The 70,694-nt window shown below is 36.0% G+C and overlaps 1 protein-coding gene and 3 long non-coding RNA genes across 9 annotated transcripts; 3 read left to right on the top strand and 1 right to left on the bottom strand.

Annotated features, from left to right (window-relative positions):
- The first annotated feature begins 31,483 nt into the window (after nt 1–31,483).
- Nucleotides 31,484–32,646, top strand: LOC127149447 (uncharacterized). The gene is made up of 3 exons (XR_007821050.1): nt 31,484–31,707; nt 31,781–31,844; nt 32,453–32,646. It is a non-coding gene; the product is annotated as an uncharacterized LOC127149447 (long non-coding RNA).
- A 6,092-nt stretch (nt 32,647–38,738) lies between these two features.
- Nucleotides 38,739–39,825, top strand: LOC127149448 (uncharacterized). Its single transcript, XR_007821051.1, has 3 exons — nt 38,739–38,886; nt 38,960–39,023; nt 39,632–39,825. It is a non-coding gene; the product is annotated as an uncharacterized LOC127149448 (long non-coding RNA).
- A 556-nt stretch (nt 39,826–40,381) lies between these two features.
- Nucleotides 40,382–45,200, bottom strand: LOC107990540 (uncharacterized). Of its 2 annotated transcripts, none has more exons than XR_007821048.1 (4): nt 45,008–45,200; nt 44,750–44,849; nt 40,728–40,800; nt 40,382–40,541 (listed from the first exon to the last, which is right to left on the bottom strand). It is a non-coding gene; the product is annotated as an uncharacterized LOC107990540 (long non-coding RNA). The 2 variants fall into 2 exon arrangements; XR_007821047.1 differs by having other exon boundaries at nt 40,728–40,797.
- Nucleotides 45,201–50,935: 5,735 nt separating this feature from the next.
- On the top strand, nt 50,936–67,998 carry LOC103485808 (probable disease resistance protein At4g27220). 5 transcript variants are annotated; one of them, XM_051084980.1, is made up of 10 exons: nt 50,938–51,105; nt 51,210–54,169; nt 61,677–62,201; nt 62,452–63,315; nt 63,388–63,492; nt 65,376–65,432; nt 66,067–66,168; nt 66,889–67,060; nt 67,147–67,336; nt 67,637–67,998. In XM_051084980.1, exons 2-5 carry the CDS (start codon nt 51,353–51,355, stop codon nt 63,433–63,435), a joined length of 4,254 nt encoding a protein of 1,417 aa, XP_050940937.1. In that variant the 5' UTR covers nt 50,938–51,105; nt 51,210–51,352; the 3' UTR covers nt 63,436–63,492; nt 65,376–65,432; nt 66,067–66,168; nt 66,889–67,060; nt 67,147–67,336; nt 67,637–67,998. The 5 variants fall into 5 exon arrangements, with proteins under 5 accessions (XP_050940938.1, XP_050940937.1, XP_016899499.2 ...); XM_017044010.2 differs by having other exon boundaries at nt 67,147–67,561; XM_008443512.3 differs by having other exon boundaries at nt 66,901–67,060; nt 67,147–67,998.
- The last annotated feature ends 2,696 nt before the right edge of the window (nt 67,999–70,694 follow it).

Below are 70,694 nucleotides of genomic sequence, written 5' to 3'. Positions count from 1 at the left end.
TAGCCACTCTACATTACCTATCCCGAGATGACAAGTAGTTTTAAGCTTAAAACATGACTCATTCATTTACTACCTATCTTTCTATTGGGGTTGATGCCCTAAATTTCGTGATCTTGTAGTTTGTAATTGTATTATACAAGAGTTTTATTATTTAATAAAATAAAGTGTTTTTATTTTATTTGATATTTAGTTGCATTAACCCACAATACTAATGAACTAACATCCAAGGTTACCTTTTGTAACATAAACATGTATGTGGAGACATATAAGTGGATCATGTTTAGTGATAGCTTAAATGGTCTATAGTAGATGGATAAGGTTGTTGGATACTTTATCTTGGTGACATTACGAATACGATCTACTTTTTAGCTGTTACAATTGTTCTAAAGTTTTACAAATGATTTGATCCTAATCATTCAAGTCAAAACATTAGAGTAGGGGTATTCTATACAAAGAGTTTGTATAAGACCGGACCATGAAATGAATAGTCTCTCTTATATTAACACTGTTACTAGTTGAGATCACATTTCACCAGGATGAGCATAGGTAACTTGACTTGAATCTTGAGTGAGTTGTCAACTCCTACCTATGAAGGCAGTCCTTTGATATGCATGGGTAAGAGTGGGGTATGTTGCCGACTTAATATGCTTGCCATTTAGGGGATTTGTTTGATTGGGGAGCTGGAAACACAGCTACCCAAGAAGGAATTCACTCATTCTCTATAAATAGAGTAAGCAGAGAAATTGATATTTTAAGTATTGATTCTAGGGCTTAAACAATGTGGAGCCACACCTTTTCTAGGACTAAGAGGAGTTCGGTCACAATGATGAAGGGATAAAAGCCCTTTACAGCATAATAATTTAGTAGAAAACCATAAACTCAATTTAACTGTGAAATTAAAAATATCATTACATTTGAAAAAATACATAAATTAAAATTCTATGAGGCTAAGCATGATCTATAAAACGAATATAGATAAAAAATAAAATAAAAAAAAAAGAAAGAAACTTACTCTCGTTGAAATCTATGTATCTACTAAAACACCAAATTGGGCACCACCACTTGGAAACCTTTCCCTATTCCCTAAGAATGAGATTTTGATTTGTAGAAACCAAAATTAGAAAGAGAATTATCCTTTTTTTTTTTACGAGAGAGAAAAGATAGAGTACGCAAAGTTCCCAGAAGCCCTGTTTCTACCGTACCCTTACCTCCTCTTTTTTGCAAACAGAAAAGATAGAGTTAAAGAGAATATGGGATACATGAAAAAACCACTCATGTTCCCTTAACAATTCCCTTACTTTAGGGAGTTATTAATTTAATTAAATTCAAATTTAAATTTAAATTTAAATTAAATAATTTAATATTAAAATTAAATTAATTAATTAATTTAAATAAAATTAGATAATTAATTAAATCATATATAATTAATATTTCATTTAAATTATATTTAAATGAATATTTCTCACATAAACTATAGTTTTAATTTAATTAAATCAAATTTTATTAAATGAAATTAAAATAAACTATTAATTAATTCTCAAATTAATTAATTGTTAACTTAAATATCTTATATTTAATTTAATCCAAATTTGAATCATATTCAAAGATAAATTTCTTTCATAACTTATAGTTTTAATGTGTATCATATACACATTAAATTTTAACACAGCTTTAATATGAATCTAATTCGTAATAATATTTGAACTCATTCAAATAGTTTATTCCCTTGTAAACTAATTTTGAATCATATCCAAAATTAACTCTATATAATAAAGTTTAATTAAAATATAAACTTTATATTATAATGTATTACCATATATTATATTAATTCCTAGAGTATATTTGAACATTTCAAATTATAATCAATATATATAAACCTCGTTACTCTTACGAGCTAGGAGGGGGACTTAATGTACAGATCAGAAGCTACAACGATATGAGTTTAATTGGCTAAACTCATTAATCTCATTAATCAATATTTGTTAACTGTGTGTACACTCCACTAAAGACTTACAACTGAACTCTTCTTACTGTAGATATATTTTTATGTCTATAGATATAAACCAATAAGAGTAAGTCAGTCCTTCACAAGTGTTTCTAACACCAGCTGAGTCAAATTACCTTTCTAACCCTAGGTTACTTCTAGTCTTTAAATACTGTGCTCCTCTAATGAACAATATAATCTGTTTATGGTCCAACCAATAAACAAAAACCTCTCTCGTGCCATAGAGAGGGTAGAGTCATTTATTTAAGTTCAGAAGACACCTTTTAAGGGAACACTCATCTACTTACCTTAAAGTCGGGCAGAAGTGAATTACATCTTATGTGATTATGTTTCTAGCTCCCCACTTGGTCTTGTCTCCAAAATGATAAGCATATTGAGTCGGCAATCTAGCCACTCTCACCCATACAAATTAAAGGACAATCCCTCGCGAACAAAAGTTCGTAATACACTCAAGATTAAGACTAAGCTACCTAGGTCATCCTAATGAAATACAAACCTAACTAGTTAACGAAGCTGCATCTAATGGTTACTATTTCGTGGTCCGTTCTTATGTAAACGCGTTGTATAGGATATCCTCACTCGCATCTCACCTACACGAATACGTTAGATTATTGAGATTATATCAAATACAAAGTGAGCATAGGATACCCTCACCCAGCCTTATCCCTATACTATACACCCTTTAAGTTGTATCTCGAATATTGATCCATGTATGTTTCTACATATTGTTCAAGACTCATCATATAGCTTAGGATGTTAGTTTATTAGATTTAGGTTATTAAGCCAAAGCTAATAATATAATCAATAACACTTTATTGAAATTATAATAAGAACACTTTATTAATAACGATCAACGAATTACATTTACTATCTACGGGTTTTAGGACATAAAACCCAACAAGTGAGACTATAATTTATTGTTCATTAGAGGGGTCGGTAGTACTTAAGGAGTTAGATTACCTACATGGAAAAAACAATAATTTTTTGTCTAACTGTAGTTACGAGCAATTTGTGAAGGGTCATTACACTGTCAATTGGTTTATATCTATAGTAAGAAGAGTGCAACTATTAGTCTTTAGTGGAATGACCGATAATTAATGAATTGAGATTTAATTTAATTAAAGAGTTTAATCAATTAATCTCGTATCATTGGAGCTTCAATTTGTAAGTCTAAGTCCCCTTATTAGCTCAATAAGGATAAACGGGAATCAAATTTATTTTGGTTTAATTTGACTTGTTCAAAGTGATTAAAGAGAATAAATTGTATACGATACAATTAATATAATGTATTTGATATATTATAATATAAAGTTTTACGAGAAGAATTAATATTTGAATATGATTTAAATAATAATAATATTTAGTAAGATTTGTAAATAAACTATAGGTTAAAGTTAATATGAATTTGATTCATATTAGAACTATAAGTCATATGAGAGAAATAAATCATTGGTTATATTATATATGATATAATATAAATTTATATTATATGAGATATGATATGTTTAAATTTATTTTAATTAATATAAATTTAGTTAATAGAATGGAGTTATTCCACGTTAGTGGAGGGAGGGATTATTCGATAACTTCCTCCTCCATCCCTCTTGAATGGTATCTTATCGAGAGAGAATTTAACTCTCACTTCTCTCTAGTTTTTTCACGATCTCTCTGCTCTGCAAATCTCTCCTTAAAAAATTAGAAATTTTTCCCTTACAAAATAAATATCACAGAAGCTTATACCTTGAGATAACAAGGAAAGACTCTGGTGGTGTTCTTGGGAGGAATCTACAAATGTTAGTTTTTTCTCCTTTCCACTTTAGAAAAGCATGGTGAGATTTTTTTCTCTAAATTTTGTGGTTTTTTAAATTGAATTTCATTTGCACAATGTTCACACGCTTCCACTATGGGAATTCCATTCCTTCACTTTCATGGTCATGCAAGTGTGGATCCATATAAAACCATTAAAAAGTTTCTTGTTGTGTGTTGTGGTATCAGTTGCTTGTTTTGTTACATGATTTACAACTTCATTTCGTGAATATGTCATGTTAGGCTTTAATTATGCAACTAGAATTGGCCACTATGCTAAGGTCATGTGATAAAAGGAATACAATCCTACCTATGCGTTGTTAACTTCATTAATTCAGTGTTGAGTACAAGTTTTCCTCTCTCTTGCCCTCTCTTGCTCAAGTGTAAGCGAAGATAGAGGTTTCTTGGATAAGATAAGGTCGAACATAGGGAATTGGTGATCCTAATAGGTTTAATCATGAGTTTTAAACTCATCCTGTATCTATATAGTATATTAATATGCTATGTATTTACACTGCGTGCGAGGGAGCAGCAAGATGGAGATAGCGATAGAATGAAATGAAATATAAATTCATGTATTAGGTGATGAAATGCAAGAACGGCTAACTAATTAAGTGTGAAGCAAGAATAATTAATGCGTTGAGATGATATAAAGCATTTATTAACTTTAGATTTAAGGTGAGTGTTCTTTCGGTGCTTTCGTCATACTTGTTGGCTTTTCAAGATTCAAATACTTAAAGTCAAGAGATGATTTGTGTCTAATCTATTCAAATTAATTATAAGCAACTCATCCTATATTAAGACGAGTAATTTTTCGATGCCTTCACTGCACATACTTGCATTTCTCATATGACGAGCAAATTTGGGTCATCACGCGTCAAGTGACAGCAATTGACACTTTGTCTTTTCTCTCGAATAAGACAAGGCATTAATGACCACATTTAACTCAACAAGATAAAAAACGCAAACTTCAAGATTCCCTAGCATTAACTATGCCTTACATTATTTACACATAATTACTTAAACTTAAATGAAATAGTGAGATAAGAAAAAGGGAGGATGAAAGTAGAAATGTATTGTATTCATAAATAAATCTTTAGGCTTTTCAACCATGAAGTTTTTATTACAAAACACACACAAAGAAATTACAAAGGGAAATGCAAGAAAATTAGGCGAGTCGTTGAGTATGATTTCTCATACCTATTGGCTTTGATTTTTTACTTTTACACTGAGGGGAAGCGGAAGGGGGAACTCTCTCTCTATTCTAAACTCTCATATAAAACAAAGGAAGGGAATGGTGTTTGAAAGAGCTTGCTTTCCAGTGAGTTAAAGATGCAGCCTCTATTTATAGGTGAGGTTTGATAAGACATAACATTTCTTGGGTTTCATTAATTCTCTAATAAAGTTGCTCTACGCCGTAGACATCCTTTACTGACATTTGCACCAATCATTTTTGTCTGCAAGTTCTTCAAAATGCCTAGCTTCATTCTTCTGGTCCCCTTGTTGGTCGCGTTGTATCCTCGCCTAACATTTTATCGTCTGGCTACTATTCTCTTTTTCGCATGAAAACCTGCATAAGGACATGAAAAAACACGATAAACAGGCATAAAGCTCTTTTGTATTTCATAATGTACAATGTATTTTATCTATTTTACTACACATTTTCTTATTTCATGCGTTAAGGCTTCATTATTCTACCTAAAAGACTACACTAACTTGTAGTTCTACAACTTATCATGAACCCACATGGAGTGACTAAGGAGGAGTTAAACCTCATAACCTTTTCTTTCTCTCTAAAGGATGATGCTAAGGACTGACCTTATCTTTTATCGTGAGAACATATGAAAAAGTATTTTCTTGAAATTTTTCCCTATTTCTTGAATTACTATAGTTAGAAAAGAGATCTACGACATTACGCATTCGAACGGTGAGACACTACACGAATTTTAGGAGTGCATCAAATGCCTTTGAGGTAGTTTTTGCATCATCAAATTTCAGATGCACTCTTGGTATATTACATCTACAAGGAGCTTATCTCAAATGAGAGAAGTACAATTGATGCAACCGCAAGAGAGGTCTTGGTGAATGAAACCCCATAGAGGCTAGGGAATTGATTTCCCACATGGCTGCTAATGGCTAGTAGTTTGAAACTAGAGACTAATTCCCCTTATCCTCTATATCATCACAAAAGGTAAGTGAACTTAGATGTGAACTTGTCGAATTAGCTACTCTTAAGAAATAGGTTTTTATTAAACGAGAAGAACAGTCTCAGAAGCATGTTGTTAAAGTGAACTATGTTGAAAACCAGCATGATGAAGGCCTTTCAACTATAAACATTGGGGAGGCAAAGGTCAGGTGGACAGGGGCACGATGGTTTTAATATGCCTTTGAAGGACATAATGAAAGGTCTAGCTGATACTACTTTGCAATTGAAGCATAATCAAAAGACTCACCATGTCCCACATGTAAAGCTTGGCTACTCAAATGTCCTAGTTGGCCAACATTGTCACTAGACTAGAAACCTAATATGGGAAACTTCCTTCCCGACCGATTTTAGATGTTAGAAATGTCATTGTCATTTTCATTGTATGCTTTATTAAGAGTTATTTTTCACTCATCTCCGAGCCTGTTTAGGAGTTTGATGCATGAGAGACTTCTTTCAGCTTGCCCAAGAGATGAGAGGTATGATTTGATCCTCCTTTGAGTTTATATCCTTATGCTCAAGTTGCTTCTTTACCAAGCAGGTTGGTTGTTGCTAAGAAAGTTACATAGAAAGAGGAGATGAAGTCTTCCCGGTCCTCTGGAAAGAAAGTACTGGTAAAGGTTCCTTATAAGGAAAATAAGGTAGAACAAGAAGATAAGATTAAGCAGAAGGCAATTCCTTCTATTTCTAGATACGTTATAGGTCTTGTGATGCATAAGGACCCATATACAATTTTTATTCTCTGTTCTACAGGGTTTAGAAAATTTGAGCATTTCATGCTAGATTTAAGATCTGCTATAAATATCATGCCCGCTTCAATTTATTTTGAATTTCAATCTTATATTCTACAATTTGCTGATATAATAGTGCAATTAGCTAATCTCTCCTTTCTTAAACCTCTAGGTTTGGTTAGAGATATTCTTGTAAGGGTGAATGATTTTCCTTTTCATGGTGACTTTTATGTGGTTCATGAGAATGCTTCTTCCTCCCTCTGATTTATCTTTTCTGTTAGGGAGACCCTTCTTAAAGACATCAAATGTTGTGATTGATGTGGATATATAAAGGGTCTTTGAAAATTAAATATGAAGGGAAATTTGAAATATTTTGTATTTTATGATCACACTTCTATTGATCTTGCATGTTTAGTTCCTCTATTCTATAGATCAGTAGCCTACCTCCTAAGTTTGGGTTAGAGGTTTAATCTTTTGCAATTCATTACAACTTTGCAATTCATGATGGATATGGTTGATGAATTCGAGTATAGTCTAGCATAACGACCTTAAAAATTTACACTACTTGGAGGCAGTCAGGATTATGAGGTCTGGATCCAAAAGGAAGTCCCTATTGAAGAGGAGCCCGTCGAGAAGAGTCATGTTGGACAAAGTGTTGATAAGAGGCATTCTGCGAAGAAGGATGCGATAGAAGATAAGAGGAGACGAGAGGAGAAATTGAGTCTAAGTGCTATCGTGTAGTAAATGACGTGATGAGATTACCTAGCAAGGAAGATAAGGTTGTGACAGATGCTAAGAACTAGGCATTGGGTGAAGTGATACTCGGAGAAATGCTTGCACCTAAGTATAGTTGCAATAAGGTAGGCATTCTGATGAGGGGTTGGACGTCCGTATGAGGTGGTTGGACAACCCTCACGTCCAACCCTTTAAGGTGAAGTAAATGTAATGTGGCTTCCCAAGAAGAGAGTCAGGCGAGAAAAAGTTTAGCTTTTGCTTGTTGTTAATGTTGTTGTTGTGTATTGCTTGGGTGCATTTGTTCATAGTTATATCACGTTAAGCTTTAAATAGTTCACTTAGTAGGCGATTAGGTTAGGAATATGTGATAAAAGGTGCTTCCTACCTACGTGTTGCTGATTTCAAAACAATAAATATGTAGTACAAGTTTTCCTATCGCTTATCCAAGTGTAAGCAAAACGATAGGTTTCCTGCGAAGTCCAGGGTCAAACTTAGAGAAATTCTATCAAACCTTAGTTATAAAGCTTACTTCTCATATCTGGGCAGTATACAAACTCTATATAGTATAAAGTAAAAGTATGTATATGTACTAAACCTAATACCTATACTAGAGATTCTATAAAGGTGGCAAGAAGTGAGATAAGAGTGCAAAGTAAACTAACTTGTGTTAAAAAGGTGTGAAGGAAGGTCTTCACATCAAACGCGATTAAGCTACGTGATAGGCCTTGATGCGATAAATAACAGTTAACTATCTTCTAATTAAGGCGAACACCTCTTAGTGCCTTAAACTCCACACTTGCTCGCCTCTCGGGATACAAATAATAAAGCTTAGTAATTGACAACTATCTAAAAGTTGTTACTTATAAGACTCGTATTGCCTCTCTTTTAAGGGTAATAGAATCTCGACACCAAGTTACCACACTTGTTCTTCTTTGGGACACAAACGATGGAGGTCTAATCACCAAGATGGAGTTTGTCTCCAAACACCCTCTTGGGCACGTTTGTTATGTCCTTGCTACTTACTCTCTCGAGTAGTTGGCGACAAACGCTGGCCAAGCGATGGAGTATAGCTCAACTAACGCGATAAACCATATAAGTTAAACTTCTTACCAATAACTAATCACAAGTCTAAACTACCACTCCGACAGATGAATAGTAAAGACATGATGGATTGAAAAGGAATAAACTTGATGTATTAAAGAATGTAGGTGTAACGACCCAACTTTCCGGACTAAGCTGAGGTCACTACTCAATATCAAAACTCGACCACACAACATAAAATTTATAACGGACCGGTTACGATTTCTTAAAACGTTAGAAATATTACAAAAAGAAAACAGTGTCGGGCCCTATTTTAAATCACAGTCACAAAAGTTTCAAATAAAAACTCAAGTCATCAGTTCAAAATCACAAACCAAATATTCTGACAAAATACATAGCGGAAGCAATAAGAAAACCAGACGCGTCCGTATGGCCTTCACGCGTCCTTCTTGCCTCTCGTCGGTCTGCCCCTCGTTGTGCCCTTACTTGAAAAGTTTAAGAAGAGAAAAGGGTGAGTATAAACATACTCAGTAAGGGACCCACTACTGGGCCCGTTAGGGAACAACAGTTAACTTCCTATTCGGGGGTACCCTACATAACAGTCTAGTGGTTCTGTAGAACGCACATATCAGTCTAGTGCTCCCGAAGGATGCACATATCAGTCTAGTGCTCCCGAAGGATGCACACATCAGTCTAGTGCTCCCGAAGGATGCACATATCAGTCTAGTGCTCCCGAAGGATGCACACATCAGTCTAGTGCTCCCGAAGGATGCACATATCAGTCTAGTGCTCCCGAAGGATGCACATATCCGTAAGGCACACTACCCCATAGATGAAGCTAACCGTTACCCCTCAGTCCATACTAAACCGTCTACAACAGTCATACCCCAACGACATTCATATTACAGTTCCGCCATAGGCTTTGTCAGTCAGATAGTATAGGTTTAAACAACTACACCCGCAGTTGCTATACGCGTTTCCAATTCGCACACCATTAATAACCCCTAGACCCGGTCAACCAATCAATCAAAATCGGACTCACCGTCCTTCCCCGACCAAACTCCGTGATAAATGTCCAGACCAATGACTACCACGTACCTAATCGTAAACTTCAGGGTCCATCAACATAAAATCCCAATCTACAACGTAGCCCATTAACATAACCACCCTATACCGAACATCCAGCATCGGGGTCTATCCGCAAGCAACTCCTTACACCCGATAGCACACAAGCTACAACTAGCGGTCACGTTACCTTTACATCAGACAAGAGTATAGCAACAATACTTAAAAGTCAATCACACATACATTTATTCGGTACAGTTACTAACGTGTAATCCCCTGTGGATTATTACGTTTCCAGCCTCGATTCGAGGTCCAGTAGTAGGAAAACCCTTACCTGAAACTTGGTTATGCCCCTAGATCGAGTCCACGCTCAACGGATCCACCTAAACGAAAACACGAAGGTTTTAATCGCTGATACTAGTAGAAGTCATATTAAATGGTCCTAAGGAGCATCCGTTGACTTACCCAAGGAAAGGAAAGCTATCTTCAAACAAGCCTGCCGCAGAACCCGAGAACTTAAACGTCAACTCCTTAATACCTTCAAGGGATGAAAGATAGGATCAAATCTTATTCCAATATTCAACTCGAATCGGATATAGCAACATTAGGGAAATCATCAAAACAATCCTTACCGAAAACTCATCGTGACCCGGAGTGGAGGAAGGAAGGCTTAGGTGGCTCGGTAAACAGGGAGCTCGGCTTGGCTTGGAGGTGTTCGGCTCGGCTCGACTTGGCTCGGTCCTCGGCTCGGCTCGACTCGGCTCGGTCCTCGGCTCGGCTCGGCTCGGCTCGGTCCTCGGCTCGGCTCGTCTCGGCTCGGTTCGACTCAGTCTTCAGCTCGCGGCTCGACTCAGTCTTTGACTCGCGGCTCGGCTGGATTTTCTTGTGGCTCGCGGCTCGGCTGGAAATGGGTCTCGGGTCGGGTCAGCTTGGAACCGGGGCGACCACGAACATCGGTCTTCGGCGTTCGACGACGGAATGCTTCGCAGCTTGGAGGAGTCCGACGACTGGCTCCGCTTCAACGCGGCGGAGAGTGACAGGGCATCGGCGGACACGATGGAATAAAGGACACACGGCGGCGTCCAGGTGCGTGAGGTCGAGAGGGCGTTCGGAAATGGATGGCTGTGGCAGACGAAGGCTGGAACGGTGAGATTCCGACGACGGAGACGAAGGAGGCGAAGCTGGCACTGTCGGAAAAGAAGAAGGAGATTGAAGAGGATGGTGGTGCCGCTGTCGGATGGAGAAGAGAATGAAGAAGAAGGAGAAGACCGTCGGGAAAGGAAGAAGAAAAACTGGGGGGGGGGGGCGCGTCTAGAGTTTTTTTGAAAAAATTTATAAAATTTTATATATATATATATATATATTTTAAATAATAATAATAATAATTATAATAAAATATTTATATTAAATAATTATAATAATATTAAATAATAATATTAATACTAATACTAAATAATAATGAGGGTATTAATGAAATTATAGTGATAATAATACCTAATATTATATTATTATTTTATCATTTTTACAAAAGTCTTAAATTTCCAAAAAAATTCACATAAAATGCTAAAATTTTACCTCGAAATTCGGGGCGTTACAGTAGGCCTTCGACCACTGTACAATATAAACTCATACATTACAATGAAATATAAAAATGGAAAGTAAGAAAGGGAATGAGCCAAGCCGAAGAATGCCTAAGCATTCCTTGGCTCTTTTACAAGTTAAGGGGAAGAAGATGATTGTTCTCATTCAAATATCTCTAAGCTCCCACTTAAAATATTGACCGAGGAAAAGGGTGAATTTCTTTACAGAAGATGTAAAGGCTAGTCCTTCTTGGTGGCTTCAATGGAGTTCTCTAGGTTTTGGTCCATTAATACCAGAAAGTTTACATGGTAGGGATGAAGTCCTTTTTATAGGCTACTTTGGGTGAAAGCTTCTATTCCTCTAATCATGTCAGCATTGAATGCAACCTTTATCAAGTTACATCAACTCCAACCACCATTTTTGTCTACTAGTGAATCCTTATCACGTGCTAATATGGTTTCTCACTTAGAGATGTTTAGTCGTCAGACAAGCTTCTTATCATGTTGCATGCACTCCTCTACGATTCGTTATCTTTCTTCTTTTCTTTATAATCCTGCGATAAAACACTAAAAAGGTCACACCTCCTCCCAAATCACCTGCTTGGACCCGAAAGGCGGCTAATGTCAACTGAAACCATCCATCTCTGTGACAATTCCAACTAACCCTTGACATGAATCCATAAAAGATTTACCAAAAAAGTCTTTAAACTTAGAAACAATCTAAAATCATGGTGTAACCCATTTGGAAAAAATCTTTTATAATTACCATGTAAATAGATAAAGCGTAGTAAGAATAATTTTCACAAATCATGGCAACACTTCTAATAAATCATTTTCTTTCATGACTGAAAATTGATTGGTCTGACGGCGGTCTGTTCAAACACGCAAAGACTCACAATCTGTACCTGGGAAGGGCGAAACATTTTGAAAGGGTGAGCTAAATAGCTAAGTGAGGGACGAATTTGTAAAACATACTTTTAAATAAATAAACTTTAGTCTTTTCCATAAATCATTCATAAAACATATCATAAGGTACAAATGTTAAAACCTCTTTATAGTACACTTATTTTTACTTTCAAATGCTCTTTTATCTCTGTATATTCTATACCCAGGAAACTCGATTATGATAGTAACTAGCTCGACCTATCTATCTGATTTAATAATCTCGATCAAGATTCTAGAGCTCTAGTGGTCGTACTATTCTGTCAGATCTCGATAGTAGTTGGCTAAGTGGTAAGCAAAGCCTCATACCTAAGACTGTGCACATTGACCGTTGAGAACTCAGTATATAGAATACCATGGTTTTCTTACTTCAAACATTTCTCATCAAATTCATGCTTTGTCAAAACATTTCTAACTTGTACTTTAAGAACATTTTCTAAACCATAATACTTAAATACTTTTCATAAACATGCTTGTAAATTGAGATATAATGATCACTATAGCATACTTAAACAATAAATAGTAAAACATATTTTGACATGTCATTTAAAAATCATGTTGTCACTCACAATACTTTAGTTGGCCTTTAGTCAGATGTTTCCTTCACAGTCTCCTTGTCCTGAAAAATCCAGATTTAATCCTTAATTAATACTTTGGTCATGAAAATATCCAAAAGTTTGCTTAAAATTACCAAAAATATCAAAACAGCCAAAAATAGCCTTCTGGCGCTCGTGGCATGGTGGCTGGGCCTTGACTCGCATGCATAGCCTTAGGGCCTTGTTGGATGCTAACTACTAAGGGTGTCGTGTGTCACGTGCTAACCTCAAAATGAGGTACCGCACGTGTCCCTGACCGCATTCCTAACATGCTCATCGCGTGCCTTGCGTTCATCCCACTGCGCGCACAACACTATATACTAACTCTTTTCGCAAGATCATGCGCGCAGCCTAAACACATTCCTTGCCGCGCAACTGTGCCATGGCCTTGTCAGTGCATCAAAACAAACCAAAATAACCTATATAAAAGTAAAACCACACCCATCTCGCCTAGTCAGGCATAACACTTGGTCACTGCTCAACCCTTCATTTTCGTCAAGAGACATGACTCGACTTTAAAAAATTATAACTTAAAATACATAACTCTTTTGACAAAACTTTCTTCTACAAAGTTGCTCTAAAATGTCTTAATTTTACATAGGATTATGAACAAAAGAAGAAGCTAGCGAATCGTAGAAGAACTCACACAAAGACTAGGTGAGAAGATCATATCAGTAGGTGATAAGAGGTTCGCTAGAAGACAGAAGCGGTAGTTGGAGTTGATGTGACTTGACATAAAGACAATTTTCGGCATTGACATGTTCAGAAGATTAGATTTTCTGCCTAAATTTTTCTATATAAAAGACTTCATCTCCATTAAGAAGGGAGGCCCGAATAGGCCAAAGGAGGTATGAATTGACCACTAAGGTGTTCGAATAGGCCAAGAACTAAAGAAAGGTGGAAAGGATTAGCCTTTCCACCATCTGTAAAGCATTTGTCAAGCATTTGTCTAATTAGCCAAAAAATTTGCAAGATAAGTCACGTTCCCTACTTGTCAAAAATTTTAAACTACAAAACTACTTCACAAGTATAAAATAATTACAAGTATGATATGCACAAATTAACATACAAAATTTATGGATGTAAATTGTAATAAGGATAAGGAAAGTTTATACATTACAATCACATCCTTGCATTTAGGCTACTTGGCGAGAGAGAAATGTGGTCTCATCATGTGTTGCTCTGCATAGTCTTCCTAGCCGCATTGTCTTTTCTTGAACTTCCTTGATCATTTGTTGCATGACTCTCTCCATCACGATCATTTATTGCAATAATCCTCTGCACCCAACTGTTCATCGTAATGTTCAAATTATCTTTCTTGGTCCTTAATCGCATAGTTAGTAAAGATACAGATCTCATTAAACTCACCGCGTGGACACTTTCTTTGATGGCTTACTTTAGGTTCTCAAACTTCAACAGATTATGCATTTAAGATCTCAGGTGTTTGAGGATCTCAGTGGTATGTATGAATTTAATTTATTCTGACTTTTTTGTCTGCTGAATCACTCACTATCCGAAAGATACACTTAATCCTGGGGCCAATTCAAGCAATCACAGATTACTCTGGTACCTTGAACCTCTTCACACGATATTCGACTGAACGTGTGATTCACCAAAATCAAGTGTTTTTCCCAATATCAAAGTAAAACTCTACTCTAGTGTTTGAAAAATCAATTTCTCGATAATGGCGTCAAAAAACTTACTTGGGTTTGCGTTTGGACTTAGTGAGGCAAGTTATATTTCATTCTTCATAAGGGTCATTAATTCAAGATCATTGCATTTCAAAATGCTCCTTATGAGTCTCTTCATTATGCGTTCAGACATAATCATTGCATGCAAAATGCTCTCAATATCTCTATTCATCACATACTTCTAAGTCCTTGATATATACAAGTTTTCCTATTGCTTATGTAAGTGTAAGCGAAACAATAGGTTTATCTAGCTAATCCAGAGTCAAACACAGGGAATTGATATCAAAGCTCAGTTCTAAGGTTCACTAGACGTATAGGCAATATAAAAGAATAAATTATACAATATAAATGAGTGTAAGTTTAAAGTATATCTACTTATCTACACTAGAGAATTTGTAAAGAAAAATTAAAATGGATGTGAAATGGAGTTGTGAACTAACTTGCATAAAAGAAGGGTGAAAAAGATTTATGCATTACCAGGCGATTAAGCAATCAAAGAACCTTGATGCGATATAACTTAGTTAACGTGTTTATGATTAAGACGAGCACCCTTCGAAGTCTTTAAACGCCACACATTGTCACCTTTCGAGATTCAAATGACCAAGTTGCATTAAACAAATTATATCTAGAACACTTCACTTACAAGACTTATAGAGCTTCGTGTTTAAGGGAGACAACCTTTCGGCGCCTAATACCAACACTTGTTCTCCTTTTGGGATACAATTGATAGAAGTTATCTCGCCAAGGTGGAATTTGTCTCCGAACTTCTCCTTGTGCGTGTTAGCTATATCCTTGCTACTTGCCCTCTCGGGTAGTTGGGGATTTATACTGGCCAAGTGATGAAAATAACTCAACTAACGTGATAAGAAATATAAGCTAACCTTCTTATCAAGAACTTATCATAAGGCTTAAACTACAAATAATACAAAGATTGATGAATAGTAAAGAGATGAAAGGATTAAAGAGGTATAAATATACATTGTATCAAAGAATAAGGTCTATATTCTTTAATACGTTGCATGTTTATACCAGTTTTAATCCTCCATCTCTTTACTGTTCATTTGTCCTTGTGTTATTTGTAGTTTAAGATTTATGATAAGTTCCTAATAAGAATGTTAGCTTATATTTCTTATCGCGTGAGCTGAGCTATTTTCATCACTTGGCCAGTGTATATCTTCAACTACCCAGGAGGGCAAGTAGCAAGGATATGGCTAACGCGCACAGAAGAAGTTTGGAGACAAATTCTACCTTGGCGACATAACTTTCTATCATTTGTATCCCAAAAGGAGAACAAGTGTGGGTATTAGGCGCCAAGAGGTTGTCACCCTTAAACGCGAAGCTCTATAAGTTTTATAAGTGAAGCATTCTAGATATAACTTACGTAACGTAACTTGGTCATTTGGATCTCGAGAGGTGACCATATGCGGCTTTTAAAGACTCCGAGAGGTGCTCATCTTAATCATAAACACATTAACTAAGTTATATCGCATCAAGGTTCGTTGATTGCTTAATTGCCTGGTAATGCATAGATCTTCTTTCACCCCCTTCTTTTATGCAAGTTAGTTCACAACTTCATCTTGCATCCATCTTAATTCTCCTTTACAGATTCTGTAGTGTAGATAAGTAGATATACTTTAGACTTAAACTCATTTACACTGTATAGTTTATTCTTTTATATTGCCTAAATGTCTAGTGAATCTTAGAACTGAGCTTTGATATAAATTCCCTATGTTCGACTCTAGATCAGCCAGATAAACCTATTGTTTCGCTTACACTTAGACAAGCAATAGGAAAACTTATACTCAACGAGGACTTAAAAGTTATATGATGAAGAGATACAGAAAGTGTTGGGTTTTATGTCCTAAAACTCGTAGATAGTAAATATAATCTATTGACCGTTATTAATAAACTGTTTTATTATTATAATTTGAATAAGTGTTATTGATTATATTATTAGTTTTGTCTTAATAACCTAAATCCAATAAACTAACATTCTAAGTTGTTTAATGAGTCTTGAACAATATGTAGAGACATACGGGGATCAATGTTCAAGATCAGCTTAAAGGGCCTATAGTATAGGGTTAAGGCTAGATACCTTATCCTGGTAACACTATGGATACAACTCACTTTGTATTTGATACAAACACACTGATCCAATGTGTTCATGTATGCGACATACGAGTGAGGGTATCCTATGCAATGAGTTTGCATGAGACTGGACCACGAAAAAGTAATCACTAGATGTAACTCTGTTAATTAGTTGGATTTCTATTTCATTAGGATGACTTAGGTAACTTAGTTTTAATCCTGAGTGTATTATGAACTCCTGTTTGCGAGGGATTACTTTGATTTGTACGAGTGAGAATGGCCAGATTTCCGACTCAATGTGCTTATCATTTTGGAGACAAGACCGAGTAGAGAGCTGAGAACATAGTCACACAAGATGGAATTCACTCTTTCCCGACTTTAGGATAAGTAGATAAGTGTTCCCTTAAATGGTGTCTCTGGGACTTGAACAAAGGACCCTGCCCACTCTATGGCACAAGAGGGGTTTTTGTTCAGTGGTTGGACCATAAACAGGTAGTTCATTAGAGGAGCACTAGTATTTAAGGACTAGAAGTAACTTAAGGGTAAAACGGTAATTTGACCCAGCTGGTGTTACGAACACTTGTGAAGGACTAACTTACCGATATCGGTCTATGTTTGTGGACACAGAAATATATCTATAGTGAGAAGAGTTTAGTTGTGAGTCTTTAGTGCAGTGTACACACAGTTAAAGAATATTGATTACTCTGGTTAATGAGTTTAGCCAATTAATCTCATATCGTTGTAGCTTCTGATCTATAGGTTCATTAGGTCCCCTTCCTAGCTCATAAAGAGTAATGTGATTTATTTATATTGGTTGTAATTTGAAATGTTCAAATTTACTTTGGGAATCAATATAATGTATATTGATACATTATAATACAAAGTTTATATTTTAATTAGACTTTATTATATAAATTTAATTTTGCATATGATTCAAAATTAAATTATGAGAGAATAAAATATTCGAATGAGTTCAAATATTAATTTAATGTGAATTAGATTCATATTAAAACTATATGTTATGAGAGAAATTTATATTTGCATATGATTCAAATTTTTGATTAAATTAAATATAAGAAATTTAATTTAGAAATTAATTAATTGGAGAATTAGTTAATAGTTTAGTTTAATTTGATTTAATTAAATTAAAACTATAGGTTATGCAAGAGATATTAATTTAAATATGATTTAAATGAAATATTAATTAAATATGATTTAACCAATTATTTAATTTAATTAATTAATTAATTTAATATATATTTATTTTATATTTATTTATTAAATTAATAGGGACGTGGGTGGTTTTCCCACGTTCCCATTTATTCTCTCAACTTTCCACTTTTTCTATTTGAAGAAGAGGAAATTTTTTGCGTAACAAAACATAAGGGAGTTCTATGATTTTGTACGTAAGTCGTTTTCTCTCTAAAAGATTTTTTTTTTTGTTTTTTCTCTCTAGAAAAATAATTTCCTCAATCCAATTTGGTTCCCACAAACCAGCTCAATCAGAGAAGAGGAAGGTTTCCAAGTGGTGGTGCCCCAAATTGGTGTTTGGTAGATTCAAAGTCGTCAACGAGCGTAAGTTCTTATTCTCTGTATTTTCTTGAAAGCATGCCTAGCCATAGAAATTAGTTTTGTAATTTATTTTGCCAATGTATTGGTATTTTTTAGGTTCCAATTAAACTGAGTTATGGTCTCTTTTAATTCTTCCGTTGTGTAAAGGGCTTTTATCCCTTCATAAAGAACATATAGTGTGTAATGACCATAATCAATGACTCTTCATGTAGATTTAATATCAATGTAAGCAACAACACTATTCCCTAAGCTCCAAAGCTAACTTTACCAACCACAAGCAAGTTTTTGGCGCCGTTAAAGTTGCCCACAAGCAGCTGTATGAAAAGCTTTTGACTTAATATTCTATTGTTGTGGTTTATGATGATTGTACAATGTGGTGCGGTTTGATCTATCACATGACGTTGGTAAAAGTGAATTCTAAGTATGTCATGTGATGCAAGTGAATGTAAATCCCAAGTCTAGGTGATGAGATGTTGGTAAAAGTGAATCCCCAAGTCTGAACGAGAGTATGAGATGTGTTATTGATGTTGGATGCTAATGAGTGTGAATTACAGGTCTAGGCAAGGAATGTTATGAGAGACACTGGTAAAAGTGAATCTTAGGTCCATCGCGTGATGCTAGTGAATGTGAATCCTAGGTCTAGGTGATAAGATGCTGGTGAAAGCGAATCCCAGGTCTAGGCGATGGGAGAATCCTAGGCCCCGACGATGAGTAGTGAATGTTTGATGACTTGAACCGCATTGAATCGTTGCCATGGTTGTGATTGTGTTTAATGCGTTAAAAGCTTATGATTATGTTTAAGGTGATGAAAACTATATATTTGTATATGAAATGACCTTGTGGTTATAATATCTAAAAATGCTGTATTCCTCTAAAAGGCATTTCCTAAACCCATCAGACACTAAGTTGTTGACTTACGTTTTAAGTCTCCCCTTTTCAGGTTGTCAGGAATGAACCTCAAGCGTAGAAGCCAAGTAAAGGAGGGAAAGGTAGGCACTTATATAAGCTTGTGCAGCATGCGAGCTGTATCATCTTAACTCACGTTTAAGGAGCCGGTAGGTAAGGATTTCACTCATTAATGTTGAGGGTTGTCACTTAGTTCAAAAAAGAAGTTGAGGGCTACACCTAGGTTGGAGGCCAAATTGGGTGAGCAAAAGAGCCAAAGAACTAAGCCAAGTGAAGGAAGCCCTGGAAATTGTCCCTGAAATGGTTGAGAGGAGAAAGAGGCTCTTACACCTCTAAGTGCACTGCCACAAGGAGCAGCGTTAGGTGGTAGAGGAAGAAAAAGGGATCACAACTCAATGATAATTATGTGTTTTTGTGAGAAAACGAATGTAATTGTAAAGTATGTACTCTGTAAAGTGTTAAGTTAATAAATAAAAGAAGTAATGTTATTCTGCTGCATTATTGGTGTTATTGTTATTTGATTTTACCACCTAGAGGTTAGAGTTGATTTTGTATTATGTAAACAGTACTCACGATGAAGTAAATTTTTAATTTTCGCTGCATTAAGTAAAGACAAGTTAAAATGTTCCGCTTACTAGGCGTGCAGCGGATCATCTCGTGGAGAGGTGCACAATGAGCGACTAGGCGGCATGCCCCTATACGGTCGTATGAAGTGGCATTTGGGGCGGGACGTGACAAAGATTTTATTGCTTTCTAATCAGTAGTGGTTTCTTTTATATTATTTTTATTTTTATTTGATATAATTCTTCCAATCGTTCTTGGTTTTAAGCCTAAGTTAAGATTGATTTTAACATCAAATTTGGGAAGATTTGAGTTAGATAAGGTATACTAAAGTCGATTTTTGAGTTAAGTTAAAGCATGCTTAATCCTTCAAATTCATGTCATTAGGATGATATTAGATTCAGTTGCTTCTGCTCAATGATTACTTAAACTTTCAAATGTGCGATGAGGTGCACGTTTCTTTGTCTATCAAACTTCATAGCTTCACATCCTTTTAGGAGCATTACGACACTAGGTCAATAATCGACATAAGCGTTGCAGCACTTCAATTGGGCGTTGTGACGTTTGAACCTTATTACATCATGTCTGGGTGTTGTCTATGGGCATTTCTAAGGGTAATTTTTGTAATTAATTAATTAATAAGACGACAATAACACAACAATCAAATTTCATGCACAAAATTCGTGAATTAGTGAGGATATTTTAAATTTTTAGTTTCAGTTCTTCTTTTAAATTGGGTTGAGCTTATGAGCATAATTTTTTTATATATAATTTTGTCGATATTCTCATTGTCTCTTGTCTAGAGTTCTATGTATCTAAAAAAAATTAAAAAACTTTATTTTTGCAAATAGAAAGTATTGCAAACTTGCCTATTTTAATCCATATTTTTCAAGAGGCCCTAAAACAAGACTTAATCCTATATTGACGATGTAGGGTCTGTTTGGATTGCCTATTGAAAAAATGTTTATTTAAGAATATATCTTTTAAAAAACCTTTTTTTGTAAAATGAGTTTAACATCTAAACAATTACATGTTTGTTTTGACTTCTTTATAAATGTTTATAAGAAAAATTGTGTTTGATTTGTCGTACAACTATAAATTCTGCTTCAGTAGTTGATAAGGCAACTACTGATTGTAAATTTGATTTTCAACTGATAAGATTTTCTTCCAAAGTGAAGGCAAATCCGGTTAGTGATCTTCTTTTATCAGGAGTCTCCAGCAAAATCCGCATCCACAAAGCCTCTAACTCGTAGTTTAGAATCTTTAGGAGGTTTATAAAGCAATCCTCTATTTTCAGTTCCAACTAGGTACCTGAAAACCCATTTAGTTGCCTCCCAATGAATCTTACCTGGGTTTCCCATATATCGGCTGACAAGACTTGAACTGTGAGCTAGATCTGGCCTAGTACAGACCATTAGATACATTAGGCTGCCTGTAGCATTAGAGTACGGTACATAGCTCATTGCTTGTCTATCAGTTGGATCTTTAGGTGAATCTCTTGCTGATATTTTAATGTGTTGAGCTAAAGGTGTAGAAACTACCTTTGAGTTAGCCATGTTGAATCTACAAGGTACCTTGTTGGTGTAGGTCTTTTGAGTCAGAGATAACTCATTGTTATTTCTATCTCTCAAGATTTCAATTCCTAGGATTTTCTTAGCTGCTCCTAGGTCCTTCATATCAAATTCAGCACTGAGTTGAGCTTTAATCTCTTTTAACTTGGTTGGATCTCACCCTGCTAGTAACATATCATCAACATAGAGTAAAAGATAGATGTAATCACCTTCAGTGAGCTTCTTGTAGTAGACACATGGGTCATATAGACTTCTAATAAATCCTATCAGGCTGATATAGTCATCAAAACGTTTGTACCAACACCTTGGAGACTGTTTTAGGCCATATAAAGACCTATTTAGTTTACACACCAGCTCCTTTTTGCCTTTTACTTCAAAAACCCTTAGGCTGTTCCATGAAGATTTCTTCCTCTAAGCTTCCATGTAGGAAAGCAGTAGTAACATCTAGCTGTTCTAGCTCAAGATTTTCACATGCTACAATAGCTAGTAGGATTCTTATAAAAGTGTGCTTTACAACAGGGGGAAAAATCTCATTATAGTCTACACCCTCCTTTTGCTTGAAGCCTTTAGCTACTAGTCTTGCCTTAAATTTTACCTTGTCATTCAAATCACCAATCATCTTCTTCTTGAAGACCCATTTACAAGGAATGATACTTTTTCCATGTGGCTTTTCTACTAATTCCCAAGTATCATTCTTGTAGAGTGAATTAAGTTCATCATTTATGACTTTTTTCCACTGATTGCTGTGTTTACTGTATAGAGCATCTTCATAACTGCAGGCTCATCTTCTATAGTTTCTATAGAGGAGTTAGCTATGCAATCTGCTCTTGCAAATCTAGAAGGAGGTCTAATGGTTCTTCTCCATCTATCTCTTGTTAAGCTATAATTTGTCAAGTCTTCTGCATTTTCTTCTTCCTCTTCTTCTTGAGAATAAAAGCTAGGAAGAGCTTCTATTGGAAGTTGATCACTGCTGCTAGGGTTTAAGTTTTTCAAATTTGAATGAATCTCTACTTGGTGGCTTGTAGAAGGTTCATTCAAATTCTTTTCAGCTGGTATTACTTTGATAGATTCCATATAGATTTCATTCTCCTTGAAAACAACATCCCTGCTTATTAGGCTTCTTTCTTTGGAAAAATCCCAGAGCTTGTAGCCTTTGACACCATCAGGGTAGCCAATAAACATACATTTAAGAGCTCTAGGTTCAATCTTGCTTTGTTTGATGTAGACATATGTTGTACACCCAAAATGTTTTAGATTAGAGAGCTTAGGGGTAGCTCCAATCCATCTTTCTTTAGGAGTCTTCAACACCATCATGGGCTTCTATTCACTGTATAGGTGGCAGTAGCTAAAGCTTCAGCCCAGAAAGTTTTGGAGATTTTTGCCTCTGAAATCATACATCTCACTCTTTCCATCAACGTTCTATTCATCCTCTCAGCAACTCCATTTTTTTTAGGGGTGTAAGCAACTGTTCTGTGCCTTGATATACCAAACTCATTACATAGGCTACAAGCCAATTTTTAAGAATTTAATCTTCCTTTCAGTTTGAGTTTCTACTTTAACTTTCCAATTTTTAAAACATTCAAAAGCTTGATCTTTAGATTTTAAAGGATAAGTCCATACTTTTCTTGAAAAATCATCTATAAGAGATAAAAAGTACCTTGATCCACCCCAAGAATGAGTTCTAGCTGGTCCCCAAAGATCACCATGTACATAGTCTAAGGTGGCTTTTGAGTGATGTTCTCCTTTAGAGAATTTCAGCCTCTTTGACTTGCCAAAGATGCAGTGTTCACAGAAGCCAAGTCTTTTTACTCCTCTAGTTTGAATCAGCCCTTGTTTTTGTAGTTCAGTAAGCCCTTTTTCACTAATATGTGAAAGTCTTCGATGCCATAGTTCTAATTCATTTCCTTTCTCAGTTTCTGAAATTATAGCATACTTTGGTTTGATCACATTTTTTACAGTATACAAGCCTTCCACCTTTCTTGAATTAAGAATTACTCTACCTTGTCTTTCCACCTTCATGAAGTCTCTTTCAATATAAATGAAGCACCCTAGGTCATCAAGCATACCTAAAGAGATAAGGTTTCTCTTTAGTTTTGGAACATGTCATACCCCTTTAAGGAGAACCTCCCTGTTGCTAGATAGCTTCAATAGCACTGAGCCTACACCAATAATCTCACAGTCTTGATTATTTCCTATGTAAACTGAATCTCCCTCTTGTGATTTGTAGTCAACAAACCAGTTTTTCTTAGAGGTCATATGATAGGTACATCCTAAGTCTAAAACCGAGTCTTCCTCCTCAGTTTCAATTTCCATGGCCTTTTTATTGGTGGCTGCTAACACCTCAGTGTATTCAAAAGCTTCATTACCAACAGGCCTGTGATCACGTCCATGTTCTCTTCCTCTTCTTCGATCTTCTCTTTGATAATTTTTGTCTCGATTGAAGTCTTCTCTACCATAAGGTCTATATCTTCTGTTTTCATCTCTTCTGAAGTTCTTTCCTCTGTCAGGACAATTTCTTTTAAATGTCCTTCTTCGTGACATATGAAACATTTCAGTGTTGGTTTATCTCTACTTGATCTTCGATTTTTGTGGCTGTTTTTTTCTGAAAGATTTTTTTCCTTTTGAGAATAGGGACTCTGCTGCATTTGAAGTCTTGTTTTCTGTCTTTAATTCCAGTTCCTTGCTTTTAAGTGTTGTAATCACTGAGTTCACTGTGATTGTCTCTCTACCATACTTCAGGCCTGTCTTTACTTCTTTGTAGGTGTCGTGGATCGAATTAATGAGAATAGCAGCTTCACTTTCTGCCCCCAATTTCTCCCCAGTTTGATTAAGGGCATTGGTAAGTTTCTTGAACTCATCTAAATTTTCATCAAGATTTTTGTTCTGGTTCATTTTAAATGAAAATAACTTCTCCCTTATGAACATCTTATTTGGTAGATCTTTCTTTTCATATAGCGACTTCAATTTCTCCCAAGTAGCAAAAGCAGTGGTTTCTTCAATTACCTGTCTCAGCACATTATCAGTAATATTCATAATAAGTGTACTGTAAGCTACCTCTTCCAATGTTTCTCTTTCTGATTTGGTCAAGGTTGCAGGGAGTTCTTTAGGGTCTTCTAAAGCTTTCAAGGCCTTTTGTGAACCCAAGATTGCAGTAATTCTTTTTGTCCACAAGGTAAAGTCTCCATTCCCATCAAATTTTTCAATTTCAAACTTCGTAGTAGTCATTTTCTTTCTTTCCTTCTTATGCTCTGATACCAGTTCTTGGAAAAGAAAATTTCTCTTTGATGTAAAAGTTATCTTGAGACTTGTGAAAGGATAAGAAAGTTACCTTTTTACCCTTTAGTTTTCTCTCTCCTTTATACTCCTTGCAAGCTGTCAAATTTCCCTTTATTCATTGTTTTCCTTCTTTTGTGCATGTTCATCGAGAGAGAAAGGGGAAAGAAAATGTAACGACCCAACTCTTTATACTAAGCTGAGGTCGTTACTAAAAGGGAAACAATGACAAGAGACACTTTTTGAAACGAGGGAAGAATAAATTTTCATTAAAAACGAAATATTAAAACACTGAAACATGAACGCGGAAGCAAAACTGAGTCCCCATATGGCATGTCACGGATCCTTCTTTGTCGCTCGCCAGCTTTCCTCTACCTTTACCTTCGCCTGAAATGTTAGACATAGAAAGAGTGAGTATAAACATATACTCAGTAAGGGACCTACTACTAGTCCCGCTAGGTGTCTGTTAACTTCCCATTAGAGTCCTGAAAATGGTACCCAATCTCTGGCACGTTCCCGAACACGTGCAACATGCGCTCCCGTAGGAACGAAAATCTGGTCTTCGGTGTCCCGAGGGAGCACCTAGGACATGCTGGTCTGTAGTGAACCCGGGGGTAACACTAAGACAATCGGGATGCGAGGACCCCGTCGAATCACTCGAATCATATCTATATCCATGCTAGACTGGCGTCCCGTCGGACCACACAGTCCTAAATAGGTGGTGATCCCGAAGGACACCCATGCAGGTACGACTCTAATAGACAAAGTTAACAGAACACCCTATCCATAGCATGTAGCATAACATAACATCATAACATGGCATGAGTATTAATCTTAACGTCCTTAATCATGTGATTAATATATCATGCATTAACAATCATCAACAGTCATCAACAACATACTACCGGTCATTAACATAACATCAGTCATCATCATCAATCATCAACATAATAATCTCAGTCATCATCATCAACATCAACTATCATCATAATCTCAGTATAACCATTATCATCAAATTATGCATTTTAGCTACCATCAATGCATAATCATAATTACATGCGGTCTCTTGAATTCAGTTCAAAGGTCTAGTAGGAGAATCTCTTACCTAGAGATTTTAGCCAAACAAAGGTACTCCCTAGTTGACAGTAAAATTCTCCAATTAACTTGATCCTAATCATAAAAGGAAAACTTAGTATCTTAATTAATGAAATTAGCAATTGGCTAACATCCAAAAATCCTCCCAAATTAATTAACTTTCTAAAAATTGGGGTTGAAACCAATTCAACCTTGATTGGGAAAAATCCAAGATTTAGATCTTAAAAAGTTTAGCCAATTGAACCTTTAAAGAAACCTCAAATAGATCCAAAATTAAATTAATAAAATATTAATTTAATTTTATTGGCTTACCAAGGTTACTCAGATGGAGGTTGGAAAATCCTCTTATCCTTGATGAAAAATTCATCACTTTAAATCCTCAAGCTTCCAAAGAGACCAATCTTAACTTCAACTAATGAGGCGGCTGCGACAACGGAGGGTTATCTTAGAGAAGAAGATGAAGAACCTTTTTTTTTTTCCTTTTACTTTCTAACTTAAGCATTCCAATGCTATTTATAGACCCAAATAATAACAATAATATTTATTATTATTATTTCCTTTTCCTTTTAGGATATATATATATATATATAATACAAAAAAATATACATATATCTTTATTCCCATTATCTTTCCTAAATCAATGCCTTAATCTTAGGCATTTATAACCATTAGTAATAATAATAATACTTCTTTATTATTATTATTTTTCTCTCACCAAAATCTACCATAAATATATATTTATTTAAACCATTATTCTCTCTTATAAATATATATCTTTTTCGTCCAATCAAAATCAATCATCTCTCTCTTCATGAATTATTTTCTTTTCCAAATAAATATAATTATATTCCATAATATATTCAACTACACTTTTCCAAATTATTAATTAAATATATATATCCATATATATATACTCAATTAATTACAATTCCACCAAAACTAACTTTTCCCTCCAAAATCTCAAATTAACTTAAGTCCTCAATTAATTTAATCAATCAAATCTTTTCCAATAAATCACTTATAACTTCCAACATGAATTATCTTAACTCAACCATAACAACTTCACTCCATAAACAATATTTATCTTCCTACATAATAATTAATTATCTTCCACAATAACTAATTATTATTTATCTTTCTTCAAAACAATTAATTATCTTCCACAATAATTAATTATTGTTTATCTTTTCCAAAAATAATTAATTATCTTCCACAATAATTAATTATTATTTATCTTTCTCCAAAAATAATTATTAATTATCTTCCACAATAATTAATTATTATTTATCTTTCTCCAAAAATAATTATTATTTATCTTCCACAATAATTAATTATTATTTATTTTTCTCCAAAATAATTATCCTTTTACAAATAATTATATTTTCCCAAAATATAATTATTTTACTTTTTCTCCCTTACCAAATATCTTTTCTCCAAAATACAATTACCTTTTCCTTAAATAGTTATATTTTAACAAATATAAATATCTTTTCCTTTAACATAATAATTATATGTATATAACTTTCAACATGAATTATCTTAACCCAACCATAGCAACTCCACTCCATAATCAAGATTTATCTTTCTACAGAATAATTAATTATTTCCCACAATAATTAATTATTATTTATCTTCCTCCAAAATAATTAATTATCTTCTACAATAATTAATTATTATTTATCTTTCTCCAAAATAATTAATTATCTTCCACAATAATTAATTATTATTTATCTTCTCCAAAGTAATTAATTATCCTTTTACAAATAATTATATTTTCCCAAAATATAATTATTTTACTTTTTCTCCTTTAATAAATATCCTTTCTCCAAAATACAACTATCTTTTCCTTAAATAATTATATTTCAACAAATATAATTATCTTTTCCTTTAACATAATAATTATATATATATTTCCACGTATACATATAATTATCAAATCTCCAACAAACTTTCCACCCTACGGTTTAATTAAATAACGTCCATAATTATTTAATTAAATTCAACTTCAACAACACTAAAATCCACAACTTTACTTAATCCTCTTAACCTACCATTTAATAAAAACTCAACAAACACCACGTGTCAAAACCTCTAATTAATTAAATATTCATCCAAGAAATATTTAATTAATTTTAATTCCCACTTAAATCAAATAATTCTCATTAAATGAATTCAAAATAACGCCCAATAAATTAAATCTAGATAAACAAAATTAAGATAACTGACTCCAAAATTATCTAAATTTTTGGGGCGTTACAGAAAATAGGGTTTCAAAAGGGGTTTCTTGATTGAAGATGAAGGGATGAGAAAAGTGAACAAGATGGTGTTTTATAGTGGTTCAGCTCTTAGCCTACATCCACTCTTCAAAGGTAAGAATCCTTTTATTCAATATTCTTTCTTACAAATAGATTCAAGACAAAAATTGAATATTTTCACACTACAGCTCCTTGTATTTATTCTGTAGTTTTTCTTCTCAAGATTACAAGACTTTAATTTGTTAATTTGTTGAAGATAACTTTCTGTTGTAACAAAATTAGTTTGTAACTGATTTGATTATTTCTTTAACAGCTGTAGAAATAAAGTTGAAGCCCTCTTGCAGAAGATAGTTCAACAAAACTCAACAGATTTGTCTTATATTAACAATATTTATGCTTAGATCAAATGATCATAAAAAACTAGTAAACATTATGAATTAATTTCATAAATAAATATACACATTCTGAATCTTTTTTTCAGAAATATATTTTATAATTAATCGCATGTTATCTTGAAATTATTAATTTTTTAGTTACTTGAAACTAAACATTAATTTCAATTTTTTTGTATTAATGTTTTTGGACAATTCAATTTTAAAAACACAAATATCTTGAAATGTAAATACATAACCATAAAGAAAAATAATTGATTTCCAACAACAAAATATAAATAAGATAAATAATTTTTCCTAGATAACGTAATATCAACTAGACAAGAAGATGTTCAATTTGATCACATTCTTCATTCACCTTCGTTTCACAAATCGAACGATCATGTTCTTCATTGAGGTCCTCATGATTTCTTTTACAAATGTTAAGGTGAAGTAGATTTGATTGGGAGAAAAACATTTGTAAATTCCTATATTTTTATGTATACGAACACACATTAAAAAATATTCAAAATATTAAAAAAAAGGAATGACGGAGTGAAAAATAAGTAGTAAAAAGAATAAAAAGTAAAAGAAGAAAAATAAATATTTGATAAAGATTGCTCGATAAACACTAAATAAACATTTATTCTAAAATTTGGTTGAATGTGTTTTTTTAGAATAATTTATTTTATAATTTCATTTTTTTAAAATAATTTTAAATCAAACCCAAACACCTTAATTTATTTTAAAATAAATTATTTTAAAAATTAAACAATTTACTAATCAATCCAAACTCACCCATAATCTAACATTGCGGTGAGTGGTCCAGCGCAGAAGAGAGAAGACAAAATTATGTTTCATACAAAGGAAAGAAAAGGACATGCATTACCCTTATTTTAAATTTACTAACAACCACAAATTGTCTGTTTATGATTTCGCAGCAGACACCACGTGGGCTGCTATCAAATCAGTCTGTAGTCAAAGTTCCCATATTTCCAGTTGTCAACTTCCAACCTCTTCCCTCGGACTTTTCACTCATCTTTCTACAAATTTTATCATCCTCTTGGACATATTTCTTACTTTTTAATTGTAATATTATAATAATAATAATACAAATTATTTTAGATGACAAAATCAGATATATTATATATTTAAAATATAATAAAATTTTAAATTACACAGTTATTTATTAACTAAAATTACTCTATTTTATAAATATTTTAGTCCATCTACTATATTTAGGTTAGATTGATTTATAATTTTGATATCTATTATTAGTTATCAAATTCTCTATCAACAATTATCTTTTAGATTTAAAATCTTGAATAGTCTCTAAATTTTTATGAAAGTGGAAGTCTCTTAACCTTGGTCGGTAGCAATTTAATCACTCACTTTCTATTTTATAACAATTATGTTTTCAAATTTTAATGGGTAATAATTTAGTTATATGTAGTTTTAAATTTGGAAAAATTTAATCTTAACATACAAAAATTGTGATAGAATTTGGTGTCGGTAATATTTTGTTCAAGGATGTTATCGCTGCTGTTGTAGAGAGAAAGATGTTCCACAGATTATATTGTTGCTTCTGTCAAATATATTTTTCTTATCTGGATAAAATAACTCTTGGTGTTTATTTGTTGAAGATTTCTTTCCTTCTCAACGTGGGTGCTTATTTGTTTAAGTATTGAGATATATTATTTTTCTTCTTTTCTCATAATACTTGAACATGGTTCCCTTTTTCAAGTTGCCCCTTTGAAGATTTTTGTACCTGTGTTAACCCATGTGATTGTGAAGTTCTTATAATTTGTACATCTTAGGTGGTTTTCTATATAATATTAAATTGTTGTATTTAACTTGTGAAGAGATTATTCTCACACTTAGGGGAGTCTAATTTATGTAAACCAAGTATAACATCGTAATTGTTTGACTTCATATTATTTGAAATATCTTTTTTCACCAAACTAGGTCATACTATTGCACCAAACTAGGTTACCAAGATATGTGTTCTATTTTTGCTTTATTTTTATGATTTTTTTTTCTCTTAGAATTCTTATAACATTGGGTGTAACAAGTTTTATAGTTTCACTACAAGAAATAGCATCTTTCCCGATGCATCATTGCGTCGGAATATGGTCCAACGTACGTCAGGAAAGTGTCTCCTGACGCTGGAGAGTCTGTTGGGAGACAAATTTCAGACGTCGAAGCAGACCAACGTCGGAAAAGGGTTACTCTTGACGTCGGGGTAGGTCACGTCAGTAGTAAGGTTCTCTTGACGTCCCTTATCCGGCGTCGGAAGTAACCCTTTCCCAAGGCGACATCGGGAGACCTTTTCCTGATGTTTTTCCTTAAACGTCGGAAATGATGCTGTAACGCCCAACAATTCGATATCTCTTTTGGGTTTTGTCCATTGTCATTAATGTTAAGTGGGGTTATGGAAATTTTAGATTTATTGGAAGAACCTTACCATTTGGATTTTCTTGAGTAATTAAAGTTGGGAATCCTCATTTGTTTAGGATAATAAGAATCATTTTTCCATTTATTTATTTATCTTATTATTTTAATTTTATTTTGTTGGAAATAATTAGGGAAGCCCATATTAAACAAAAATTGGTTGTTTTGGTGAGATTTGGAGAGAGAGAGAGAGGGGTTGTTTTGGGTTTTTAAAAGGAAAGAAAAGAGTCATTTTTTATATAAAAGGGCCTTGGGACTCGTGCGTAAAGAGGGAGAGAAAGAAAAAAAAAAAAAAAAAAAAGGAATTTTTTTTGGAAACCCTAGCCGCCGCACGCCGCCGCCGCCGCCGCCGCCGCGTACCCGAGCCGCCAAGCCCTCCTCCTTCTGTTCGTCAGCTCAGCCGGATCGTTGCAGCCGCCAGCCGTCGCGTGAAGCCTCGTTCTGCTGCGTCGTCGAGCAGCTCAGCCGAGTCGTTCGCAGCCGCCAGCCGTCGCATGAAGCCGCATTCTGCTGCGTCGTCGAGCAGCTCAGCCGGATCGTGCGCAGCCGCCAGCCATCGCGTGAAGCCGCGTCCTGCCGAGTCGCCGAGCAGCAGCAGTTGACGATCGTCAGCCGCGCGCCTCCAGCCGTCGAAGCCGAACCCACGTTTCGGCCGACGCCCGAACCCGAAACCGATCCGCGCCCGCTCGCCCGAAACCGACCCGCGCCCGCTCGCCCGAAACCGAACCCGCTCCACGCTCGCGCACGCCCGCTCCGAGTCGTAAGCCGAGCCCGCGCGCGCCCATCCCACGCCACGAGCCGCGCCGGTCTGCACCACAAGCCGCGCCGCGCCGCGCTTCTGCGTAGCCGAGCCGCGTCTCCCTCCTGCTGCAAGCCGAGCCGCACGCGTAATCCCTGTGCCGAGCCGAGCCGCGCCTGCGCCAAGACGAGCCGGTCCCTGTCCTCTTCCAGCCGAGCCGCCAGGACTAATTTGGCTCCTTCCACCTAATTTTTGGTAATTAAATCAATTATTTTGGCATTATCCAGTAAGATTCAATATTTTGGGCACTAGTTAATTTAATTTGGAATTAAATTAGATCATTTTTCCTTAAGGGACGTCTTGGACCAAGTAACTGCTGCAGCGGGGGATTTCTTCAGTAGGGGCTTGAGCACTGCAATCTCCTTCTAGGGTAAGTCATTTCGAATGAGTTTTGAACCGTTAATCATGGGCGACCTAATTACGAATTTTGGCATATTAAACAGTTAGGACCTCGTCGCTTGGAAAGCGTACTGCCTCGCGGTTAGGACTCGTCAAGTAAATCTCCAGGTAAGAGATTCTACTACTAGCTCCATGCTTAGAAATATGAGATGATGTATACTCCAATTTTGCATGTTGAGGATTGGACGGTACGATGCCTAAAATCAATGTTAGTATGATGTAAATGACGGTATGGTTATACTATAGCCTGTTATGTGTGGCGAGAGCTGTTATAGCTATACGACGAATGTCGAGACGGAGAGGGCAGAGATGATTTATATGATATGTTATGTGCTGATGCCATGTGTATGTATACTGCACTTAGGGTACCTGTTAGCTTGATCTGTTAGAGTCGTACCTGCATGGGTGTCCTTCGGGATCACCACCTATTGAGGACTGTGTGGTCCGACGGGACGCCAGTCTAGCATGGATATAGATATGACTCGAGTGACTCGACGGGGTCCTCGCATCCTGACTGTCCTAGGTGTCCCCCGGGGCACCGAAGACCAGAGTTACGTTCCTACGGGAGCGCATGATTGCACGTGTTCGGGAACGTGCCAGAGATTGGGTACCAGTTACCAGGACTCTAACAGGAAGTTAACAGGCACCTAGTGGGACTAGTAGTGGGTCCCTTACTGAGTATTTTTATACTCACTCTCTTCGTTTTATGTTTTCAGGTAGAGGACGGGGCAAGGGCAAGGGCAAGCTGGCGAGCGACCCGAAGTGAGACCATGGAGGGCCATAGGGACTACCGCTTCCGCTTATTCTTATTTCAGATTTTCGCATTTGAATTTGAGTACTTTTCATCACCTACCATCTTTTATGTAGATAGGGCCCGAGTAGGATTTCAGAACGCTTTTACATTTTTGCATGACTACCTTGTTTAAATTTTATAAATAAAATTTCTTAAACCGTATGCGTTTTGAAATTTTTTTTTTATGACTTAAACCACTTGTTCTATATTTGGTAATGACTTCGATTCAGTATACGGAGTTGGGTCGTTACAGTTGGTATCAGAGCACAGTGTTTTAGGTTCTGTAGACTGACCTACGATGTAAGTCATTTTTTTTGTTTTGGTTTTACTTCACCCTATGGCTATACGGTCCTTCGGCACTCGCCAGGTATGTCTAAAGCCTTGCTAATGTTAAGATTACAATTTTGCCTGAATAGTCTAAGACCTAGATATAGGGTGTTAAGTTCTTGTGGTGAAAAGTTTGTTGGTGAATTTTAGGGAGAATGCCGCCACGTAGGGGTGCACGCCGAGGAGGTGGTAGGGGAGGCAGAGGAGCCGGTCGTGGCCAGCCGGAGGCGCCACCTGTTGCACCGGCAGTCGACCCAAACGCACCGGTCACCCAGGCGGATCTCGCCGCGATGGAGCAGCGTTATCAAGACATGCTGCAAGCTGCTTTGGCGCCCTTCCTTGCCGCCCAGCAGAACCAGGCCGCCCCTGCTCAGGCCCAGGCCGCCCCTGTTCAGGCTCAGGCCGTCGCTCCTCCAGCCCCTGAGGAAGCTCAACCAGTACCAGTTCAACTGTCGGCCGAGGCGAAACACTTACGGGATTTCAGGAAGTATAATCCCAAGACCTTTGACGGATCCATGGACAACCCCACAAAGGCCCAAATGTGGTTGACGTCCATAGAGACTATTTTCCGGTACATGAAGTGCCCAGAAGACCAGAAGGTGCAGTGTGCAGTCTTCTTCTTGGAGGACAGGGGCACCGCCTGGTGGGAGACCGCTGAGAGAATGCTGGGGGGCGATGTCAGCAAAATAACTTGGGAGCAGTTCAAGGAGAACTTCTATGCTAAGTTCTTCTCTGCAAATGTGAAGCACGCCAAGCTGCAAGAGTTCCTAAACTTGGAGCAAGGCGACATGACGGTGGAGCAGTACGACGCCGAGTTCGATATGCTGTCCCGCTTTGCTCCCGATATGGTAAGGGATGAGGCTGCCAGGACGGAGAAATTCGTTAGAGGACTCAGGCTAGACCTTCAGGGCATTGTCAGAGCCCTCCGCCCAGCCACGCATGCTGATGCACTACGTATAGCACTGGATTTGAGCCTGCCTGAGAGAGCCGATCCGTCTAAGGCTGCCGGCAGAGGGTCAGCCTTGGGATAGAAGAGAAAGGTGGAGACGCAGCCTGACGTAGCACCGCAGCGAACACTAAGGTCAGGAGGTGTCTTCCAGAGACACCGACGGGAGCTTGCAGCAGCCGGGAGGACTCTGAGAGAGCTACCCGCTTGTACTACCTGCGGGAGAGTCCACGGAGGTCGTTGCTTAGCTGGAAGTGGAGTCTGCTTCAGATGTAGACAGCCGGGGCACACTGCTGATGTGTGTCCTCGGAAACCCTTTGAGACGACACCGCCCCAGCCTTCTGCTCCCCAACAGGGGAGAGTTTTCGCCACCACCCGGCAGGAGGCCGAGCGAGCTGGCACAGTGGTGACAGGTACGCTCCCAATTTTGGGGCATTATGCTTTTGTGCTATTTGACTCTGGGTCATCCCACTCGTTTATATCCTCCGTTTTCGTTCAGCATGTGGGTTTGGAGGTAGAGCCTTTGGGTAGTGTTTTGTCGGTTTCTACTCCATCTGGGGAGGTCCTGTTGTCCAAAGAACAGATAAAGGCATGTCGGGTAGAGATAGCGAATCGTATGTTAGACGTGACCTTGCTAGTGTTAGACATGCAGGATTTTGATGTGATACTAGGCATGGATTGGCTGTCAGCCAACCATGCAAATATAGACTGTTTTGGCAAGGAAGTTGTCTTTAACCCTCCCTCCGAGGCTAACTTCAAGTTCAGGGGGGCAGGCATGGTATGTATACCCAAGATCATCTCAGCCATGAAGGCTAGTAAACTGCTCAGCCAGGGAACTTGGGGCATCTTGGCAAGCGTAGTGGATATTAGAGAGCCAGAAGTTTCCCTATCGTCTGAACCAGTGGTGAGGGAGTACCCCGACGTTTTCCCAGACGAACTCCCAGGACTTCCGCCTCCCAGAGAAGTAGACTTCGCCATCGAGTTAGAGCCGGGCACTGCCCCTATCTCGAGGGCCCCTTACCGAATGGCTCCAGCCGAGCTAAAGGAGTTGAAGGTCCAGTTACAGGAGTTGCTGGACAAAGGCTTCATCCGGCCCAGTGTGTCGCCTTGGGGAGCCCCAGTATTGTTCGTGAAGAAGAAGGATGGGTCGATGCGCCTTTGTATTGACTACCGAGAGCTGAACAAGGTGACAGTCAAAAACCGCTACCCCTTGCCCAGGATTGACGACCTGTTCGATCAGTTGCAGGGAGCCACTGTCTTTTCCAAGATCGACCTGCGATCAGGCTGTCACCAGTTGAGGATTAGGGACGGTGACATTCCCAAGACGGCCTTTCGATCGAGGTACGGACATTACGAATTCGTTGTGATGTCTTTCGGCTTGACTAACGCTCCTGCAGTATTCATGGATTTGATGAACAGGGTGTTTAAGGACTTCCTAGACTCGTTCGTCATAGTCTTCATTGACGACATCCTCATTTACTCAAAAACTGAGGCTGAGCACGAGGAGCACTTACACCAGGTTTTGGAGACCCTTCGAGCCAACAAGTTGTATGCCAAGTTCTCCAAGTGTGAATTCTGGTTAAGGAAGGTGACGTTTCTTGGCCACGTGGTTTCCAGTGAGGGAGTTTCAGTAGATCCCGCAAAGATTGAAGCGGTGACCAACTGGACTCGACCGTCCACGGTTAGTGAAATTCGAAGTTTTCTGGGCTTGGCAGGTTACTACAGGAGGTTCGTGGAAGACTTCTCACGTATAGCCAGCCCGTTGACCCAGTTGACCAGAAAGGGAACCCCTTTTGTCTGGAGCCCAGCCTGCGAGAGGAGCTTTCAGGAGCTCAAACAGAAGCTAGTGACTGCACCGGTCCTGACAGTGCCCGATGGTTCGGGAAACTTTGTAATCTATAGTGACGCCTCCAAGAAGGGACCGGGCTGTGTCCTGATGCAGCAAGGTAAGGTGGTTGCTTATGCCTCCCGCCAGTTGAAGATCCATGAGCAGAACTACCCTACCCATGACTTGGAGTTGGCAGCTGTAGTCTTTGCACTGAAGATATGGAGGCACTATCTGTACGGTGAGAAGATTCAGATTTACACCGACCATAAGAGCCTGAAGTACTTCTTCACTCAGAAGGAGTTGAACATGAGGCAGAGGAGGTGGCTCGAGTTGGTGAAAGACTACGACTGCGAGATCCTATACCACCCAGGCAAAGCAAATGTAGTGGCTGACGCGCTGAGTAGGAAAGTGGCACATTCAGCAGCGCTAATCACCAAGCAGACCCCCTTACTCAGGGATTTTGAGAGAGCCGAGATTGCAGTCTCAGTAGGTGAGGTTACCGCACAGTTGGCTCAGTTGGCAGTTCAGCCAACCTTGAGGCAAAAGATCATTGCTGCTCAGCTGAATGACCCTTACTTGGCAGAGAAGCGTCGTGTGGTAGAGACAGAGCAAGGTGAAGACTTCTCCATATCCTCTGACGATGGCCTTATGTTTGAGGGACGCCTGTGTGTGCCGGAAGACAGCGCAGTTAAGACGGAGCTTTTGACTGAGGCCCACAGTTCCCCGTTTACCATGCACCCTGGGAGTACGAAGATGTACCAGGACTTAAGGAGTGTCTATTGGTGGAGGGGCATGAAGAGGGATGTGGCAGACTTTGTCAGTAGATGCTTGGTGTGCCAGCAGGTGAAGGCACCTAGGCAGCATCCAGCAGGGTTGTTGCAACCCTTGAGTGTGCCAGGGTGGAAGTGGGAGAGTGTGTCGATGGATTTTATTACGGGACTGCCCAAGACCCTAAGGGGCTACACGGTGATCTGGGTTGTGGTCGACAGACTCACGAAGTCGGCCCATTTCGTGCCAGGGAAATCCACTTACACTGCCAGTAAGTGGGGGCAGCTATATATGACAGAGATTGTGAGACTACATGGAGTACCCGTATCCATCATTTCAGACAGAGACGCCCGTTTCACATCGAAGTTCTGGAAAGGACTTCAACTTGCACTAGGTACGAGGTTGGACTTCAGCACGGCATTCCACCCTCAGACTGACGGTCAGACAGAGAGGCTGAACCAGATTTTGGAAGACATGCTGCGAGCCTGCGTACTAGAGTTTTCAGGAAGTTGGGACTCCCATCTGCATCTGATGGAGTTTGCCTACAACAACAGCTACCAGGCTACCATCGGTATGGCACCGTTCGAGGCTCTGTATGGCAAGTGCTGTAGATCCCCTGTCTGCTGGGGCGAGGTTGGAGAGTAGAGGATGCTAGGCCCCGAGTTAGTGCAGACGACCAACGCAGCCATACAGAAGATCCGAGCTCGTATGCTGACAGCCCAGAGCAGACAGAAGAGTTACGCTGATGTACGACGTAAGGACCTCGAGTTTGAAGTGGGAGATATGGTCTTTCTGAAGGTTGCACCCATGAAGGGTGTTCTGAGGTTCGCGAAGAAGGGGAAGCTGAGTCCACGCTTCGTAGGGCCGTTCGAGATATTGGAGCGGATTGGCCCCGTGGCTTACCGCTTGGCGCTACCCCCATCTTTTGCTGCAGTGCACGACGTGTTCCATATCTCCATGCTGAGGAAATATGTCGCAGACCCAACACATGTGGTGGACTTCGAACCACTGCAGATTAGCGAGAACTTGAGCTACGAGGAGCAGCCTGTCGAGGTCTTGGCAAGGGAGGTCAAGAAGCTTCGCAGTCGAGAAATTCCACTGGTCAGAATCCTTTGGCAGAACCATGGAGTGGAAGAGGCCACGTGGGAGAAAGAAGAGGATATGAGAGCCCAGTACCCCGAGCTGTTCGAGGATTAGAACTTTCGAGGACGAAAGTTTTTTTAGGAGGGAAGATTGTAACGCCCAACAATTCGATATCTCTTTTGGGTTTTGTCCATTGTCATTAATGTTAAGTGGGGTTATGGAAATTTTAGATTTATTGGAAGAACCTTACCATTTGGATTTTCTTGAGTAATTAAAGTTGGGAATCCTCATTTGTTTAGGATAATAAGAATCATTTTTCCATTTATTTATTTATCTTATTATTTTAATTTTATTTTGTTGGAAATAATTAGGGAAGCCCATATTAAACAAAAATTGGTTGTTTTGGTGAGATTTGGAGAGAGAGAGAGAGGGGTTGTTTTGGGTTTTTAAAAGGAAAGAAAAGAGTCATTTTTTATATAAAAGGGCCTTGGGACTCGTGCGTAAAGAGGGAGAGAAAGAAAAAAAAAAAAAAAAAAAGGAATTTTTTTTGGAAAACCTAGCCGCCGCACGCCGCCGCCGCCGCCGCCGCCGCGTACCCGAGCCGCCAAGCCCTCCTCCTTCTGTTCGTCAGCTCAGCCGGATCGTTGCAGCCGCCAGCCGTCGCGTGAAGCCTCGTTCTGCTGCGTCGTCGAGCAGCTCAGCCGAGTCGTTCGCAGCCGCCAGCCGTCGCATGAAGCCGCGTTCTGCTGCGTCGTCGAGCAGCTCAGCCGGATCGTGCGCAGCCGCCAGCCATCGCGTGAAGCCGCGTCCTGCCGAGTCGCCGAGCAGCAGCAGTTGACGATCGTCAGCCGCGCGCCTCCAGCCGTCGAAGCCGAACCCACGTTTCGGCCGACGCCCGAACCCGAAACCGATCCGCGCCCGCTCGCCCGAAACCGACCCGCGCCCGCTCGCCCGAAACCGAACCCGCTCCACGCTCGCGCACGCCCGCTCCGAGTCGTAAGCCGAGCCCGCGCGCGCCCATCCCACGCCACGAGCCGCGCCGGTCTGCACCACAAGCCGCGCCGCGCCGCGCTTCTGCGTAGCCGAGCCGCGTCTCCCTCCTGCTGCAAGCCGAGCCGCACGCGTAATCCCTGTGCCGAGCCGAGCCGCGCCTGCGCCAAGCCGAGCCGGTCCCTGTCCTCTTCCAGCCGAGCCGCCAGGACTAATTTGGCTCCTTCCACCTAATTTTTGGTAATTAAATCAATTATTTTGGCATTATCCAGTAAGATTCAATATTTTGGGCACTAGTTAATTTAATTTGGAATTAAATTAGATCATTTTTCCTTAAGGGACGTCTTGGACCAAGTAACTGCTGCAGCGGGGGATTTCTTCAGTAGGGGCTTGAGCACTGCAATCTCCTTCTAGGGTAAGTCATTTCGAATGAGTTTTGAACCGTTAATCGTGGGCGACCTAATTACGAATTTTGGCATATTAAACAGTTAGGACCTCGTCGCTTGGAAAGCGTACTGCCTCGCGGTTAGGACTCGTCAAGTAAATCTCCAGGTAAGAGATTCTACTACTAGCTCCATGCTTAGAAATATGAGATGATGTATACTCCAATTTTGCATGTTGAGGATTGGACGGTACGATGCCTAAAATCAATGTTAGTATGATGTAAATGACGGTATGGTTATACTATAGCCTGTTATGTGTGGCGAGAGCTGTTATAGCTATACGACGAATGTCGAGACGGAGAGGGCAGAGATGATTTATATGATATGTTATATGCTGATGCCATGTGTATGTATACTGCACTTAGGGTACCTGTTAGCTTGATCTGTTAGAGTCGTACCTGCATGGGTGTCCTTCGGGATCACCACCTATTGAGGACTGTGTGGTCCGACGGGACGCCAGTCTAGCATGGATATAGATATGACTCGAGTGACTCGACGGGGTCCTCGCATCCCGACTGTCCTAGGTGTCCCCCGGGGCACCGAAGACCAGAGTTACGTTCCTACGGGAGCGCATGATTGCACGTGTTCGGGAACGTGCCAGAGATTGGGTACCAGTTACCAGGACTCTAACAGGAAGTTAACAGGCACCTAGTGGGACTAGTAGTGGGTCCCTTACTGAGTATTTTTATACTCACTCTCTTCGTTTTATGTTTTCAGGTAGAGGACGGGGCAAGGGCAAGGGCAAGCTGGCGAGCGACCCGAAGTGAGACCATGGAGGGCCATAGGGACTACCGCTTCCGCTTATTCTTATTTCAGATTTTCGCATTTGAATTTGAGTACTTTTCATCACCTACCATCTTTTATGTAGATAGGGCCCGAGTAGGATTTCAGAACGCTTTTACATTTTTGCATGACTACCTTGTTTAAATTTTATAAATAAAATTTCTTAAACCGTATGCGTTTTGAAATTTTTTTTTTATGACTTAAACCACTTGTTCTATATTTGGTAATGACTTCGATTCAGTATAAGGAGTTGGGTCGTTACAGATGCACAACGCCCGATGCCGTATTGGGTCGGGAGATCATTTTTTTTTTCTTTTCTTTTTCCAATTATTATGCTAAAGAAAAATTTCCTCCGCTATGCTTTTGAGTTCCAACTTGATTTTAAATTCCATAAACTTTTCAAATAGAACAAAAAGAACAAATAGAAAAATAAAATCTTAATTCATAAAATTAAAACATAATTAAAAAAAAAAAAGTGTCTTTCTATTCAATTTTAACAATTACATATTTTTTGTTTGAAACAACTACATAGAAAAGAAAAAAAGAACATCATTTGTCATTGGCCAACGCTACGTGAAAAACTTAAATAAAAGCTTAATGTGTAAAAGAAATTTAGCTTTAAAAATTTGTTAGAACAAACTAACTACTTCATAAACTAGAATCTAAGAGAAATCCTTATAAATACCTTGTATCTATGAAGATCAAAGTGCAAAAAATAAAGATCTTGCTCCCATGCATAGTGGATGTAGGTTTGTTAAAACCAAACCACTTTAAAATCTCTTGTGTTGATTCTTCTTCTCCTTGCTTCATCTTCATCTTCATAATCTCACAATCATAAAAACTTCTTCAAAATAAAATTAGCATATACACAGAAGAAAAGAAAGAAGAAGGAAGCTTGAGATTATTTTTTTCAGCAAACCCTTTACGAACATAGTAAGAAGAAATGAGTAACAAAGAAGAGAAAAGTAAAGTAAGAAAGAGAAGAGGAGGAAGAAAACGTAAAGAAAATGAATAGGTAAAGCTGCTTTACCAATTTACATTCAAAACGTGGCCAATATTTGATCATACACGTGTCAGCTGCTACAAATTGGTATCAGAGCCTGCTAAGAAAATCAAGAAAGCTCTAAGATTCAGATTCTTGATTCAAAGAAACTCAAAATGGCAGTCACAAGATATGATATTGAGAAGTTCGATGGTAAGGGAGATTTTACCTTATGGAAAGCAAAGATCAAAGCCATTGTTGGCCAACAAAAGGCATTGAAAGCTCTCACGAATCCATAAAAGCTACCTAAAACAATGACTCAAGAAGAAAAAGAAACTATGGAAAATGCAGCCTATGATGCCGTAGTTTTAAACCTAAGTGACAATGTTCTTAGGGAGGTCATTGGTGAAGAAACAGCTTATGGAATGTGGAAGAAATAGGAAGAACTTTATTAGTCCAAAGACTTACCAAACTGTGCATACGTGAGAGAGAGGTTCTTTACCTTCAAGATTGATTGCAATAAATCTTTGACAGAAAATCTTGGGGAGAATTCAAGAAATTGTCTTCAGATTTCAGAGAATTGGGGGACAAGATTGGTGATGAAAATGAATCGTTTATTCTACTTAATTCACTTTCAGAAGCATACAAAGAAGTAAAAATGACTCAAAAATATGGAAGGATGAAAATCAGCACAGATGATGTCATATCAGCAATAAAAACTAGAGAATTAGAGTTAAATTCACAGAAGAAAGATCAATTAAATGATGAAGGTTTATTTTCAAAAGGTAAAAGCAAAAACCATTTTGAAGAAAACAAAAATCAGAAGTATAAATCAAAGGTTGAATGCACCTTTTGCCACAAAAAGGAACATCTAAGACAAGACTATTTCTTTCTAAAGAAAAAGAAAAATCAAAAGAAACAAAAGGAAAAGCCAGCAAGAAAAACCAAAGGCAGAAGCATCAGTAGTAGATCAAACTCCATTTATGTATTCAGATGCCTTAACCATCTCAAAAAATTCAATGAAAACAGAAGGTAATAAAGAAACTCATGACTGGGTTCTTGATTCAGGGTGTTCATTTCATATGACACCATTAAAGGGTTGGTTTACAACATACAAAGCTTGGGATGGAGGCCTAGTATACATGGGAAATGACAATGCTTGCAAAATTATAGGTATTGGTTCTGTTACACTTATATTCAAAGATGAGACAACAACACTTCTTAGGAATGGAAGACATGTTCCATCCTTGAAAAGAAATTTAATTTCTCTTGGTATGCTAAACTCTATAGGCTGCGAATACAGACGCTCTGCTAGAAAGTTTGAAATAATTATTAGAAACTCCAAGATTGTTCTTGTTGGTACAAAAATAAATGGACTCTTTCTTATCAAAGAAGTGTCCATGAATCATGCTGCATTAATTGTCTCTAATGATAAACTAACTGAAGGAGATTTGTGGCATAAGAGACTTTCCCATATAAGTAGAAAGGGATTGAAAATATTTTCAGAACATGGTATTATTCCTAAAGAAGTAGCTGAAAAACTCTCTTTCTGTGAGCACTGTGTAATTAGTAAGTCCACAAGGCAAAATTTTCAAAAGGCTGAACACAACACCAAAGACATCCTAGAGTACATCCATTCCGACCTATGGGGACCCTCACAAACACCATCTTTAAACAATTCCAGGTATTTTCTAACCTTTACTGATGATTATTCTAGAAAAAGTTGGGTTTACTTCTTAAAAACTAAAGACCAAACTCTAGAAAAGTTTAAAGAATGGAAAATCACGATAGAAAAACATACTTCTAAACAGATTAAATGCTTAAGAACTGATAATGGTTTAAAATTTTGTTGTGAGGAGTTCAATAATTTTTGTAAAGAACATGGAATAAAGAGACATAGGACTGTTAGATATACCCCCAACAAAATGGTGTTGCTGAAAGATTAAATAGAACAATAATAGAAAGGGTTAGATGTCAAATGTCAAATGATTTAATCCCAGAAAATTTTTGGCAGAAACTGCTTCCTATACTATTTATACTTTTAATAGGTGCCCTCATCACTCTACAAACTTCCTAACACCTGAAGAAAAATGGTCTAAACACCCTCCAAATTTACAAAACCTTAGAAATTTTAGTTGTACAGGGTTTGTCCATCAAAGTCAAGGAAAATTAAAACCTAGAGCAATAAAATGTATGTTCCTAAGATTTACAGAAGGTGTTAAAGGTTTTAGAATGTGGCATCCTATAGAAAAAAGGTGTATAACTAGTAGAGATGTGGTTTTTAAGAAAGATATTATGTTTATGTTTGATAAATCTAATGAAACTTTTGATTATGATTATAAACCTAATAAGATTGAGGTAGAGCACCCACCAAACTATGAATCAAATAAACTTCATAGTACCACTGAGGAAGAATTAGAGTCAAGTAGCTCTATTCTACTTATTCCAGAAGAAGTTTCTCAAGAAGAAGAAGACTTATCACATTATTCATTGGTAAGAGATAGACAAAGAAGGACTATAATCCCTCCTTCTAGATACAGTGAGGCTGATTATGTAAACTTTGCTCTAAATGATGTGGATCATCTAAATGATGATGAACCGAAAACATTTGATGAGGCAGTAAGCTGTCCTAATGCTAGACATTGGATAAATACCATGAATAAGAAATGGAATCCCTCTCTATTAATAATACTTGGACTTTGGTGAAACTACCTAGAGATCATAAAACCATATCTTACAAATGGATCTATAAACTAAAAGGAGTCCCCAGTTTTCAACCTCCTAGATATAAAGCTAGGCTTGTTGCCAAAGGCTTTACCTTCTCACCAGTGGTTAAGCAAACCTCCATTCGAATGCTTCTTTCATTAGTTGTTCAAGAAGATTTAGAACTTGAACAACTTGATATTAAAACAACATTCTTACATGGCGATTTGATAGAAGAAATCTACATGAACCAACCACAAGGATACATTGAAAAAAGTAAAGAAGACCAGGTATGTCATCTTAAAAGGTCCATTTATGGTTTAAAACAATCACCAAGGTGCTGATATAAAAGGTTTGATGATTTTATCTCTAAACTTAGTTTTCGCAAAAGTTTCTATGATAGTTGTGCATTTATAAATTCAGGTTCCTATTCTTCTAAGGTCTATTTACTCTTGTATGTAGATGATATGTTGCTTGCAGGAAAATCTAAAATTGATATTAAAAGAGTAAAGACAACATTGAAGGAAGAATTTGACATGAAGGAACTTGGAGAATAAAAAAGAATTATAGGCATTGACATCTCTAGAGAAAGAACAAAGAGAATTCTTACTATAGATCAAAGTAACTACTGCTATAAGGTACTTAAAAGATTCAGTATGTTAGATGCTAAGCAAGTAGTTATTCCTCTAGCACAATACTTTAAACTATCAGCTACAAATTGTCCAAATCCAGAAGATCAAAACCATATTAAATATATGGCAAACATACCCTACTCACAAGTGGTAGGCAGTATAATATACCTAATAATTTCCACTGGACCAGATCTATCTTATTCATCTAGTTTAATAAGTAGGTACATGGCTAACCTAGGTAAAAGGCATTGGGAAGCAGCCAAATGAGTACTTAGGTACCTAAAGGGATCTATGAATGCTCAATTAATGTATAAATTATGTGCTAAAGATTTGTTTGAGCTCTATAGTTTTGTAGACTCGACTATGCGGGGGATTTGGACAAGAGGTCACTAACAGGATACTGTTTCCTAATTGGAGGTAATCTCCTAAGCTGGAAAGCTTATCTACAACTAGTGGTGGCCCTATCATCTACGGAAGCTAAATATATAGCTCTTTCAAAAGCTATCAAAGAAGCTATTTGGTTAAAAGGACTCCTAAAGGACTTTGGCATATCACAAAAATCTATAAAGGTTTTCTGTGATATGGTACTTTTATTATCACATAAAACCTTTATAGATTTTTGTGATAATAAAAGTACCATTCATATCACAGTAGAACAAAGGACATAGATATTAAATTTCACTTCATCAGAGAACATATTGAAAAACAAGAAGTGGAAGTGCTTAAAGTTCATACCAGTGAGAATGCAACTGATATGTTGACAAAGGTAGTCACTCGAACGAAGTTTCTCAAATGCCTTCAAACAATCGGGTTTTTGGAACCCGAAAAGGAGTGACTGCAACAACAAATGGGACTTAAGATCTTCACAAATTTTTTAATCTATATGTCTTTTAAGGTGGAGATTTGTGAAAAACTTAAATAAAAGGTTAAAAATTTGTTAGAACAAACTAACTACTTCATAAACTAGAATCTAAGAGAAATCCTTATAAATACCATATCTATGAAGATCAAAGTGCAGAAAATAAAGATCTTGCCCCCATGCATAGTGGATGTAAGTTTGTTAAAACCGAACCACTTTAAAATCCCTTATGTTGATTCTTCTTCTCCTTGCTCCATCTTCATAATCTCACAATCACAAAAACTTCTTCAAAATAAAATCAACATATATACAGAAGAAAAGAAAGAAGAAGGAAGCTTGAAATTTGTTTTCAACAAACTCTTCACGAACGCAGTACGAAGAAAGAAGAAACAAAGAAGAGAAAAGTAAAGTAAGAAAGAGAAGAGGAGGAAGAAAACGTAAAGAAAAATAATAGGTAAAGCTACTTTACCAATTTTACATTCAAAACGTGGCCAATATTTGATCATACACGTGTCAGCTGCTACACACCATTTTCCAACAAGTCCACACCTACAATTGTCATGCATGGATATGCCAAAAATGAAAGAAACTTCAAAGAAATCAAAATGCATGGATATGCCAAAAACCAAAACTTAGAAACAAACAATAATCAAACGACAACCCCCAAGTACCAAATCTCTCAAATTTCACTCTTTCTACAAATGTAACCAACAAAATAGACTCAATTTACACATATACTCAATTCGGCATGCCACCTTACGTAACCAGACTTGATAAATGTTTAACACCCCCCCCCCCCCAACGCTCACCCCATGAGCAAACTACATCTATTAAGCTACTTAATCTCGCAGCTTTCACTAAAGCTAAGTTTAAATAAAGACTACCATAACTACAGGATAACCAGAAAATAGAGATTATCATAATTCAAAAGCTAAGTTTAAACTAATGCTACCATAATTATATGATAGTCAGACCCAATAATCTTTTGAAATTAATTTCTTAATCATGAATAAAATACAACTAAACTTTTCAAAAATACGTACCGTAAATTTAGGGTCCTCTATTTGCCTAAGTCATTTCCTCAACCATCTTCTTCATTTCTTCCATTTCTCGGGCATGCATCTCCGACAATTCTTCTTTGTTTTTTAAGCATAAGTCGTTGTCCTTCTCCAAGTTCTCTAATCCAGGATTGCATCATCTCCCTCTCGTGCATTTCTTAAGTTGATGTACTCGATGAACTGCAACTACCCTTCTGCGACTTAGGCTTGGGGCCAAAACAAAGGCCTTTTGAGTAGCTCGGTCGTCTACCAAAAATGATCTCGCATATCTTGTCCCCGAAGAGTGGTTAAGAACATTCTTGGATGGGTGCGGACTGGAATTCCAGTATTTGATTCTACATCCTAAGTGTTAAGTTATGAACTCAAAATTAAAAGTAGAAAATAAAACAAAATAAACCATAAACTTACATGCATATAATTTATTATCTCATTAAGCATATAATTTATGTTTAATAGTTCATTGTTACGAGGTTTTTTCAAAAAATATAAAAAATTGATAAACTATTTACATTCCATAGAACAAAATCAGTACAAGAGAAAATTAATTACATTTGATTTTTCTATGAAATGTAAATATTTTGTCAAATGTTCTATTTTTGATAATTTACCTTGTTATTAATTATTATATTATTGTTATACGAATTATAATAATAATCATAATATGAGATATTTTCTAATAGTTCACAAGTATATGAACATGAAGTTAATAGTTTGATAGATGGTAAATTTTTATAAATATAACAAATTATTAAAATATTTACGGTTCAGGTAATAAAGCAGTTAGCCACATTTTAAATATTTTAGGTTTGCCCTTTCGTCTTTATTCTCTTATCCGCTGCGATTTTTTTCTATCGTCTTTCTTCCTTTCCACTTCTTTTTTTTTTTGCCGCGATTTCTTTCTATTGTCTTTCTTCTTTTCCACTTTTTTTTACGTCATTTAGATTTAGGTAACAAAATCTGATTTCTTTCTTTCGACTTTCTTCTTTTTCTTTTTTTTTGCTGCGATTTTCTTCAATCGATTTTTTTCTTTTCCTCCTCTTTTTTTACGTCGTTTAGATTAGGGTAACAAAATCTAAAAGATTGTGTATAAAGATCAGTCTTGAAAAAAATCGTTTAGATTGAAGTAGCCAAATATAAACGATCATGTAAAAAAAATAAACGATTGATAAACGATCGTATACCAAAAGAATTAAAAACAATCGCTTAGACAAATCTAAACGATTGTGCACCAAATAATCTTGAAAAAATAAATGATCGTGTAATAAATTTTGAAAAAAAAAATCATTTAGATTTGGGGTAGCAAAATCTAAACGATCGTGTAGTCAAATCTAAACGACCAAATCTAAACGTCCTGTAATCAAATCTAAACGATTATGTAACCAAATTAAACGATAGAATTGAAAAAAATAAATATATTATGCGAGTTGTTGACGGGGCATTTTTAATATTTTCCATTGTGAGCCTATGAGCTTTTTCTATTTTTGAAATTATTCTACATGATATAAATATTTTGTCGCTTTGTTATATTTTTGAAAAAACCCCTTAATAAATTTTAATTAAAGTTTAATTTTTAATCAAGCCAACGATATAATAATCTATTGGCATTAAATTTAAGGTCCCATGTTATAAATTTGAAAATTTAGGGTCAATTATTTTTAAAAAATATTGAGTTATGAATTTTTTTTCTCTTTTAGTTTCAAAAATTCATTTGACGTTCGAAGTTATTGGTTAATTTATGTTTCAGTTTTCAATTTTAAATTAAAATATTTACACATTGTATAAAATAATTTTGAAAACGGAAAAACACACATAATAAAAAATATCAAAAAACTCGGGTGATTAATTGGCACCCATCGTGCCTAATATATTTAGTAAACAATCATTTAGATTTAGCTATTATTTGGTACACAATCGTTTATATTTGGTACACGATCGTTTAGATTTAACTATTAATTTGTTATTTATATTTAATCATTTAAATTTAGGTAGTCAAATCTAAAAGATTTTTTTTGTAGACGATCGTTTAAATTTGGTACATGATCGTTTGGATTTAATTGTTTAAATTTTAGTAGCCAAATCTAAAAGATTTTTTTAAAAAATTTGTTTGGTCGATCGTTTAGATTTAACCAAATCTAAACGATTTTTTTAAGATCATTTGCTATTTTGTTATTTTTTGTAACGACCCAACTCCTTATACTAAGTCGAAGCCATTACTAATTAAAAAGGGTAAATAAATTTATAGAGTTTTTTTTAAGAAAATATAGAATAAGACAAAAACCTCAAATTTTCATTTAAAAAAAAACATAAACAAGAAAAATGTGAAATAAGTATAAAATAAAGTCCTAACTCGGGCCCTATTTAGTTTTAAAGAAATAAAATAACCAATAAAGAATGAATTGAAAATGCAATACTAAAATTCAAATTTTGACATAAGCGGAAGCAACGTATCCCTATGGCCTGCCACGATCACTTCTGGTCACTCGCCAGCTTGTTCTTGTTCTTACCTCTACCTCTGCCTGAAAAAATGGAAATGGAAAGAGGGAGCATAAAAATACTCAGTAAGGGACCCACTACTAGTCCCACTAGATGTCTGTTTACTTCCTATTAGAGTCCTGAAAAGTGGTACCCTTGAACTGGCACGTGCCCGAACACGTGCAATCTGTGCCCCGTAGGAACAAGCTGGTCTTTGGTGATTCCCAAGGGAACACCTAAGATGATCGGGCTGTAAGTGGTCCCGTCGGATCACTCACGTCATGTCTATGTCAATGTCAATATCAGACTGATAATCCCATCAGACTACGCAGTCATAAGTGGGAGCGACCCTGTCGGGTCTCTCCATCATGTCTATGTCATAATAGTGGTGATCCCGAAGGACACTCATGTGGGTACGACTCTAATAAGAAGCTAACATACACCCTACCCATAGCATGTACACAACATCTCATCAATCACATCATAACTTATCATAACATGTCATAATTACGTCAAATCATGCTATAGCATATCAAACCATAACATATTATATCACGTCATTCTCAACCACAAAAAACTATGTCATTAGAGCGAAGGCGATAGCATCGACGTGCTAATCACGCTAACCATAGAGTCAATCGGTAAGCACAATTTCAATATCAGTCTCTCTCTCTCTCAATAACCTCGAGTTATATACTTAGCTATCAATCGTGCGTAACCATATATTCATACATGCCATTTCTGTAATGTAATTCGGAGGTCTAGTAGGAGAATCTCTTACCTGGAGGTTGCTCAACAAGTTCTAGCAGTAAAATCGCGCTCCCCAAGCAGCGAAAGTCCTAAATGGTTAGGAAACCACAATTTAATAATTTAACCCTCAAAGAATTTAGGTCTAAAAATCCACTTGAAGTGACTTATCCAAGATCAAGGTCGACTCGGTTTGGACTTAGTTGGACAAATTCCCAGCTCGGCTTCCAATTAACTAGTCAATTTAATCCAACAATTACTTAGTTAAGGTCAAAATAACCTTAGCTGGATAGATTAAAACCAAAATCAAACCTACCGAGGCTTACCGAAAAATATGGATCAAAATAGGGTTAAAGGAGCTTGGCGACTCCATTGGCTCGACTGGAGAGAGGAATCGGCTGGTCGGCTCGGGACAGGTGAAACGGCTGGTCTGGAACGCGGCGCGACTTACGACAGAAGGCGCAGCTCACGCGGGCGTGCAGCTCGGCTACGTGGTGCGACGCGCGTGCGGCTCAATGCGGATGGGTGCGGGTGCGGCTTGGGTCGCGGAGAAGAGACGTGGGTCGGGTCGGCTTCACGCGGTATTAGGGTCGTGGGCGCGCAGGTCGAGCTTCCGGGTTTGGGCGACAACGAAGACGAAACGCACGGGTCGGGGCAGCGACGCGGAGCGACTGGAAGCGAGTTCGACGATGGAGCAGCTGGACGCGCGATCGACGACCGTGACGGCGAGGCAACGACCGGCGGCTGGCGGAGAGGTGCTGACGGAGACGCGGCTGCTCGGCGACGGCTTCCAGGCGGAGGAGACGCGGGTCGGGCTTCGATCTGCGGAGGACGGAAGGCTGGAAGCGCGGGTCGATGGGCATTTCGCTCGGTTGCGCGATCGATTGGGTAGGCGGCGGCAGAGTGGCGGCTAAGGTTTTTTTTTCTTTTCTCAATGAAGGGGATGGTGGTTTGCACGGGTCTCAATGATCCTTTTAAAGAGAAAAATAATAATAATATTCTTCTTTTCTCTTTCCCTAATTTAATCAATTAAATCCACTTAATCTCTTTCTTATTTAAACCCAACAATCTCCATTATAAAAATCAAAATCAACCAATCACCTCAATCTTTTTCCCAAATAAATATCACTATTAGATAATTTCTTGATGTCTAATAAAATAAAATGTTCATAAATCACTTAATTCAAAACATCCAAAATTAAAATAACTACACTTAAGATAATAAATTAAATTCCAAATCTTGGGGCGTTACATTTTTGTTATATGATCGTTTAAATTTGGTTATTCAATATCGAACGATTTTTTTAATGATCTTTAATATTTGGTACACGGTCTTGAATTGAAAGGAAAATAAAAATCGTAGAAGAAAGAAGATGGAAAAGAGGTGCCAACAAAATATTTAAAAAAATTGCAGAAGAAGAGAAAAAGACAATGAAAAGAAAAAAAATGCAAGAAGAAAGTCGATAAAAAGGAAGAACAAATCTGCAATATTTTTTAAAAGTAGTCAATTTCATGGACTTTTTCATTTTGTTATACGAATTATAAATATTTGGTCGATTTGTTATATTTATGAAAATTAACCTTTAAGATTCCAAAATAAAGCCTTTGTTATTAGAGAAGGGTAGGGTGATGTCTATCCTTTGTTATTACAAAAGGGTTAGGTTGATGTCTCAATTTGCATTTCTTTTTGGTTTGGTTGCGCAACATTTATTTATTTTCCCATCAATTTAGTATGTTCTTTTCAACAAACCTTATTCAACGTACTCGTTTATCTATGTGCTGGGCCACAGGCTTAAAAAAATGGCAAACTTTTCCCCAATGTCTTGTCTCCCTTCAGAATTGTTGCTACTAAATTAATAATAATATTTATTTATAATGTTCAATTATTTATTGTACTTCCACTATCTTCAGTCCATCTTGCTTCAGCCGAAGATCCAATTGTGTTACAATCTCAGGTCCATACATTTCTCCCCTCGCAACTTTTCATCTTTTACTTTTTCTCTTTTCTATTTTAATCACTTTTAATTTTCTTATCCTCTTCTTGTTCTTGTTCTTGCAGTTGCGTTTGTGATTCTTAGCGCAGCTCCTTCAATATTTCCCTCAATTTCAAATTTCAGGCTCTCTCTTTGCTACACACTTTTATCAGCTTTAATATATATCTATATTTTTATTTATATTGAGTTTCCTTATTAATTAAGATCAATGGATATAATTTCTCCTTTCATTGGAGCAATTGTGGAGTACACTATACACCCCATTGGTCGTCAATTGAGTTATCTATTCTTCATCCGTCGAAATATTCAAAACCTTAAGAGTCGGGTTGAAACGTTGAAGTACCTTAAAGAATCGGTGCTTCATAAGGTCAACGAGGCGAGAAGAAATGCTGAAAACATAGAATCTGGTGTTCAAAATTGGTTGACTAAGGCGGATTCCATCATTGAAAAATCTGAAACATTACTAAACAATCTTGCTCAACAGGATGGATTGTGCTTGAATTTGGTCCAAAGACACAAATTAAGTAGGAAAACTGTGAAGTTGGGTGATGAGGTTGTTGAGATAAAAAATGAGGGAAATTTCGATAGAGTCTCCTATCGTGTAGCTCTTTTAGAAGTTGAGCTTGAGAGTTCAAAGGCAAAGACTTCAGATTTTGTTAATTTTGAATCAAGAAAGCCAACTATTGACAAAATCATTGGTGCACTTATGGATGATAATGTCCATAAAATTGGAGTGTACGGGATGGGAGGTGTTGGCAAAACAATGTTAGTGAAAGAGATTTCAAAATTAGCTATGGAGAGAAAGCTATTTGATGAAGTGGTCACATCGACCATTAGTCAGACACCAGATATAAAGAGAATTCAAGGACAACTTGGTGATAAACTTGGACTCAAATTTGATCAAGAAACAGAAGAAGGAAGAGCTCTTATGTTACAGAAAAGGTTGAAGATGGAACGAAGGATCTTCATTGTACTTGATGATGTTTGGAAGCAAATTGACTTGGAAACAATAGGAATTCCAAGTATTGAAGATCAATTAGGATGCAAGATTCTATTTACCTCTAGAGATTTTAGTGTACTCTTTAACGATATGTGTGCAGATGAGATTTTTGAGATAAAAGTTTTACAAGAAGACGAGACATGGAGATTATTCAAGAAAATGGGTGGTGAGATTGTTGAAACATCTGATTTGAGGAGTATAGCTGTTGAAATAGCAAGGGAATGTGCACGTTTGCCCATTGCTATCACTACACTTGCTAAGACATTGAGAAACAAACCTTTGTCGATTTGGAAAGATGCCTTAACCCAATTAAAAAATCCTGTGGTAGTGAATATTAGAGGAATGAATGAGAAAGTGTATTCTTCACTTAAGTTAAGTTATGATCAATTAGATTGTGAAGAGGCCAAATTACTACTTTTACTATGTAGTATGTTCCCAGAAGATTGTATCATTAATAATGTGGAACACTTGCATGTATATGCTATGGGCATGGGTTTTTTGTATGGTGTTGACACTGTGACTCAAGCACGACATAGGATAACAAAATTGGTTGATGATCTCATATCTTCTTCTTTGCTTCTAAAAGAATCAACTGATGGTTTGGGTGAGTGTGTTAGAATGCATGATCTCATTCGTGATCTAGCTATACTAATTGCCTCAAAAGACGATCATATTCGTACACTAAGCTTTTCCAAAGGATTGGATGAATCATGGCCAGAAAAAGAAATGTCAGGTGATCATACAGTAGTGTACTTAAATGTTGAAGGATTGTGTAACCCTCCGAAAAAGTTAATGTTACCCAAAGTTCAATTATTGGTGTTACATGGACCATTGTTATTGGATAGATATGAGTTGTCCAAAACCTTTTTTCAAGAGACAAAGGAGCTCAAAATTGTAGAAATAATTGACATGGAATTTTCCCTCGAGACGACGACATTTCACTCTTTTGAGAAGCTTCAAGCATTGCATCTATTTAGGTGTAGATTGGGAAATATAGATAGGATTGGACACTTAAATAGCCTTGAAATTCTCAATTTTCGAGGATCAAACATCAGAAAAATTCCTATGTCGATAAGCCAATTGACGCAATTGAAAGTGTTGGGTTTATCAGATTGTTCTAAATTAAAGGTAATTCCACCTAATGTTCTCTTTAATTTGAAAAATTTAGAAGAGTTGTATTTGCGAGGGTTTGATGGATGGGAAAGAGAAGATTTGAATGAAGGAAGAAAAAATGCTAGTCTTTCAGAGCTCAAGCACCTTGTCCGCTTGTGTGTTTTAACATTGTGGATTCAAGATGAAAATACTATGCCAAAACAGTTGTTTTCAAGATTGTTGAATTTGGAAAAGTTTGATATTACCATTGGTTGTGCACCTCGTGGATTTTGGTCAATGGAAATCTCAAGGGTCTTGTGCTTGAAGATGGCCGAAACAGGAACTGACATTGATAATGGGATAAACATGTTGTTAAAGAGGTCTGAAGAATTGCATTTAGTAGGATCAGTTGGTGCAAGGGTCCTCCCTTTTGAGTTAAAAGAAAATGAAACTTTACATTTGAAGAAACTCTATATTTATGATAATTCAAAATTTCAACATTTTAACCTTGAGCAAAAGAATCCTTTCCAAAATGTTTGGTCTAAATTAGAGTATTTAAAATTAAGCAACTTGGAGAATTTGGAGAGTATATTTCATTGTGATCATGTCAGAGGATCTCAATTAAACAAGTTGAAGGTGATAAAGTTGTTAGGTTGTAATAAATTGAGAAGTCTCTTTTACTACTCCATCTTGGATGACCTGTTCCATCTTGAGGAGATTAAAATCATTGGTTGTGCGATGATGAGAACAATCGTCGGAAATGAGAAGGCAACCGAAAAAATTGAGTTGGCGAGTTTAAAGTATTTAACGCTAATGGACTTACCAAGACTTCATAGTTTTTTCTCTAAAATTGAGAAACACGGACAATCATGTCTTGATAATCTACAACCAGACAAGACAAGCAGAAACACTGACTCATTTTTCAATGAATTGGTGAGCTCTCTAAAACTTAAATAACATATTAGAAATATTGGCATAGTTCTCATTACTTTTTGTTTTTTTAGCTCTCTAAATTTTATGGTTTTATGGAAGTATGAAAAACTTTTCATTCTATCCTTATTATTTATTATTTGCTACATTAAACATGAAATTTTGAAGATGTAGTTCCGCACACTTGATAGATGTCACACAAAATGCCTTTAAGGCAATGACAGAGACAACTGTAAAGTAATTAACATATAGTAAATCAAACATGAACACACAAAATTTGGTAACCCAAATCGATGATCAACAACATACATTTGGGGTAGTATGCCTATGAAAGATAATTTACTAAGATATAAATATCAAGCAATTACAACGGTGTACTTATTTACAAATATTGACACACATAGAGCAACTGAACTAATCACCTGAGCTCCCCTAGATGTGAGACTTTTGAATTTGGGCTCTTATAAGCATGATTAGTGCGATGACACTTAGAGTCCCCTAACATGTGAGACTTCCTCTCACTTCAAAATATCTCTCCTTCAACTTGTGAACTCCCTTCCAAGTATGGACTTAAGGTCCCTATGAGTTTTGAGAACTCACTTCTTGTTCAATAAAAGCCCAGTCTACCCCAGAGTATGGAAAAGTTCATTCTCAATACAACCGTAGCCGAAGTACAAAGCCTTCTTCCCTAATACAACGTAATGCAGTAGGTATTTTGTAATACAATCCTAGCACATGAACTTTTTGGGTTTAAATAAGACAACGATAAGATGAAAAGGGAAATTCCCAAATTAATAGATGAATCATAAAAAAGGGAAAAGATCCGAGAGAGAATGAGCTATAGAATAATTTAAATAAGAAAAGAAATATTATACAGAAATAGCAAGAAGAAGAACAACCTTTGAGACAACAAACCACCGAGACAAATTTGAAGACAACTTCTAAACAGCTCAAAGAGCAAAAGCCGTCCTAACCAAATATATAAAAACAATATCACAAATCTAACAAAGCATATTTTAACTATTTATAACATCCACTAATATTTATGAACAAAAAGAAGCATGCACCTACTATAAAATTTTCCACTGATTATAGCAACACATGCATTGCGTGCATGTGTTTTTAATGTTTTGAAATAATACTTAGTTAATTTTAAGTTTTAAAAATGACGACAAAAAATTAAGTTTTCATAATTATTCGATGAATAAAAATAATAAAGAGTAGTATATATATTGCGTCTTTAGAAAAAAAGATCAAGGATGATTATATGGCCTGATGGGTGACAAAATTAGTTTCGTCATATTTGCAATTATGGCATAAAAATTGCAGTGGGAAAACGTTTTTTTTCCGTATGCATATTTGAATATTTTTATGTATTTTTTTCAATCACATTTCAACTAATAGTGGGTACCATTAATCTTTTTAAGAAAAGAAAAAAGAAAGAAAATGGACTGTATCATTAATAATATATCTTTCTTTGTTTTAATTTTATTAACTTTAATTCAAATGGGCTGTTTGGGGAGGAAAAGGAAAGGAAAGGACTCCTCGTTTGGGCAAGGAATAAGGAGGGGAAAGGAATAGGTTTAATCCCCCTTATTCCTTCTTACTCCGCCTCAATCCATCTCTTTCTTCCTATCAATTCTTTCCTTTTTTCCTATCAACCCAGTCTTTTAAAAATATAATAACATGAATTGTGATTCGCAATTAAAGAGTCCTAAAAATATTTAGAAATATAGTAAAGTATAACAATCTATATGTGATAGACTATTATAGATCAAGATAAATTACTATTTGTGTCTATCATGATACAAATAGATACCGATAGTAGTCTATCATAATCTATCTCATACGATAGACCGTGATATTCTAGTTAAGGGAAAAAGAGAAAGAAAAAATTTTCTTTCTGTTTGTAAGGTTGTAAAATTTAATAAATCTACTTCTCTAATTTTTTTTAAGTGCTATTGTAACTAGGGCAGATATTTTACAGTACATTGTTGATGATATTGTTTGGAAAATAAACTCATCCAATAGATTAATGTTTTAGTCTTAGAAAACATATGTTATGCGTAAACAAATTTTTATACAGTTAAATGTACATCATGGTCCCTAATGTTAATAACATGTCACACATTATATGTTAATGGCTAAAGCATTCAATTATACATTCTCAAGTAGTTTGTCAGATATTTATGAGAAAATACAATCATCAAACAATTTAATCAAGATAGGTACACGACAAGATCATATTATGAAAATACTCCAAAAAATATAAGATTGCTCCAAAATCCTCTAAATTAGAAAACCTATAAATCATACCTTCGAATTGTGATAGAAAAGCTAGAACCCAACATCGTTTTATTTCATTATAGAAAAAATATGAAAAGAAGCTAAAATCTAATGTTGTAGATTGATAAATAAATGATGGAAAAAAGAAAAAAACAAGTGATCATTTGCGTCACTCTGATCAAAAGATATTACTTAAAATCTGAAGGGCAAAATTTAGAAACTCACACATCGCCACCACTAACCTTTTTTTCAACATTATGTGAAGAGCATCTTAGGGTGCAAAATTGATCTCGCCCAGGGGAAGATTGTCAATTTCTCTCTATCCTACAAATATAAACTTTTAAGCCCCTAAATATTATAAACGACCAAGATTAAAGGTACTTAATGATACTTTGTACTTTTGGAGATTAATATCTTATTATTCAATCAGGCTATACATATAGATACACACACATACATACACAAACAACTAAGAAACCCTAATGTAGACTACAATAAAGAACAACTATATATAATAGTATATAGATAATATGACAATAATAAAATAGCACATTTTGGATGCTACCAGAAATACTTCTCCCGTCAATAAATTACCATAAAAGTTAAAAGTGGGAAATGAAAAAGAAAAAATTACAATTTATTCCTCTTGAGTCAGTTTTTAGGTTTGACAACCAAAATAATTTTTTATTTTTAAAGTGCTATTTGTACATAATATTACATTTATTTTAGAAAAATGGAATAATTATCAATGTGTTTCGTACGTTCGTGAAATGCCCCGCTTAGAAGCTATGTGAATGGCTGCCTGATTATCACAAAATAGCAAAGTTTTTGACAACAATGGAACTTGAAGATCTTTTAGTAGGAATAGAAGCCAAACTAGTTCAGGAAAAGTCAATGCGATAGCTCTGTATTCTGCCTTGGGCAGAAGATCTAGATACCACAGTCTGCCTCTTGGATTTCCATGACACTAGAGCATCGCCAAGAATATGCAATGTTGTTCAACGTCAAGTATCAATACAAGATGCCCAATCAGAATCTGCAAAAGCTTTCAGTTCGAAACTGGTGATTGGTCGACTGATAATGCCTTGACCTGGGGTGTTTTTCAAGTACTTTACCAGGTGATGTGCAGCTGAAAGATGGTTTTGACAATGCTGAGAAACAAACTGACTCAGTTTATTGACTGTAAAGCTTATGCCAGGTCTGGTTATGGTGAGATAAAGTAATTTTCTGATCAGTCTTCTATATGAAGAGGGGTCTTTCAAGGGCTGACTACTGTTTTTACCCGGTTTAAGGGTAGGATCTATAGGTACTACTTCAGGTTTTGAGCCAAGAAGGCCAGTTTCTTCTAAAAGTTGCCAAGTGTAATGTCTTTGAGACAAGCAAACTTCTTGAGAAGATCTTGCTAGTTCAATTCCGAGGAAATACTTGAGTTCTCCCAAGTCTTTCAACTTGAATTGCTGATTTAGGAGACTTTTTAATTGTATGATAGAGGCCTCATTTGCTCCAGTGATGACTATCTCATCCACACATACAAGTAAAGCAAAGAAGTCAGAGACTCAGAATCAAAATCTCGAACAAATAGTGAATAATCTGCCTTCGACTGCTGAAATCTGAGAGCTATTAATGTGTCAGAAAACTTTGCAAATCACTGTCTGGATGCCTGCTTCAATCTGTATATTGACTTATGCAATTTGCAGATAGGATGTTCCCCCTGTCTTGGTACATATCCTTAGCTGTATACCCTAAAGGAAGGTCCAGATACAGTTCAAATAGTTCTCCATGGAGAAAGGCATTATTGACGTCAAGTTGAACAAGGGGTCAATTGTGAGATACTGCTAATTGTAACACTCAAACAGGGACATGTTTTGCAACAGGAGCAAAGGTCTCAATAAAATCTAGGCTTTCTTGTTGGGTGTATCTTTTTGCAACCAACTGAGCTTTATACCTTTCTATTGAGCCATCAGCATTGTGTTTTATTTTGTAAATCCATCTACATCCAATAGAGTGTTTATTGATTAGGAGTGGTGCAATAGACCAAGCGTTATTAGTCTCCATAGCCTCTAATTCTGTCTTCATGCTTGCCTCCGATGATCATATGGAATGGCTTGGTGGTAATATTGAGGTCCATATTGTGTGGAATGTTTAGAGTAAAGGTATGATGTTGAGGTGAAAGATCGGTATAAGAAATATGGTTTTTTAGGGGGTATTTGGTTGATGAAGATGGAGGTGGAGAGTTTTGTATTATGCTGCAATGGTAACTTTGGAGATAGGTTGGGGGTTTAGAAATTCGAGATGACTTTCTAACTGGGGGGCCATTTGAAGTGGGACTTGGGATAGGTTCAGATGTATGATGTTCAGTGACTGGTGTATTGGTTGTATTTTGTGCTGGTGGGTTGTTTGTAGGTTGAGAATTTTCAGGCAAGGTAGGGGAGGAATTGGATGGTGAAGGAGGTATCTATAGGTTTGGGAAGGGGCAAGTTTGAGAAGCAATCCAACTGTTCATTTTGAGGGGTGACTGTATGTAATGGAAACACTTCATGAAAAATTTCATATCTTGATGCAAAGATCTTTTGACTATGAATGTCAAAAAGTTTGTATCCATTTAGGAGGATAGCCTAAAAGTATTGCCGGAGTGGCTCTTGGAGAAAACTTATGTCTGTTGGAGATTAGTTTGGATGCAAAGCAAAGACATCCAAAATTTCGAAGCAGTGAATTATCGGGACTGCTGCCATTGAGTAAGTATAAGAAGTCTGCCATTTCAACCCATCTGAAGGATTGATGAGGTAAACAACTGTTAACACAATCACTCCAGAACATGAGAGGAATCCTAGATTGGAAGTATAAGGATCTTACAACAGTCAGTATATGCTGGTGTTTTCTCTCAACCACCGAGTTCTGTTCTGGTCTAGCAACACAAGAAAACTGGTCTAGCAACACCCTTTTGGCTAAAGAAATCTTCAAAGGATAATTTTGGTGCATTATTTGACCTGAATTTCTTAATGGTTTTTCTAAATTGAGTTTCTATGAGTTGGAAAAATTGTGGAAATTTTCGTTTCAACATATAAACCCAAGTATACTGGGGTGCAGTCATCTACAAGAGAAAGCAAATATTTATAGCCAGCATAAGTAGTTGCAAGGGGACCCCAGATATCAACATGAATCAAATCAAAAGATGATGTAGATATGTGATATCGTGAAGTGAAGGACCATCGTTTTTGTTTTGTCAAAGGAAAAACAACACAAGACTCATCATGCTTATTCAAATCAAAATTTAAAATGTTCTTCAAAGTTTCTAAACATTTGTAAAATACTTGAAAGCCAAGCCTGGAATACCATAGTTTGGCTGTATTCTTTGAGGTAGGGATTACAGAGGTTGAGTAAACAGCAGTTCCTTGAACAGCAACATTAGTCCAATCTAGAGATATAGATATTATCAGACAAATACTTGCAAGATATGTGTTGGTTTCTTCTGATTCTGTTTCCACATCAGCTAACATGGATTGGAGCATAGCTAGGATCTCATGACATTGCTCAAGAGTGTTTGGTGTTCCAACAACAGTCTCATTAACAGTAGCAACATTAACAAGTTTTGTATTAAAAGATTGAGGAACATCATTACCCGGATTTGTAGGAGTTGCTGAATTATGTTGTGGATATCTTTGTCTTGTTTTAGATTTGTAACCTGGAGGGAATCCATGAACTTTGTAACAACGATCAACTGTATGGTCAAGTTTTCCACAATGAGTGCAACCGGCTTCTCTTTCTTTTGGTAATTTGAAGAGTTTGAAGGAGATTGCACGGTGGATTGAGTCTTGGCTGCAGCAACGGTTTGAATAACAGAAAGGCCAATAGACGGTGGATTATTCAAGATAGGTAATGATCGTTGTTGTTCTTCTTGGGCAATGAGAGCAATGACTTTGTTTATTATAGGTGCATGCTCCATAAGCAATATTTGTGATCGGGCATGAACATACAACTCATTGAGTCCCAACAAGAAGCTCATGAGGTACTCAAATTGATTAAACTTTTCAAGATCTTCTACTCCACTGCATTCACATTTGCCACAAATACAGGTAGGTCTATATGTGATATACTCATCCCATAGGTTTTTCAACATTGAGAAATATGTATCTGAGTGTTGATCTTGGTTCAGTGTGGCTAAAGTTTGTTTCAGTTGAAAGATGCGAGGCCCATTCTTTCTTTGAAAGTGCTCTTTCAAAGCTAGCCAGCCAAATTGCACGCGCCGAATCAGAAAACATGATGCTTGAAGAGATGTTCTTGGATACAGAATTCAAGATCCATGCTATCAGGATGTGGTTGTTGGGAATCCAAATAGGTAGAGATCTCCAGTCGGCTTGGTAATTGTTCCATCGATGAACCCCTAACTTGTTGCAAATGGAGAGAGCAAGGATCATTGATCTATTCAATGTGACGTAATTGTCACATCTGTTAATTGTTCCTAGACTAGGATGAGATTCAAAGTATAAAAGTGATGTTGCTAGTAAGGACTTTGGGGAGATGAATCAAAGATATTGGAAGAAGAAGACTAAATAACCGGTGCCACCTAGGAATCAAGGAAGAAAGGAAGGGGAGGGAGAAAGAAAATTCTCTCTTCTTCTCTGCGCTGGAAGAGAGAAGTTTCTCTGATACCATAATAGGGATGAGAAGTAAGATAAAATTGGCTTGACTTTTTTATCTTCAATCAACCAATATATGCAATGTTCGTTACATAACGTGCTCAACTTGTGAAAATAAACAAAAATATAACGAAATAAAAAATTTCTAAATAATATGTAATAATGATTTTGTTGAGAATTAAAATGTTCATCCAATCAATGTTATGCTTGAAAGGGAAAAAGTGGACGTATGAGTATTACAAAAATTGAGGGTGAAATAATCCCTAAAATCGAACAATTCTCAATTACGTGATCAGTTCATAAGAAAATCAGCTAAAATTTTATCAATTGCATGCTTGATTAATTTCACTCAACTTCAATTAATGCAAATTTTTTATTATTATTTCAAATTTGAATAGCATATTAGGTTCATTCATGATATCTTTCTTGAAGTTCATATGGTATGATACAGACGCATTCATTTGTATCAATAACCATGGAATTATTTTTCCTTTTATATTTACATATAATGCTTTTATTTTGATAATGTATACCAACAATAGTGATCACTATTCCAAGCTATATTAATCGAGTATAAGAATTTGTAGGTATCACTTCCTAATTTGGTGCGTTTGCGAATTGATGAGGCTCACAACTTGAAGATGATATTCCACAATATACTGATTCCTAATTCCTTCTCCAAACTCGAAAGTCTATGGATTGGTGAATGTAACAATCTTGAAAAAGTGTTTCCTTCCAACATAATGAGTAGACTTACATGTCTTAAATTATTGATCATTACGAATTGTAATTTATTGGAAGGAGTATTTGAAATGCAAGAGCCAAAAGGTACAAAGAAGAGCATTGATTTGCTCCCAAGTTTGAGACACCTGGAGTTGATTGAATTGCCAAACCTCCAATACATATGGGAGGATAATTTTTACGAACTTTCGAAGGTTAAAAATATAGAAAAGTTGGACATTCGCCAATGTCCAAAACTTAAAATAGAATATCCAATGAAAGTTCTTCGTCAACTAGAAATGTTGACTATAGATTTAAGAGATTTAAAAGAGATTCCACTTAAAGAAAAGACAACACAAATGTTGGAACTTGAAGAAATGGAGACTTCAAAGGTAAATATTTTGAGAAATATATTATTATTGTCTTAATTAGAATGTGATTTGCTGCTGTTTCAAAGACATGAATTATTAATTAGTCTTTTCTGCCGTCTGATTTCTATGATCATATATGAATTACCACCATCTAGTTTGAGAACATTATTAAATATTGTTTGATCGTCTTATTTTGTGTAGACTTAGTTTTCCCTTTCAATCGATAAAATTTATGTTGGATAAATATTTTACTATTTTTAGATGTACACAGGATGAAATCATACCATTTCGAGATGGTTCAAAATTATTTTCCAGACTTAAACACTTGAGGTTATATGGTTCTTTTGACTATTGCCAGACGCACTTGCCGATGAGAATAGTACAAATATTACACAACATTGAAGTGTTTGAAGTGAGAAAAACTTTCTTTGAAGAAGTGTTCCCAATTGAGAGATCGTGGGATAACGTTGAAGAATGGCAAAATGAAAGATATAAGCTTTCAAGATTGAATTTATTCGAACTACCCAAGCTTAGGTATCTGTGGAGTGGAGGCTTACAAAAGAATTCCTCGATAGTTCAAAATTTGATGGAGTTAAATGTATTAGGTTGTGGCATATTGAGTATGTCAGTGCCATCTTCAATGTCGTTTAGAAACTTGACATGGCTAACTGTGCGAAAATGCCACAAGATGACCTATTTGCTAAATCCTTCAGTTGCTAGAACCTTGGTGCAGCTTAGACTTTTGGTTTTAGGAGAATGCAAAAGGATGACTACTGTGATTGTGGAAGGAGTAGAAGAAGAAAATGACGAAATCCTATTCAATAGATTAGATTCGATAGATCTTAGAGATATGCTCAAACTAACAAGTTTTCATTCTGGAAAATGTACCATTAGGTTTCCATGCTTGGATGAACTAGCTATTGAAAATTGCCCTGAAATGAGAGATTTCTCACTTGGAATTGTAAGCACACCACTTTTGCTAACGGAAAATATTGGACTATATTCTGAAACCTTTGAAATATGTCCAATCCTTGAAGATTCAAAAGAGATTTATGTGTCAAATATCAATGTTACAATTCGACAAGTTTGGGAGGATCATTACGATACCAACCTACGATATTTGTTTGAAGAAGAGGTTAGTGTTTATTTCAAATAACCAATAAAAGTAGTCAAATTCTAAGATTTCTTATGAATTTATTTTACGTAGAATTCGGAGGACAACCAATGTGATCCTTCTTCACATGTTGAGGAATGAGCTAGACTCATAATGGTCTCAGAATTACTTTATGAGATTCCATCATCCATAATCAAGGTCAGTCACTTGAACCCTTATGTTTTTTGTTTGATGGCTATGTTAAAAACATTAATGGTTTCACATGTTCAAATTCATGGTATAGTATTCACCCCTTTCTTTTATTTGGGATTTGATGGTCAAGGAGGCTAATACTAATGTTTCAGAAAAGTTATAATCGCTGGGATTGAGTTACTAGGTTGATTGGATCCTTTAAGGAAAAGTGATCAAAGACTTCTGCTTACTGATGAAATTACTACAACATGATATTGAAAAATTTACTGTGCACTACAAAAAAAAAAAAAAAAAAAAAAGGATGCGATGGCTAATGAAAAAAACTATAATAGACCTTTTATAGCTTTTTTTTAAGGGTTTAGGGTTTTTACTGTCCTCGACTTTTTATTATCATTTTCTAAAGGTATACTGGATGCTATAATATTATATGAAGGTATAGCTTAAATATGTTGTTATAAAACCTTTTGTAGTTTTTCTCTAAAGACTATTCTATATTAAAAGTTGTAGTTGGTGGCAATTTTAGTTTAGGATTTGAAAGCTTGTTACACATTTTTCATATGACAAAAAAACAAGTCCAATCCAAGTCACACGACGCATATACTCGATATAAACCTAATACACCTAATATACACTTAATACACTTAATTAATACACTCGTTATACACCTGATACACCCGGTACACATTTATATACATAATGTTGAAAATGACATGATATTAAAGGTTTTTAATTATATAGAAATCAAGTAAATATGCCTAAGGGCATTCGTGTAAATATAAAGCAATGTGACAATTTTGTAAATAAGTTTATCTTTATCAACTTTTGGGCTAAAAACATGAAATACTTTTTTAAGGGGTGTTTGGGGTAAGGATTCAGTTACTATAATTTGGTTATCTTAGTTTTGTGTTTGGGTGTAAATTATTTTAGTTCGTGATATAATAGTATGTGTTTGTAGCTTATCTATTTACAGAAATATATATTTTTCCTTATCCTATCCTTTAACAAAACTTCAAAATCTTTTATGATAAATCCAAATATTTGGTATATCGAATGTATATGAAGTGCATCAAGTGTGTATCGCGTGTATATCAAATGTGTATCAAGTGTGCATCAAACGTGTATCAAGGTGTATGTCATGTGTGTCAAGTATATATCACAAATGTATTAAGTGTATCAAAGTGGATATCAGTAGTGCATTAAGTGTATATTGGCAGTGTATTGAGTGTATCAAGTGCGTCGAGTGTATCAAGTGCATCACATATGCATCAATGGTGATAAGGTATATTAGGTGTATAACGTGGGTTAGGCTTTTTTTTTTTTTTTTATGGCATTTTTGCAAAAGTAATAAGTCTATGTTGTGGACCTAGTTTTTTAAACTTATTTTTCGAGATAGGCAAGTTCATTATATACTTATATGGCTAAAATAATGTGATATCTTTAACTTAAAATAACATTTTTTTAATGCTATAAGATAGTGTTTATAGCTTTTATCGCAAGCTATTAGAAGATCCTTTTGTCTTTCTTAATTACTAAAATTATTGTAATAGACTTTTGATAGCATTTTTTTTGTACAATATATAAGTTTCTTATAACTTTTACTCATGACTATCAAAGGCAGCCCTTTTAGAAAAACGGGCTGCTTGCATCATTAGCAAAAGATATTAATAAAATTAGGCATGTCTACAACCCATTTCCCTTTGTGCAAAAATGACAAAGTTTAAAATCCAACCCAATTTCGCTAATGGGCTTTAAATGGAAAATTCGAAAATACCTCCATCTTTTTAAACAATTTTGCGCACTTCGGTTTGTGCTTCACAAATTTTTTAGGCTTTCTTTCCTCTCTTTTCTTCATGGTTTCTCTTCTTCTGTTCTCTTCAACAACATGACAGGAAGTAATCTGTGGTGTATTTCGTTTCCAATTCTATTCATACGCTTCTGAAAATGAGGTATCTCTCTCACTTCTTGATTATTTTCGTTGTTTGTTCTATACAAGTTAAAAGAGAGTGTATTTGTTTGATGGATTAAAAACTAAATGGATATTGCTAATAATTTAGAAAGTGAAGTTCAATTGTTGGAGTTTTTGTTTTCTCATATCTCACTCTTGTCGTGGTCTAATTTTTGTTTGTGATCTCTTCATAATTTATGTATTTTTGTTTGTGATTTAAGTCTTTAGATTGTGATTGACTCATTCTCTGTTCAGTCATTTAGATTGCATCCTACCGCCCCATGGTTTCAATGATTTGAAGGCATTATGATTGCCTATGAGTTTTTTGTGATGTTGAAGTGACTAGAAAAGTATGATGATTGTCATCTGATTACCCTTTTCTTGTCGTACGATTTCGGTGATTAGGATTACCATCTTGCTATTTGGGGTTTTAGAGTTGAGTAACATGTGCTAGTTGTTGTAGAAATAATTGAGAATGCCATCTGATTACCACTTGATTGTTATTTGTGATAAAAAATAATGCTTTTGTTTTTTAAGTACGTTTATGATCCTTTGATAGTCTTTTGATTTTCATATGATTTTCAAATAATTGTTTGTTTTTGTTTTATTATTGCAAAAAAATAAAAATAAAATAGGAAGGCCAAGGTAGAAGAGAAAAGCAAAAAACAACCGAGAAAGATTGAGATCGAGGAAACGTTTACTAAAAGACTAGATAAAAAAGCAAAGGAAGTAATGAGGTAAGTAGCATATTATAACATGATTAATTGATTATTGTTGTTACACTCATTTATTACAACTAATAAATTGTCAATATGGTTTAAGAGGACACTCAGCCTCATGGTTTCAAAGTTCACTACTATTTAAAGAAAATTTGCTAAAAACACTCACAATAGAACAACAGTACAGGTTTAGAAGTGAACCTCCTAGCTAGATATTTTCTAGACTTTGGGCTAATGTTTCAAGGACAACTACTTGTTCATCTATTAGGTAGGCCATCTGAAAAAGGTAGTAATGATGAACAATTAGTGTTCCATCTAGAAGGATACAAAGCACGCTTTATTTTGAGAGATTTTTGTTTTATAACTGGGCTTTGAATGTCACATATTCCCAAAATCTGTAGAACCAAGAAATCGACAGGGTGTAAAACATATTTGATTGTCAATATGCTTTGGATGTCACATATTCCCAAAATTGATAGATAAAGTCTTCAACAAATTAGATGTTATTGATAGCAATAACATCATTACCTTTTTTGCTTTATGTAAAGATGACGATACATGTTTGATTGTTTTCTTAATTGTAATAAAAAACATAACAAGGTATATTGGAAAAATGTTGAGATGATTGGGAATGATGAGACTTTGAAAACCTTCCCTAGGGGTAGATTCCTTTTACTTTGACAGTAAAATGTTTTAGGATAATTTCTCAAACTAAAGTTCCAAATTGTACATTGCAAGGATTACCTCAAGCTATTTTATGTCGGGCGTACGAAATAATACCAAAACTTTCTGAGCAAGGCGTTGGGGTTGTCACTCAAGTGAGTGAGGAATGCCAAGAATGCTTCTATGGATTTCAACAAAGAAGTCTGGTTGGAACTACCTCTAGGATCGTATCTTTGAGGCGAGTGATGTAAGTTTACTTTCTGATTGTTGTATGATTGCCATGTGACTACCTTTTAATATACTGTCTCATTCATTTGTTTTCTTTTTATACAGTTTAAAACGATCTCTCTAAATCCTTTTGGAGATGAAAGACTATCAAACTACTTCCAATATTATGCAAATGAGCCATTGAAAGTAATTGATGAAAGATGAAAATACAAAGGGTTGATCTGCCTGGACGATGAGCAAGAAGTTTTGAAAGATCAAGAGGATGAAAGCTCCGTTGCAAATGATTCTATTTGAGGTGGCCTAAGAAAAATGAACGAGGATGTGAAATCTTTGAGAGGAAAATATTGAAATTTCAAACAACGTAGCTGCATTGTTTTAATTGTTTAATTCAATTAATGAAAAATTAACTTCAAGAAACATGGAGAAACAATCGCAAGACTTGTTCCATCCGAACAGATCTCCAACAACAAACCTACAAATAATAGGAGATGAGATGAACAACAAATGTTTGAATGACAAAGTAGTAATATTCATTATTTGATTATCAAAACAATTTGATGTATATTAACTTATTAATAATGCTTACCTTTCTTAGCTTTCTGAACAAGAAGAAAAGGATGAAGAAGATGAAGGAAAAGAAGATGATGGAGTTGCGAAAGGAGAAAAAGATGTGGCAGGAGTTGAAGGTGAAGTGGAAAAGAATCAAATTGATGAGGATAAAACTGAAGGAAATAAAGAGGATGAAGTAGATCTGGAAAGACAAAAAGATGTGCCAGAAGTTCATGGAAAAGAACAAGTAGTTGAAAACATAGAACAAGGAGAACATGAAAAATTGGATGGATGTTCTATCCATAATGTATTCAACATTAACAAGGTGATTACATTAACTAGTTTCTGATTTTAATCTTATTGATCACCGTCTAATGACCATTTGATTACCACTTGATTTCGATCTAATTGCATTTGGATTTCTATTTGATTAAATCCTCGTTTTGTACATAGCATTTTTTGATATCGAGTTTCCATTCAATTACAATCTCATGTTTTCTAAATTTGTATATAATAGCTTGTCCAAGAACTTCAAGAAAAAGAAAACTTGGAAGATAAAACAATAGTAGGCCATTGCATTGTAAGTGCTGAATAATAAACATAATTTTGATTTATGTTTTCATTGATATAATGATTTGTACATTTTTTAAATAGCATGTGAGGCAGAAACGATGAAGAAAGTGGAGAACAAAAAATAGGAATGACAGAGAGAAAAGGTAACGACGTTCTTTTAATATTAACCATCTAATAAACTTGAATAAATACACTTGACGGTTTTATTAACAAGTTAGAAGAAGACAAATCCCAGTAAGAAAATGAAGATAAAACATGACAAAAGAAAGAAATCAGTGACAATATTTTATAATTATCATGTGATTGTTTTGTTGGGATTGATACCCTAAATCTCGTGGTTTTGTAGTTTGTAATTGTATATATTATACAAACATTTTATTTATCTAATAAAATATTTTATTTGACATTTAGTTGCATTAACCCACACAACCAATAAACTAACATACAAGGTTATCTTCTGTAACATAAACTGTATGTGGAGACATACAAGTGAATTATGTTTAAGTGATAATGTAAATGGTTTGTAGTGAATGGATAAGGTTGGATACCTTATTCTGGTGACACTACGAAATGGATAAGGTTTGATACCTTATTCTGGTGACACTACAAATACGGCTACATTGTAGTTGTTACAATTGTTTTAAAATGCTACAAATGATTTGGTCCTGATCATTCATGTCGAGATATTAGAGTGGGGGTATTTTATACAAATAGTTTGTGTAAGACCGAACCATGAAATGAATAATCTCTCTTATTAACACCGTTACTAGTTGAGACTACATTTCACCAGGATGACCATACGTGACTTAACCTAAATTCTGAGTGAGTTGTGAACTTTTGCCTATAAAGGCGGTCTTTTGATTTGCATGAGTGAGAGTGGCCTATGTCGCTGATTCAATATGCGTACCATTTTGGGGATTCGTCTGATTGGAGAGTTGGGAACACAGCTACACAAGAAGGAATTCTCTCCTTGTCTGTAGATAAAGTAAGTAAAGAAATTACTCTCTTAAGGGTTGATTCCAGGGCTTGAACAATGTGGCGCCACACCCTCTCTTGGCCCGAGAGGAGTTCAGTTATAGTGGGACTACAATTATTGTTCATTAGAGGAATCAATGATACTTAAGGAGTTAGATGTAACTATAGGGGCAAAACGGTAACTTTTGGCCTAACTGTACTTAATTACGAGCAATTTGTGAAGAGTCATTGCACTATTGATTGGTTATATCTAATGGACACAAAAGTATATCTATAGTGAGAAAAGTGCAACTATTAGTCTTTAGTGAAATGACTGGTAGTTAATAAATAGAGATTAATTTAATTAAAGAGTTTAATCATTGGAGCTTCAATTTGTAAGCCCGTAAGGTTCCCTTGTTAGCTTAATAAGGATAAATGAGAATCAAATTTATTTTGGTTTAATTTGAATTGTTCAAATTGATTAAAGGGAATAAATTGTATATGATACAATTAATATAATGTATCGATACATTATAATATAAAGTTTTTATGAGAGAAGTTAATATTTGAATATGATTCAAATAATAATAATAATAATAATATGAATAAGATTTATAAATAAACTATAGGCTAAATTAATATGGATTTGATTCATATTAACACTATAAATTATATGAGAGATTTAAACCATTGCTTATATTATATATGATATAATATAAAATTAATAAAATATTTTACGTGTAGAGAGAGTGAGGGAGTTATTTTGATAACTTCCCTCCATCTCTTAAGTTGGTTGAGATATACAGAATTACGTTGTATTCGTATTCTCATCTCTTGGTTCTAAATGTTCCAAAAAGAAAAAAAATTCTCTCCCAAACTTTTCACTCACCAAAATTACAAAAGCTCCACAACTCTCTGTTAGATTCTTTCCTTTAGAATAACGAGAAAAATTTCGTGGTGTTCTTGAAAAATTCGGAGAAGATTTCTTAGAGGTTCCACAAAGGTTAGTTTCTTTTTTCTTTTTCCTCCACATAAGCATGCTTAGGTTTTAGTTTTTTTTTTTCTCTGAATTGTTGTTTTTTGGGTTTTACAAATTGAATTCCATTTGCACGCCGTTATACGCTTCCGCTTTGGGAATTTCATTCCTTCATGCTTATGATTGTCTTTTTTTTAATTACTTTTTGATTACTATTTTATATTTGTTTTTAAGTCTCTCTATTTTTTTTTAGGTGGTTAATAACAAAATGTAGATAAGAAAGTTTTTTGGTAGAATGTGAACAACCAAGAAGGGTGAAACCAACACCCAAGGCTATTAGTATGGAAATGGCGAAAAAACAAAAATATACTAATGTGACAATCTGATCGCGTTCTGAATTACACAATAAGATTGCACACAACAAGAATTGGCTATGCGATGAGATTGTTGTGTGACAAAAGCCGATGATTGGAAAGTTTGCAAAGTAACTTTGTTTTGCTTTTTAGCTACGCGATGAGAAAGAACTATGTGATTGTTTGGAAGGCGATATGAGATTCCTTCATTATGAAGTAGCTTATGAAATTAGTAAGTTGATTTGACT

The sequence above is a fragment of the Cucumis melo genome, chromosome 5 (assembly GCF_025177605.1).
Source record: "Cucumis melo cultivar AY chromosome 5, USDA_Cmelo_AY_1.0, whole genome shotgun sequence".
Classification (NCBI taxonomy): domain Eukaryota; kingdom Viridiplantae; phylum Streptophyta; class Magnoliopsida; order Cucurbitales; family Cucurbitaceae; genus Cucumis; species Cucumis melo.
The sequence above is the reverse complement of the archived record's forward strand: the minus strand, read 5'-3'. Positions and strand labels throughout refer to the sequence as shown.

Bases quoted from the DNA above. Each gene is read 5' to 3' on its own strand.
- LOC103485808 (XM_008443512.3), top strand. From the start codon at position 51,353: ATGGATATAATTTCTCCTTTCATTGGAGCAATTGTGGAGTACACTATA. The intron at 54,170-61,676 runs GTGAGCTCTCTA...AAGAATTTGTAG, and splicing joins ACTCATTTTTCAATGAATTG to GTATCACTTCCTAATTTGGT. The intron at 63,316-63,387 runs GTTAGTGTTTAT...TATTTTACGTAG, and splicing joins GATATTTGTTTGAAGAAGAG to AATTCGGAGGACAACCAATG.